The sequence below is a fragment of the Pinus tabuliformis genome, chromosome 7 (assembly GCF_031772625.1).
Source record: "Pinus tabuliformis cultivar Carrire ecotype Pingquan chromosome 7, CPIR1, whole genome shotgun sequence".
NCBI classification, from domain to species: domain Eukaryota; kingdom Viridiplantae; phylum Streptophyta; class Pinopsida; order Pinales; family Pinaceae; genus Pinus; species Pinus tabuliformis.
In genome coordinates this window covers 1,681,984,686-1,682,056,774 of record NC_142293.1, presented here as the reverse complement: position 1 = coordinate 1,682,056,774, position 72,089 = coordinate 1,681,984,686, and the positions used below count along the sequence as shown (strand labels likewise).

Here is a 72,089-nt window from a genome sequence, read left to right as displayed (position 1 = left end):
ATATAAGCAATACCTGCAATGTGGCGATCAAACATATGAACCAAGCATTCTTATTGCATTTGCCAAACAACAAGTACACATACATATTATAATTTTTTAAGTGTTGCAAAATATTTAATTAATGAGGAGAAGAATTGAGCACACTTGTATATCCATTCCAGCTTTCTCAGAGTATAAGAGATTCAGAGTTAAATAAATTTGATTTTTTGTTTTTTCATATCATAATTTGAAAAAGCAAGCAAAGTAGTAGCTAACAAATCCACTTTGTATATGTAAATTGCAGGTGGATTACATTTTGGGAAAGAATCCTACTGGTATGTCTTTCATGGTGGGTTTTGGTGACAAATATCCACAGCAAGCTCACCACAGAGGGTCCTCCATAGTTTCGATATACGAGGATTCCAGAAAGATATCATGTACCGAAGGTTTCACTTTGTGGTTCAACAGAGAAGCACCAAACCCAAATGAATTAACAGGTGCAGTTGTGGGAGGGCCTGATCGCTATGACGGGTTTGAGGATAGCAGGGCTGATTCCACCAAGCTTGAGCCCACGACGTATATCAATGCTCCTCTCGTGGGAGTCCTGGCTAAGCTCCACAACAACATCATGGAATAATCGACATAACAGGGCCGATTCGTGCAAGCTTGAGCCCACAACTTATATCAATGATCCTCTTGTGGGAGTCCTGGCTAAGATCCACAGCATCAGCATGGAATCACGGACTTAAGTTCAAAAAGTTATGCTAGTAATATCTTTTACTAAGTCTGTATTCTATATGCAAATCTGAGTCGATGGAAATATATATGAATTTTGGTACTTCTGGGCTCCAGAATTGTTTTGTTTCATTTCATCCTGTTGAATCCTATAATCATATTGAAGACTTGTTTTTACATCTTAGATCCCATATGCAGATTGAAAATTCTTCTATTTTTAAATAGCAGTGATATTAGCATAGAAGAACATGGTGTATGAGAGTCTCGGAAGATCCTGTGCCATCGTGTTATATATGTGAGCATACAGGGAATGTGTGATCATAGGATTTTTGTTCCATGATGTTATATATGAGCATTTAGGAATGTGTAATCATAGGATTTATTTGTTTATTAATGTATAGATTGCTCTTGACTTGCACGAGCCGGAAATTTGCACTTGGTTATAATGTATATTTGTTTTAAATAATATGAATATATTATAATTTTTTTTAATGGTGTTTAACTTTAAAATACAAGTAGGGAGGATGGATAATTTGAATATAGGTTGGAAATTTATAGATATCCTACAACAAATATTGGAGTATATGAGCATTACGGAATATAGATTTTGATTTGTGTTTAGTTTACAAAATATGCAAGTGATATAAATGTTGTATAAAAGTATATGTATTGTGCCAAAGAAATAGATATTGTGATAAAGAAATATTCTTTGTTAAGATGGGAAAATAGAGATTTAGTTGGGAATTCATAGATATCATATAACAAACATTAGACTATATCAGCATTATGAAATATAGACTTTGGTTTGTGTTTAGATTATGTTTTTTAAAGAATGTATATTGATATCACCACTGTGTATAAAATTATATGTATGTGATAAATAAATAGACATTCTTAAGATGGGGGAGCATATACTAATTACTTACACACAATTCAAAACCAACGCTTTTACTTTGTAACTCCATCATGTAGACATTGCTAAAATGACATCTAGATAGAGAAACAACCATCCACTAGATTTCATGGGTACCCAACCATTGTACTTTGGTTCATTACGATGTCCCTTCATGTACATGGTTCATTCAACTTCTTGCACTTCCTGTATTATACAACCACTATGGTCCATTCAAGTGTTTCCAACCAACACATGTCTCGCTCCTAGTGTTAACGAACTTCCTAATAGAGACGATAGAACTAAACGACACAACTCCTCTATATGGCCACACCCTCCTATAGATTTCCCTTTGTTTTCTCTACAATATAATTTATTATTGATTTGATATAGTTTGTAAATGTTTTTATCTTTTATTTTGTTTTATTTGATTGTATATGCATAGTTTCCAATTAATTTGATGACAATTATTTCCATTCGAAATTTATTTATTTTTCATATCATTTGATCTAATTTGTTTCCTATTATTTCATAAAAGTGCCAAAAAAATTATTGAAAAATTCTTGGTAACGAGATCCAAATCAAAGAGTTCCAAGCGTTGATCATATGGGTGTTTTTAAAGATTTTGATTAAATTCAGATGCAAGAAATTTGAATCTGGATCATGTATACACATTGCTAATATAATTTTATGAGCTCTCAATTCCTTAAATCTAGATATAGAGGAATTGTTGATATATTATTTGTATTTGGATCTAGATAAGATAAATTATGTCTTAAAAAAAACTTTCATAACTTAGATCATATATATTAGGATTTGGATCAAACTTAATATATCATTATTTGAAATTTCCAAATCCTTGATACTAGATATCCAAATCCAAATCTTTCTTTCACCTAATATTTCATAGATTTGAAATAACATGGTGGACAATGAAATGAATCTTACCAAATTTTTAGTGCATTTATGATGACATGTAATATGACATGCCATGTTGACATGTCATATTACATGTCATCCCATATGGCCAATGACTGATTTAATTTATTAAGCATACTAATGACTTGGTATGATGACATATACATTGACATGGTAGTTTTGACATAGGTGTTAAAAGTATTCACATTTCATGAATTCATTGTATCTGGATAAGTAATGATTTAATGGAATTTATTGTGGTGTTATGCATTCTAAATTTTATTTTCTATCTAACTATATGGAACTATGAATTTGTTTTGAATTTTTTCATATGTATTATTTGTATAAGGATCCCGATCATTTATTTTCTCACTTCATTCTTCCTAATTCCATAATATTCATTTCCACTTCAAGTACCTGGATCAAGAATTTTATATAAGTATTTGGATATTGACAATACATATATGGATTAAATTTTATAGGCCTTATAAAAGTCTTATGGATACCGAGGTATCCACTTTGTTTCTCACATTCAGATTGTTTTGTTTAGTCCATGTTACTTGTGAAGTTCTTCTCCATGTTAGATTAAACTACTCAGCTATTCGTGGGCTAACCAATGGATTATTAGAGATAATCATGTATGGAATCTACTAGACACTGGCATGCTTTTGCTGACGTGTCATCTACCATAGTATTGCTATCCATTACATATTTTCATATCCCAAATTTTTGTATACTAGTCTAGTATATGATTGAGATTAAAAGAATACACTGTAGCCCATATTGCATAATATTGTGCAAATGAATTATGTTAGGTGAAGGATAGCTTATAAACTCTTTGTAACCATTTCACCCAATGAATATGGGATTAATATTGGAATCTATTATTTGTTTATGATTACTTGCGTAAATATATAATTATTTAACTATTAACATACTAGCTATTACTTTTGTACATTTGGCAAATCTTTTCAAGACCGAAATAATCTGAATGATAAAGAAAATAGAAAGAATAAGAGAATAAAATAAATAATAGAAAAATAAGGAGAAAAAAACCTACTTGCATACAAATAAACACTATGACATATTCAAAATCTTGAATCAAATACAAATATCCTTATAACAAATTACAATGTGTTACTAACCATAAGAATTTTAAAAATGGAAAATTATATCGACATCATTGTTTGAAAGGAACAATCGTATGCTTTTATCAAACATTTTTCATAAGAAATATTAAAATTAGACTTCGAAAGTGGAATTTGTTGTAACAAAAAGAAGATAAAATTGAATGTACTTTATTAATTATGTCATTTAAGAGGAAGTTCTTTTCAGAAACAAAGAGAACGAAAATTTAGATTCCAAAGTTTGTATAATTTTATCAATTCTTAATAAATGTACTTTATTAAGTATCCCATTTAAGAGGATGTTCTTTTGAGAAACAAGGAGATCGAAAATTTAGATTCGAGAGGCTTGTATAATTTTATCAGCTCTTACTGATAAATTTCTTAATGATAAATTGAAACGTCATATATCTTTGGAGAAGACTTCTATGGCAATGTGTTGTTATATATTTTGTATTTCTATCAAGGTTTAAGATTTCCATATTCTTATATTTCACAATAAATTTATTTTTCAATTAATATTTCATATTGGATACAAGAATATGTATGTGATTTTTTAAATAAAAATATGTTTTTTAAATATTAATATATTTTTTGTGCTCAATATTTTATTGATTTTATTAATTATTTAATTTAATTTTGTAATTAATTTTTTTTCTTGTGTTTTATCTCAATGCACATGTTTCCAGTTAGGATAGGTAATTAGACATAATATTTCTAACATATACAGATAGTTAAATTTTATAAATTATAATGTTATTTTTCTAATTTAATTGATATTAAATTTATTCCAACATTTTAGGTGGAAACTATACCAAATGAGAGCAAGTCCAATGGGGACTTGCCATTAAATGATTCTAGCTTGTTGTTGGGGGAATTTTTTTCCTAACAATTAACATGCTAATTTGAACCATAAGGATATTGTTTAAGATGATGTTATCATAAAATAATCAACTATAAATCTAAAGTTAAGATGAATTCACATATACATTTCAAAGTTATTGAATAAAGTTAAGATGAATTTGCGTATACATTTCAAAGTTATTGCATGTTATTCAAGCTACATTTTTAAGATATATATATATATATATATAAAAAATACAAATATTATAGAAATATTCAAACAAATTAAGTGATTGTGTATGATTGTATGTTATTAATACTAATGTAGATCTATGTTACATCTATTAATCACTAAGTGGAATAAAGGTCAATTGCGACACCAATTTATTTGTGATTAAAAGATTGAGATTTATATGGATTTATGTGAGTTTATTTCCTTATGACTATTATGGATGATGAAAAAATCAAATTTTATGAACTTTATTTTTCAATTGAATTTATAAGGATTACAATACATTATACATCTCTCCTATACCACGTTTAAAGTGCACCTGTTTACTCTTGCTGGGAAAATGAAATATGGAGTGCATAATCCTTTACTAATAGTGTTTTTGAATAATAATAATATATTATCATGGTTGTGATGGAATGAATAGCCATATTATCAATGCCTTGGACATGAACATTAGTTTTTTTCCCTTGGAAAAATATGGAGTGCATAACCCTTTACTAATTGTGTTTTTGAATAATAGTAATATATTATCATGGTTGTGATGGAATGAATAGCCATATTATCAATGCCTTGGACATGAACATTAGTTTTTTTCCCTCGGAAAAATTTGGGCAGATCAACCCCGAAGGGAGTCTTTTAAAGCCCGTCGACGAGACTAGCAGGGTCTAACCCCAAGGGTGTCGAGGAGAATTGCTCATGTGACCTCCCGATCGGGGAGGTACTTAAAAACAGGGACTCAAATATTTGAGCTAACTCTTGGGGCTTGGACATGAACATTAGTTGTTTTCAATTCTAGTAAATATAATTGATCTGTGGGAACAAATTTTGATCTCTTCTATGAATCATAGGAAACTACACTCAATCATTCCCAACAAAGAACAAATGCTATATCGAATTTATTACTTCACACAACCTTTACATCTAAACTTTATCTATAAAAACAAAATGTTTTAGAGGTAGAAATTTAGAAGGAAGCATTAGAAACTCCTATTGAGTCCATGTAGTTGTACCACCATCTTAGATCACAAATTCCACTTGCATTTATTCAAAGTAGAGTATCATCCCTTAAGACATCAAAATCCATTATATGTACTTAGAAATAAGTTTAGAATATGAATATAAAAAACCTCATGATGGTCATTTTTATAAGTCCTGTTGAATGTAGAAGACTCTTTCTGGCTTTGCCATGCCAATTAATTCATTTTAGATTCAACTGGATTTTTTGTGTAGCAAATATATCTTTATAGAAAAACATTTTGAGGGAAATTACACATGCATTTATTCTTTTCAAATTAGTTTTTGTATCATGAGTATGCTATTAATTTCAATTATGTGTGCCAATGTTTCTATATAAATAGTTTCATCTCGTAGACTTTAGTTAATTTATAGCTTCTATCTTCTCATGCCAACTTCTTTAATTCAATTTTAATTCAACTCGGCATACAATATTAGAGCTAAACAATTCCATTCAATTCATTATGCCTTCATCATCAAAGATTCAAAATAGATAGTGTTGATCCATAACATGCACTTGGGATAGATTCCCTTTGGACCCTTTGTGGGTGACTAATTAACCCCAAGATTGCATATTCATATTTAAAACTATGTATTTATAATATATTAAATTATATAATTCAATATTATTTTTATCAGTTTCAATCACAATTGGATATAAACATGTTTTACCCATTTATTTGTGTTTCTTACATATCCAAGCTCGCAAATAGTTTAGTTGTTGTACTATATTAATGCAAAAATCTAATTAATATTGTATTTCTGTGTTATTCATTACTAAATTTAGTTAGCTCATTTTTATGATGTGTTTCTTATGATATGCTTTATTTTAATGAAACATAGAAACAAAAATTGATATTGTATATTAAAATGAGATATGTTTGAGTGCCAATGGAAAACAAAGTGGGCCTAATAATACCCACCTAGCATATAATTTAAACTAAAGAAAGCAGTAAGATATGATATGAGATTGGGTAAACCTAAAATAATGTTGGTATAACAAATACCCATAGTCCAAGTTTTTGTTCTCCATTTCTTAGGTTAAGAAAGAGATGCTTCATGTAATATCATCTGTACATCATTTATACTCTATCAAAGGGAAGAAAATTAACTTGGGTGTTTAGTGACTTCCATTAAATTCACTCACCAAAAATAATCGTGTATAGTATGGAATTTGAACTTTGGTACTCACATATGATTATACCCTTGAAGGTTCCTGGAACTATTCACCCATGCTTGACCCACCTTATGATTATATGGTAGCTCTCAGATTATACATCACCTTCCAAGAGCTATTTTCGCCCTGGTATAGACATGGGACACCATTGGGATGTTTAACATTATGGTGAGTTCTTTGATTCCTTGTTACCCCATTGGTATCATACCCTTGGTTGCTAGTTTGCCTCATTTTTTTCCATTCGGTCATTTTTTTGGTGCATTTCCTAAGTTCACTAAACCATTTGAGGGCACAAACCCTTAATATGGGTCCATCGTTACTTAGGATGCCTTAAATAAGGTTCGTAGCTATTTAAATCTATTTGGAAGTTGTTATTTAGTGGTAAATTTTAGTCAAATATCCAATATTTATTGATTTCTTCCTATTGATCATACCATAAATTTCCTCTAAATGGTATCATGAATGTGAATTAGCAAGTCAGATAATAGAGGGGCATTTCGGGCCTAAATGATCTGCAATATCATTGTAACCAAATCGACAACGTGTAACCAAAATACATAACACACTACTTTTATAGGATTTTGACACTTATTGGAACATGAAAATGTTTCAGGTGAACTTCACAAGTTCACCTTGTTATTAAGTTAAAGGTTCTAATTAGAAATTTATGTTAGGATATTTGGACACTTAGGAGTTAGTTGTGCTCAACTTGGTCTAATGTGTCTATTAGGTAGAATCACGTTTCTTTAGTATGAATTAATTGCATCATAATTTGATGGTCATGATGTATTCTAGACATAAAGTAATCTAATGGTTTACATTCTCCTCGATATTAATGACTATTGATCCATGACTTAACACCCAATCGGTCCATAATGTCGATTTAAAGAGCATGGGGAGTCACTGTTAATAATGATTTCATGAGAAATATCTTATGTAAAGTTCTTTCCTTTATCATCACTTAAATTTCCTCTAGTGGCCACATTGACTGGGGATGTGGAGTATTTCCCTCTTTGAGGGTTTCAACCACATAAAAATACAAGAGCTATGATATTTGATCTAGTTGTGTGAGTAGTTATTGAAGGTGTTTGTCTTATATGGAATGAATTATCATCCTGAACATGTATCATAGCATGTTCAAATAGCTACTCTTTTTGTTGATCGATATCTTGAGCTTGTGTTGCCATTTCTAATATTAATTATTTCCATACATTTTTTTCCTAAACAATTTATTCCATTATGTCTAGAGAATTGGTTTTATTTAATAACACCTTTCCTTTCATAAAGAAAGGTGTCTAGTTTCCCAAGATACAATTTTTTTCATTATGTCATGAGATATACAATTTAATTACACTTTAAAATAATAATTATAGAGTTCGTTTTCCATTTTTCTGTTTATATTCTTAGTTTGATACTCTTTATAATTTACATATTTTTAGTTTGATACTCTTTATAATTTACATTTTCTCGTTTCCCCCCACTCTATAAAATCTTGGCAAATTAGAAGCAGTGTTGAAAATATTTTTCTTAACTACATATTCTCTTTGTAGTGCTCTATGTGATCTCAAAAAATAAAAATAAAAAAGGGAAAACTTGTATTTTTTAGGCGAGTTAATTGATATTTAACCCCATTGTTGTTGAGAATTAGATTTTTTTATTTGTTTTTAACAAAAAATTGTTTGATTTTGGATAAGTATTTTTTTTTGTAAGCATGCACTCTGAGGCAAAGATCCAAGAACACCAACACCAACAATCCTATCCTCCACTACCATTAGTATGTGGTTTGCACTATCTCACTTGGTTAAAAATTACTTTATATAGTAAGAAGTCTTGAGTTCAAATCTCTTTTTAAGTTACATGCAACTCTAGTTTATAAAGTAACTTCATTATAAAAGTGTTTATCACTTGTTTTATAAAACTAGGTGACTTCATAAAGTAATGTATTTGTATAAGTGAGCTTATAGGTAAAGTTAGTGAGGGTTTTTTTATTATTAAATTTTCACATCATCTACAACCATACACGTGAACTTCTACTTACCGTTTGGTTATTTGTTATCATTATTGCCTTTTTTTTAATGACATAACCTTCATATTTGAAGCCCATTTTTAGAGCTTTTTTAAATATTCAATTTTTTGAGGGTTTTTTTATTATTAAATTTTCACATCATCTACAACCATACACGTGAACTTCTAGTTACCATTTGGTTATTTGTTATCATTATTTCCTTTTTTTAATGACATAACCTTCATATTTGAAGCCCATTTTTAGAGTTTTTTTAAATATTCAATTTTTTCTAGAGATGTCCATTTGGCTAGTCAATTTCAACTTTTGAAACCATATTATAGATATTTTCATATGGCCACTCCAAGTGAAATTTTTCTTACTAGTGTTGTAACATGATTAGTTTTGATTAAACTGCGTGATCAAACAATTTCTACTGTGTATTCTCTGGAATGATTGGATCTCTTGAGATTCACTAGCCAAAAAACATGTAGCCATATGGCTTCATTGTTTTCACCTCATTTGATTGATAGTTGTCTTCAGCATGAATTTGTATTTTGTGTAATTACTGTATGAATAATGTAATCCATGGACAATACATTTTTCCATAAATGGTTTACTTTTCAAAACTGATAAGTAGGGTTTATCATTAGGAGTTAACTGAAATAACAAAAAAGAAATCATAAAAATAGTCCAACAATGCTATTAAAACTGTAATTTTGTTGTGTGTGACATAGAATGCAAGGTAGGGGTGGTGTTCTAATGGCTTCTTATTCTAGTTGTTATTCCTAAGCCTGGATCAGGTTCATGATCCCCTGATCCAACTCATGATCTAACTCAGAAGAGAAAGCCTAAGCCAAAGCCCTCTCCTACACCCAAAAAGAGCTCTCTAGTAGCAACTTCCCCACAGGGTAAGATTTCCCAAGATTAAATTTTGGCTACCACAATGTTGTTAAAACTTCAATTTTTCAGTGTGACATAGAATGAACAAACTCAAGTTTGGCCAAACAACAAAAGACAATATTGATTATGATTTATTTCTCACATTTTGTAGAGAATAATATTTTGGCCATTTGGAAGAGGCAGACAAGTTCTTGGAATAATAGAAAGAAAAACATTATAGATATGCTATGTACATCACTAATAAATATCCCCACAAGACAATTACATCTCTCCAACTCTCTTTCTAGAATTTGTATGGTCTTGTATGGGGTCTCTCCAAACCAAATGCCAACAACTTGTATTTATTTCCTAAATGGATGAAGTCTCTCTCTCCTGGCCGAAGTTTGGATTTTGTGTACATCCGTGTTGGTCCTCTAGTAATCATTTCCGTAGTTTACTATCAGATGAATTGATCAACTATATTGATTGTTAGGGAGATGGAAAGGTCCAAGGAAAAAGAATGATCAGTGGTGGGTCAAGTGATGGGTCAATTGTGGCTCATCTATATGAATAAGTGGCACCAATTCCTAATGCACATGTTGATGGAAGATGAGTTTATGGTTGGGTAAAGCTTGGATCTCTGAGCTGTCTCACATTTCAATATGTTAGATAAACTTGACCCTATGGTGGAGTTGAGGTTATGTCAACATTTATGGTTAACAGTTGTGGTTTTGGGCACCTAGTATTGGTGACTCATGGTATTACATGTAGTTGAATCCCTTAAAAGGCTTGTGTATTCTCCATTGTAGGCAGCCATGGTTGAGTGGTGAAAGCTCAGGTTGTTGGCCGACTTGGCTATGTTTTAGCAAGGACAATAATAGATCTATTGTTGGTTGGTTTTTCCCCCAATTGGGGTTTTCCAGATAATCATGGTGTACATGGTTTGAATGTGTATTTCTTGATTGTTATATTTATTTCTCTTGAACCCTAACAAATGGTATGTTGGCAAGGGCCTTGGATAGCTGTTCGAAATGTTCCCATCGACAAAGTGGTGGTGCTGGTTGAAGCAATAGCTCATTGCACAAAACAACAATGTCCGTTGAGTGATGGTTTGATGAGGAGCATGAAGAAAATGAAGTCTCGAGCCTTTGCCAAGCCCTGGGAATATTTTTTGGAAATTTAAATTAAATTTTGAAATTGTAAATCAGATTAAGTTGAGTTAGTCTCAGTGCATGAAGACCAAAGCCGCGTGCTATCTGCTGCGTGTATTCTCTGCAGTCCCGTGAAGACCAGAGCCGCGTGCCACCTGCGTGTATACTCTGAGGTCCGGTTTGGTTTGTAAATCGTGAAGAGTGGAGGCTGGAGAAAAACCTTCTGCACGGCGTGAAGAGGAGGCACCGACCTATGTAAAGAGAAAGGAGGACTCAGGAACCTACATACTCTGCATCCAGAATTGGAGTGGAGCGAGGAGGCACCGGCGTGGAGAGAGGAATCTTTGCATGCATCGAGGAGCCTTGACATCTGCGTCAAGGAGGGCACCACTACTGCGTACCCACCAAAGGCGCATTGGAGAATGTTGCCCTGCGTGTGAAGTGTTGCCCCTGAGGGTGAAACCCCTCCATCGTTGACCACGATGCTACTATCGAAGAGAAAGGAGGACGTAGAGGATTACCAGAAAGCCTGTCTGAGTCGAAAACCTGCCTGATCTACTGAAGCCGAGAGATCAAAACAAAAGAACATAGCATTGTTTTCATAAAATCAAGAAAGTCAGGTAATTCTTTTTTTTTCCAGAGAAATTTGTTGAAAGGCTTTTATGGTTAAAGAAAACATTCTATTCTAAAATAGTAACAGAAATTTTAAATAAAAATTCAGTTACAAGAGAAGGGTTAAATAGTGGGATACGAGTCTTACAGGGTGAAATGCATGGTTAAACTTGCAGCAATTCAAGTTGTGTGTGGGTCAAGATAGCAACAAAATAAAAATAAAATGGAAATTTGCATGGTTAAACTTGCAGCAATTCAAGTTGTGTGTGGGTCAAGATAGCAACAAAATAAAAATAAAATGGAAATTTTCATGTAAATGGGTATACGACTGTAAGACCTGGTAAGGAATGCATAACCGAGTAAATCACTGGTAAAGTCTGAATGTCCACTTGGGTGATATGGAGATGCATGTGGTGGTATGATGAAGCATGTTGAACTAGGAAAGCTTGTGAGATTATCAAATACCCTAACATTGACTGGGTAGGGCCTGGAGGTGAGTGGTGGCTGGCTCACTTGGTAGATTTGGCTAGATTTGGCCAAGGAAAACCCAAAGTCAAGTTTAAAGGGGGATTGTTAGATAAACTTGACCCTATGGTGGAGTTGAGGTTATGTCAACCATTAGGGTTAACAGTATTGGTTTTGGGCACCTAGTATTGGTGACTCATGGTATTGAGCTCATGGTGTTACATGTAGTTCAAGCCCTTAAAAGACTTGTGTATTCTCCATTGTAGGCAGCCATGGTTGAGCGATGAAAGCTCAGGTTGTTGGCCGGCTTGGCTGTGTTTTAGCTAAGGAAAATAATAGATCTATTGTTGGTTGGTTTTTCCCCCAATTGGGGTTTTCCACATAATCATGGTGTACATGGTTTGAATGTGTATTTCTTAATTGTTATATTTATTTCTCTTGAACCCTAACACAATATAGTTTGTTTTGGTATATGCCTCATAAACTCATGGAGCAATTGAGCTCTCGACACCATTCTTTAATAAAGAATTCTATGTGGTGAGAAAACTGGTACCGTGGAAGAATGGATTTATGTATTCACAATTGACCCATTGGCATGTTCTTAATTTTGTTCATGGTAAATGGCAATCATAAAAATTTTACTTATTTTTTCTCTACTACTCTTTCCTTTACTGAGTTTCGTTTGCAACATGTGGTGCAATTACTTGTTTATAATCCTTGTATCATATCAGATTATGGCATGTCTAAAAAAATACATCTCTGTAAACCTATAATAACTTGTTATATTCTCTTCTTTTAATTATTAAACAATTACAACTCAAATTCAAATGTTAAGCTTTACTAACTTCTTTTTGAGTGAAATTATTTCTATAATATGTTATTAAACTTTATGTTATTCATCTTGTTTTTACAATTATATGAATATGCCAAGAGTTTTAAGAGTTTTGGTGTTTGGAATCCATTTGCAGCAGTCCCACCCGTGTTTGTTAAATATCTTCCAACTTATTACTTTACTTAAAATACAAACCTAAAAATGATTTAATTATAAAATTTACTAAATAAAAATTTGTAAAAAAAACATTATACAAAATATGGAATGAGATATTACATGGTATCTGCATTTTCTGTCACATTTGCAAAAACTAGTAGAATGTAAATAAAAGCTTCCGGTTTTGAAATTAAACTTTAGACCTCTTCTCTATAACTTTATAAGACTGATAGAATGTATATTAGAACTCTAAATTTTAAAAATAAATCCATTAAAATTTTAAAATTAAATTTGTTATCTTTTTAATTTACGAAATTATAACTTTAATTACATACATTTAAATTTGTTCTTTAATTTTACGGGTTTTGAAATAGTTAATATTTCGTATATTAATAGAAACGCTCACAGTGCCGATCTAATAGGCAACGGTAGTTAGTTTATATTCCGTTTGTGTGGAAAAATTAAATATTCAATAAATATTCTAGTCTGTGTAGAAAAACTAACTTCGTTATCTTCCTTGTGTTTCTTGAAACTTTAACATTTACTCGTTAATAGTACTGTGAGGAAATGGTGATGAGGCAACCTTATACACTGACTTACCATTCAGTTAATATTTTCCTGGAATTTCCGTCGTTTCATGTCCAACTGACACCCACAAGACTTCTCTACCCTTCAAAATAAGCACCGCATCAAACCTGCATGCAAGACTTCTTTGTCCTGCAAAACCTCTACAATACCCACATCAAACATGCATGCAAACAAAGAGACCGAGTCCCCTTTATGTTTCTATTCTTCATTACACGTTGGTTGCGTGAGACTACAAATATATATACGCATCAACTTTTGCAGATATTTATTTTTGTACCCATTTACTGATCAATTGCAGCAGAAATGGGTTACAGGGTTACCGTGGAAAGGTTTGTGTGTATAATTCTTGCTACTGTGCTGTCTGCTCATCATCAGTTTGTGTTGGGTGAGTTTGACTACAAAGATGCTCTGCATAAATCTATTCTGTTTCTGGAGGCTCAACGTTCAGGAAAACTGTCCAGCAGTAGCAACAGGATAAGCTGGAGAGGAGATTCTGGTCTAACAGACGGACAAATCCAAAATGTAATAACAATATTTTCTCATTTTGGTATTGCCATCTGTTCCGGATTGTTTTAGAAACGTTGTTTCCTGAATGTTTTAGAAGTGTTGTTAATCATACCCAAAACGGCAAAATAACGACGCTGATCTTATCAATGCGAAAATAACGAGGGTATCTATTTTGGCGAAAACGATTGATACTCCACCCACAACTTATTTAGATCAAACAATTGATCTCTCGGAATTGATTTCTCAGCACTATCAGATTTCAGGATATTATGAGAATATACAATTAAGTTATTAACATAAAGATCCCCCGCAACCCACCTACAATGTGAATTCTTACTCCAGTATTATGAGTTATGAGTTTGCAACAGCTTGATTTCTATCAACATTCTCTGTCCATATAAATTAGGAATTGATTATTTGGTCCAGATCTTCAAGAAGTCTGGAAAGATACAATGATGTTCAACATGGCTTTTACTGTGTATTTATGTAGGTGGATTTGGTGGGCGGTTACTACGACGCTGGGGATAATGTGAAGTATGGGTTTCCGATGGCTTTCACCGTTACCATGCTGGCATGGGGAGCCCTTCAGTACAGAGATGAACTTGCAGCAGCGGGAGAGTTGGAGAACGTTAGGGATGCCATTAAGTGGGGAACTGATTATTTCATCAAAGCAAGCGCCACCGAAAACCAGCTGTGGGTTCAGGTGAATTAATTGCCATCCCAACTAAATTTACTCATGGATCACAACAAAATTTACGAAGGATCACAACAAATGGCAATTATGAATTTAGTTATGGTTTTGTTTTTAGGTGGGAGATCCAACTGCAGACCATAACTGTTGGGAGAACCCAGAGAGGATGGACACCCCAAGGACTTTGTACAGAATAGATACATCCACTCACGGGACAGAAATTGCAGCAGAGACTGCTGCAGCATTGGCCGCTTCCTCCGTCGTCTTTGCAGCCATTGACAAACCTTATTCCATTCTCCTACTCCAAAGAGCTACTTTGGTATAAGATTATGCGTATTCTAAAATCACTTATACTGTATTATTGGTTTAGAACAGCGATTGCAGATTTGAGAGATATTGAGATATTTTAGAATCCTACTGTACTGTTAGGAAAAAGGTCAATGGTTTAATTTCTTTTCACTATTATATACTATTTTTAGAATTTACAGTCCAGATAACTTTAGTAATTAAAACAAACATATGATAGGAAACAATTTCTTTTCACAGTTTTATTCTATTCTATTCTATTCTTAGAATTTACAATTTACATAACTTTAGCAACTTATGATAGGTCATATTTGTTTGTGGATGAATGTTTTTTTATAACTTTTATTTTAAATTTAATTTAATGTCTCCATTTTTGGAATATTTTGGGATCAGACAAATACGGACGGGTGAGATTACTTATTTGAGGTTGCCTACGTTTTTTATATGATTCCAAAATATTCCAAAAATCTTTCAAAAATGCCCATTTTTAACATGTCTATGAAATTCATGTCTTAGATTCAATTGTTTAAATTTTGGTACGTCTGGGCTCCAGAATTGTTTTGTTTCATTTCATCCTGTTGAGTCCTATAATCATATTGAAGACTTGTTTTTACATCTTAGATCCCATATGCAGATTGAAAATTCTTCTATTTTTAAATAGCAGTGATATTAGCATAGAAGAACATGGTGTATGAGAGTCTCGGAAGATCCTGTGCCATTGTGTTATATATGTGAGCATACAGGGAATGTGTGATCATAGGATTTTTGTTCCATGATGTTATATATGAGCATTTAGGAATGTGTAATCATAGGATTTATTTGTTTATTAATGTATAGATTGCTCTTGACTTGCACGAGCCGGAAATTTGCACTTGGTTATAATGTATATTTTTTTTAAATAATATGAATATATTATAATTTTTTTTAATGGTGTTTAACCTTAAAATACAAGTAGGGAGGATGGATAATTTGAATATAGGTTGGAAATTTATAGATATCCTACAACAAATATTGGAGTATATGAGCATTACGGAATATAGATTTTGATTTGCGTTTAGTTTACAAAATATGCAAGTGATATAAATGTTGTATAAAAGTATATGTATTGTGCCAAAGAAATAGATATTGTGATAAAGAAATATTCTTTGTTAAGATGGGAAAATAGAGATTTAGTTGGGAATTCATAGATATCATATAACAAACATTAGACTATATCAGCATTATGAAATATAGACTTTGGTTTGTGTTTAGATTATGTTTTTTAAAGAATGTATATTGATATCACCACTGTGTATAAAATTATATGTATGTGATAAATAAATAGACATTCTTAAGATGGGGGAGCATATACTAATTACTTACACACAATTCAAAACCAGCGCTTTTACTTTGTAACCCCATCATGTAGACATTGCAAAAATGACATCTAGATAGAGAAACAACCATCCACTAGATTTCATGGGTACCCAACCATTGTACTTTGGTTCATTACGATGTCCCTTCATGTACATGGTTCATTCAACTTCTTGCACTTCCTGTATTATACAACCACTATGGTCCATTCAAGTGTTTCCAACCAACACATGTCTCGCTCCTAGTGTTAACGAACTTCCTAATAGAGACGATAGAACTAAACGACACAACTCCTCTATATGGCCACACCCTCCTATAGATTTCCCTTTGTTTTCTCTACAATATAATTTATTATTGATTTGATATAGTTTGTAAATGTTTTTATCTTTTATTTTGTTTTATTTGATTGTATATGCATAGTTTCCAATTAATTTGATGACAATTATTTCCATTCGAAATTTATTTATTTTTCATATCATTTGATCTAATTTGTTTCCTATTATTTCATAAAAGTTCCAAAAAAATTATTGAAAAATTCTTGGTAACGAGATCCAAATCAAAGAGTTCCAAGCGTTGATCATATGGGTGTTTTTAAAGATTTTGATTAAATTCAGATGCAAGAAATTTGAATCTGGATCATGTATACACATTGCTAATATAATTTTATGAGCTCTCAATTCCTTAAATCTAGATATAGAGGAATTGTTGATATATTATTTGTATTTGGATCTAGATAAGATAAATTATGTCTTAAAAAAAACTTTCATAACTTAGATCATATATATTAGGATTTGGATCAAACTTAATATATCATTATTTGAAATTTCCAAATCCTTGATACTAGATATCCAAATCCAAATCTTTCTTTCACCTAATATTTCATAGATTTGAAATAACATGGTGGACAATGAAATGAATCTTACCAAATTTTTAGTGCATTTATGATGACATGTAATATGACATGCCATGTTGACATGTCATATTACATGTCATCCCATATGGCCAATGACTGATTTAATTTATTAAGCATACTAATGACTTGGTATGATGACATATACATTGACATGGTAGTTTTGACATAGGTGTTAAAAGTATTCACATTTCATGAATTCATTGTATCTGGATAAGTAATGATTTAATGGAATTTATTGTGGTGTTATGCATTCTAAATTTTATTTTCTATCTAACTATATGGAACTATGAATTTGTTTTGAATTTTTTCATATGTATTATTTGTATAAGGATCCCGATCATTTATTTTCTCACTTCATTCTTCCTAATTCCATAATATTCATTTCCACTTCAAGTACCTGGATCAAGAATTTTATATAAGTATTTGGATATTGACAATACATATATGGATTAAATTTTATAGGCCTTATAAAAGTCTTATGGATACCGAGGTATCCACTTTGTTTCTCACATTCAGATTGTTTTGTTTAGTCCATGTTACTTGTGAAGTTCTTCTCCATGTTAGATTAAACTACTCAGCTATTCGTGGGCTAACCAATGGATTATTAGAGATAATCATGTATGGAATCTACTAGACACTGGCATGCTTTTGCTGACGTGTCATCTACCATAGTATTGCTATCCATTACATATTTTCATATCCCAAATTTTTGTATACTAGTCTAGTATATGATTGAGATTAAAAGAATACACTGTAGCCCATATTGCATAATATTGTGCAAATGAATTATGTTAGGTGAAGGATAGCTTATAAACTCTTTGTAACCATTTCACCCAATGAATATGGGATTAATATTGGAATCTATTATTTGTTTATGATTACTTGCGTAAATATATAATTATTTAACTATTAACATACTAGCTATTACTTTTGTACATTTGGCAAATCTTTTCAAGACCGAAATAATCTGAATGATAAAGAAAATAGAAAGAATAAGAGAATAAAATAAATAATAGAAAAATAAGGAGAAAAAAACCTACTTGCATACAAATAAACACTATGACATATTCAAAATCTTGAATCAAATACAAATATCCTTATAACAAATTACAATGTGTTACTAACCATAAGAATTTTAAAAATGGAAAATTTGTTGTAACAAAAAGAAGATAAAATTGAATGTACTTTATTAATTATGTCATTTAAGAGGAAGTTCTTTTCAGAAACAAAGAGAACGAAAATTTAGATTCCAAAGTTTGTATAATTTTATCAATTCTTAATAAATGTACTTTATTAAGTATCCCATTTAAGAGGATGTTCTTTTGAGAAACAAGGAGATCGAAAATTTAGATTCGAGAGGCTTGTATAATTCTATCAGCTCTTACTGATAAATTTCTTAATGATAAATTGAAACGTCATATATCTTTGGAGAAGACTTCTATGGCAATGTGTTGTTATATATTTTGTATTTCTATCAAGGTTTAAGATTTCCATATTCTTATATTTCACAATAAATTTATTTTTCAATTAATATTTCATATTGGATACAAGAATATGTATGTGATTTTTTAAATAAAAATATGTTTTTTAAATATTAATATATTTTTTGTGCTCAATATTTTATTGATTTTATTAATTATTTAATTTAATTTTGTAATTAATTTTTTTTCTTGTGTTTTATCTCAATGCACATGTTTCCAGTTAGGATAGGTAATTAGACATAATATTTCTAACATATACAGATAGTTAAATTTTATAAATTATAATGTTATTTTTCTAATTTAATTGATATTAAATTTATTCCAACATTTTAGGTGGAAACTATACCAAATGAGAGCAAGTCCAATGGGGACTTGCCATTAAATGATTCTAGCTTGTTGTTGGGGGAATTTTTTTCCTAACAATTAACATGCTAATTTGAACCATAAGGATATTGTTTAAGATGATGTTATCATAAAATAATCAACTATAAATCTAAAGTTAAGATGAATTCACATATACATTTCAAAGTTATTGAATAAAGTTAAGATGAATTTGCGTATACATTTCAAAGTTATTGCATGTTATTCAAGCTACTTTTTATAGAGAGTAGAATTTTTAAGATATATATATATATATATATATATAACAAAAAATACAAATATTATAGAAATATTCAAACAAATTAAGTGATTGTGTATGATTGTATGTTATTAATACTAATGTAGATCTATGTTACATCTATTAATCACTAAGTGGAATAAAGGTCAATTGCGACACCAATTTATTTGTGATTAAAAGATTGAGATTTATATGGATTTATGTGAGTTTATTTCCTTATGACTATTATGGATGATGAAAAAATCAAATTTTATGAACTTTATTTTTCAATTGAATTTATAAGGATTACAATACATTATACATCTCTCCTATACCACGTTTAAAGTGCACCTGTTTACTCTTGCTGGGAAAATGAAATATGGAGTGCATAATCCTTTACTAATAGTGTTTTTGAATAATAATAATATATTATCATGGTTGTGATGGAATGAATAGCCATATTATCAATGCCTTGGACATGAACATTACTTTTTTTCCCTTGGAAAAATATGGAGTGCATAACCCTTTACTAATTGTGCTTTTGAATAATAGTAATATATTATCATGGTTGTGATGGAATGAATAGCCATATTATCAATGCCTTGGACATGAACATTAGTTTTTTTCCCTCGGAAAAATTTGGGCAGATCAACCCCGAAGGGAGTCTTTTAAAGCCCGTCGACGAGACTAGCAGGGTCTAACCCCAAGGGTGTCGATGAGAATTGCTCATGTGACCTCCCGATCGGGGAGGTACTTAAAAACAGGGACTCAAATATTTGAGCTAACTCTTGGGGCTTGGACATGAACATTAGTTGTTTTCAATTCTAGTAAATATAATTGATCTGTGGGAACAAATTTTGATCTCTTCTATGAATCATAGGAAACTACACTCAATCATTCCCAACAAAGAACAAATGCTATATCGAATTTATTACTTCACACAACCTTTACATCTAAACTTTATCTATAAAAACAAAATGTTTTAGAGGTAGAAATTTAGAAGGAAGCATTAGAAACTCCTATTGAGTCCATGTAGTTGTACCACCATCTTAGATCACAAATTCCACTTGCATTTATTCAAAGTAGAGTATCATCCCTTAAGACATCAAAATCCATTATATGTACTTAGAAATAATTTTAGAATATGAATATAAAAAACCTCATGATGGTCATTTTTATAAGTCCTGTTGAATGTAGAAGACTCTTTCTGGCTTTGCCATGCCAATTAATTCATTTTAGATTCAACTGGATTTTTTGTGTAGCAAATATATCTTTATAGAAAAACATTTTGAGGGAAATTACACATGCATTTATTCTTTTCAAATTAGTTTTTGTATCATGAGTATGCTATTAATTTCAATTATGTGTGCCAATGTTTCTATATAAATAGTTTCATCTCGTAGACTTTAGTTAATTTATAGCTTCTATCTTCTCATGCCAACTTCTTTAATTCAATTTTAATTCAACTCGGCATACAATATTAGAGCTAAACAATTCCATTCAATTCATTATGCCTTCATCATCAAAGATTCAAAATAGATAGTGTTGATCCATAACATGCACTTGGGATAGATTCCCTTTGGACCCTTTGTGGGTGACTAATTAACCCCAAGATTGCATATTCATATTTAAAACTATGTATTTATAATATATTGAATTATATAATTCAATATTATTTTTATCAGTTTCAATCACAATTGGATATAAACATGTTTTACCCATTTTTTTGTGTTTCTTACATATCCAAGCTCGCAAATAGTTTAGTTGTTGTACTATATTAATGCAAAAATCTAATTAATATTGTATTTCTGTGTTATTCATTACTAAATTTAGTTAGCTCATTTTTATGATGTGTTTCTTATGATATGCTTTATTTTAATGAAACATAGAAACAAAAATTGATATTGTATATTAAAATGAGATATGTTTGAGTGCCAATGGAAAACAAAGTGGGCCTAATAATACCCACCTAGCATATAATTTAAACTAAAGAAAGCAGTAAGATATGATATGAGATTGGGTAAACCTAAAATTATGTTGGTATAACAAATACCCATAATCCAAGTTTTTGTTCTCCATTTCTTAGGTTAAGAAAGAGATGCTTCATGTAATATCATGTGTACATCATTTATACTCTATCAAAGGGAAGAAAATTAACTTGGGTGTTTAGTGACTTCCATTAAATTCACTCACCAAAAATAATCGTGTATAGTATGGAATTTGAACTTTGGTACTCACATATGATTATACCCTTGAAGGTTCCTGGAACTATTCACCCATGCTTGACCCACCTTATGATTATATGGTAGCTCTCAGATTATACATCACCTTCCAAGAGCTATTTTCGCCCTGGTATAGACATGGGACACCATTGGGATGTTTAACATTATGGTGAGTTCTTTGATTCCTTGTTACCCCATTGGTATCATACCCTTGGTTGCTAGTTTGCCTCATTTTTTTCCATTCGGTCATTTTTTTGGTGCATTTCCTAAGTTCACTAAACCATTTGAGGGCACAAACCCTTAATATGGGTCCATCGTTACTTAGGATGCCTTAAATAAGGTTCGTAGCTATTTAAATCTATTTGGAAGTTGTTATTTAGTGGTAAATTTTAGTCAAATATCCAATATTTATTGATTTCTTCCTATTGATCATACCATAAATTTCCTCTAAATGGTATCATGAATGTGAATTAGCAAGTCAGATAATAGAGGGGCATTTCGGGCCTAAATGATCTGCAATATCATTGTAACCAAATCGACAACGTGTAACCAAAATACATAACACACTACTTTTATAGGATTTTGACACTTATTGGAACATGAAAATGTTTCAGGTGAACTTCACAAGTTCACCTTGTTATTAAGTTAAAGGTTCTAATTAGAAATTTATGTTAGGATATTTGGACACTTAGGAGTTAGTTGTGCTCAACTTGGTCTAATGTGTCTATTAGGTAGAATCACGTTTCTTTAGTATGAATTAATTGCATCATAATTTGATGGTCATGATGTATTCTAGACATAAAGTAATCTAATGGTTTACATTCTCCTCGATATTAATGACTATTGATCCATGACTTAACACCCAATCGGTCCATAATGTCGATTTAAAGAGCATGGGGAGTCACTGTTAATAATGATTTCATGAGAAATATCTTATGTAAAGTTCTTTCCTTTATCATCACTTAAATTTCCTCTAGTGGCCACATTGACTGGGGATGTGGAGTATTTCCCTCTTTGAGGGTTTCAACCACATAAAAATACAAGAGCTATGATATTTGATCTAGTTGTGTGAGTAGTTATTGAAGGTGTTTGTCTTATATGGAATGAATTATCATCCTGAACATGTATCATAGCATGTTCAAATAGCTACTCTTTTTGTTGATCGATATCTTGAGCTTGTGTTGCCATTTCTAATATTAATTATTTCCATACATTTTTTTCCGAAACAATTTATTCCATTATGTCTAGAGAATTGGTTTTATTTAATAACACCTTTCCTTTCATAAAGAAAGGTGTCTAGTTTCCCAAGATACAATTTTTTTCATTATGTCATGAGATATACAATTTAATTACACTTTAAAATAATAATTATAGAGTTCGTTTTCCATTTTTCTGTTTATATTCTTAGTTTGATACTCTTTATAATTTACATATTTTTAGTTTGATACTCTTTATAATTTACATTTTCTCCTTTCCCCCCACTCTATAAAATCTTGGCAAATTAGAAGCAGTGTTGAAAATATTTTTCTTAACTACATATTCTCTTTGTAGTGCTCTATGTGATCTCAAAAAATAAAAATAAAAAAGGGAAAACTTGTATTTTTTAGGCGAGTTAATTGATATTTAACCCCATTGTTGTTGAGAGTTAGATTTTTTTATTTGTTTTTAACAAAAAATTGTTTGATTTTGGATAAGTATTTTTTTTTGTAAGCATGCACTCTGAGGCAAAGATCCAAGAACACCAACACCAACAATCCTATCCTCCACTACCATTAGTATGTGGTTTGCACTATCTCACTTGGTTAAAAATTACTTTATATAGTAAGAAGTCTTGAGTTCAAATCTCTTTTTAAGTTACATGCAACTCTAGTTTATAAAGTAACTTCATTATAAAAGTGTTTATCACTTGTTTTATAAAACTAGGTGACTTCATAAAGTAATGTATTTGTATAAGTGAGCTTATAGGTAAAGTTAGTGAGGGTTTTTTTATTATTAAATTTTCACATCATCTACAACCATACACGTGAACTTCTACTTACCGTTTGGTTATTTGTTATCATTATTGCCTTTTTTTTAATGACATAACCTTCATATTTGAAGCCCATTTTTAGAGCTTTTTTAAATATTCAATTTTTTGAGGGTTTTTTTATTATTAAATTTTCACATCATCTACAACCATACACGTGAACTTCTAGTTACCATTTGGTTATTTGTTATCATTATTTCCTTTTTTTAATGACATAACCTTCATATTTGAAGCCCATTTTTAGAGTTTTTTTAAATATTCAATTTTTTCTAGAGATGTCCATTTGGCTAGTCAATTTCAACTTTTGAAACCATATTATAGATATTTTCATATGGCCACTCCAAGTGAAATTTTTCTTACTAGTGTTGTAACATGATTAGTTTTGATTAAACTGCGTGATCAAACAATTTCTACTGTGTATTCTCTGGAATGATTGGATCTCTTGAGATTCACTAGCCAAAAAACATGTAGCCATATGGCTTCATTGTTTTCACCTCATTTGATTGATAGTTGTCTTCAGCATGAATTTGTATTTTGTGTAATTACTGTATGAATAATGTAATCCATGGACAATACATTTTTCCATAAATGGTTTACTTTTCAAAACTGATAAGTAGGGTTTATCATTAGGAGTTAACTGAAATAACAAAAAAGAAATCATAAAAATAGTCCAACAATGCTATTAAAACTGTAATTTTGTTGTGTGTGACATAGAATGCAAGGTAGGGGTGGTGTTCTAATGGCTTCTTATTCTAGTTGTTATTCCTAAGCCTGGATCAGGTTCATGATCCCCTGATCCAACTCATGATCTAACTCAGAAGAGAAAGCCTAAGCCAAAGCCCTCTCCTACACCCAAAAAGAGCTCTCTAGTAGCAACTTCCCCACAGGGTAAGATTTCCCAAGATTAAATTTTGGCTACCACAATGTTGTTAAAACTTCAATTTTTCAGTGTGACATAGAATGAACAAACTCAAGTTTGGCCAAACAACAAAAGACAATATTGATTATGATTTATTTCTCACATTTTGTAGAGAATAATATTTTGGCCATTTGGAAGAGGCAGACAAGTTCTTGGAATAATAGAAAGAAAAACATTATAGATATGCTATGTACATCACTAATAAATATCCCCACAAGACAATTACATCTCTCCAACTCTCTTTCTAGAATTTGTATGGTCTTGTATGGGGTCTCTCCAAACCAAATGCCAACAACTTGTATTTATTTCCTAAATGGATGAAGTCTCTCTCTCCTGGCCGAAGTTTGGATTTTGTGTACATCCGTGTTGGTCCTCTAGTAATCATTTCCGTAGTTTACTATCAGATGAATTGATCAACTATATTGATTGTTAGGGAGATGGAAAGGTCCAAGGAAAAAGAATGATCAGTGGTGGGTCAAGTGATGGGTCAATTGTGGCTCATCTATATGAATAAGTGGCACCAATTCCTAATGCACATGTTGATGGAAGATGAGTTTATGGTTGGGTAAAGCTTGGATCTCTGAGCTGTCTCACATTTCAATATGTTAGATAAACTTGACCCTATGGTGGAGTTGAGGTTATGTCAACATTTATGGTTAACAGTTGTGGTTTTGGGCACCTAGTATTGGTGACTCATGGTATTACATGTAGTTGAATCCCTTAAAAGGCTTGTGTATTCTCCATTGTAGGCAGCCATGGTTGAGTGGTGAAAGCTCAGGTTGTTGGCCGACTTGGCTATGTTTTAGCAAGGACAATAATAGATCTATTGTTGGTTGGTTTTTCCCCCAATTGGGGTTTTCCAGATAATCATGGTGTACATGGTTTGAATGTGTATTTCTTGATTGTTATATTTATTTCTCTTGAACCCTAACAAATGGTATGTTGGCAAGGGCCTTGGATAGCTGTTCGAAATGTTCCCATCGACAAAGTGGTGGTGCTGGTTGAAGCAATAGCTCATTGCACAAAACAACAATGTCCGTTGAGTGATGGTTTGATGAGGAGCATGAAGAAAATGAAGTCTCGAGCCTTTGCCAAGCCCTGGGAATATTTTTTGGAAATTTAAATTAAATTTTGAAATTGTAAATCAGATTAAGTTGAGTTAGTCTCAGTGCATGAAGACCAAAGCCGCGTGCTATCTGCTGCGTGTATTCTCTGCAGTCCCGTGAAGACCAGAGCCGCGTGCCACCTGCGTGTATACTCTGAGGTCCGGTTTGGTTTGTAAATCGTGAAGAGTGGAGGCTGGAGAAAAACCTTCTGCACGGCGTGAAGAGGAGGCACCGACCTATGTAAAGAGAAAGGAGGACTCAGGAACCTACATACTCTGCATCCAGAATTGGAGTGGAGCGAGGAGGCACCGGCGTGGAGAGAGGAATCTTTGCATGCATCGAGGAGCCTTGACATCTGCGTCAAGGAGGGCACCACTACTGCGTACCCACCAAAGGCGCATTGGAGAATGTTGCCCTGCGTGTGAAGTGTTGCCCCTGAGGGTGAAACCCCTCCATCGTTGACCACGATGCTACTATCGAAGAGAAAGGAGGACGTAGAGGATTACCAGAAAGCCTGTCTGAGTCGAAAACCTGCCTGATCTACTGAAGCCGAGAGATCAAAACAAAAGAACATAGCATTGTTTTCATAAAATCAAGAAAGTCAGGTAATTCTTTTTTTTTCCAGAGAAATTTGTTGAAAGGCTTTTATGGTTAAAGAAAACATTCTATTCTAAAATAGTAACAGAAATTTTAAATAAAAATTCAGTTACAAGAGAAGGGTTAAATAGTGGGATACGAGTCTTACAGGGTGAAATGCATGGTTAAACTTGCAGCAATTCAAGTTGTGTGTGGGTCAAGATAGCAACAAAATAAAAATAAAATGGAAATTTGGTATTTAAACTTGCAGCAATTCAAGTTGTGTGTGGGTCAAGATAGCAACAAAATCAAAATAAAATTGGAAATTTTCATGTAAATGGGTAGGACTAGTAAGACATGGTAAGGAATGCATAACGAGTAAATCCATGGTAAAGTCTGGCTTGGCTGTGTTTTAGCTAAGGAAAATAATAGATCTATTGTTGGTTGGTTTTTCCCCCAATTGGGGTTTTCCACATAATCATGGTGTACATGGTTTGAATGTGTATTTCTTAATTGTTATATTTATTTCTCTTGAACCCTAACACAATATAGTTTGTTTTGGTATATGCCTCATAAACTCATGGAGCAATTGAGCTCTCGACACCATTCTTTAATAAAGAATTCTATGTGGTGAGAAAACTGGTACCGTGGAAGAATGGATTTATGTATTCACAATTGACCCATTGGCATGTTCTTAATTTTGTTCATGGTAAATGGCAATCATAAAAATTTTACTTATTTTTTCTCTACTACTCTTTCCTTTACTGAGTTTCGTTTGCAACATGTGGTGCAATTACTTGTTTATAATCCTTGTATCATATCAGATTATGGCATGTCTAAAAAAATACATCTCTGTAAACCTATAATAACTTGTTATATTCTCTTCTTTTAATTATTAAACAATTACAACTCAAATTCAAATGTTAAGCTTTACTAACTTCTTTTTGAGTGAAATTATTTCTATAATATGTTATTAAACTTTATGTTATTCATCTTGTTTTTACAATTATATGAATATGCCAAGAGTTTTAAGAGTTTTGGTGTTTGGAATCCATTTGCAGCAGTCCCACCCGTGTTTGTTAAATATCTTCCAACTTATTACTTTACTTAAAATACAAACCTAAAAATGATTTAATTATAAAATTTACTAAATAAAAATTTGTAAAAAAAACATTATACAAAATATGGAATGAGATATTACATGGTATCTGCATTTTCTGTCACATTTGCAAAAACTAGTAGAATGTAAATAAAAGCTTCCGGTTTTGAAATTAAACTTTAGACCTCTTCTCTATAACTTTATAAGACTGATAGAATGTATATTAGAACTCTAAATTTTAAAAATAAATCCATTAAAATTTTAAAATTAAATTTGTTATCTTTTTAATTTACGAAATTATAACTTTAATTACATACATTTAAATTTGTTCTTTAATTTTACGGGTTTTGAAATAGTTAATATTTCGTATATTAATAGAAACGCTCACAGTGCCGATCTAATAGGCAACGGTAGTTAGTTTATATTCCGTTTGTGTGGAAAAATTAAATATTCAATAAATATTCTAGTCTGTGTAGAAAAACTAACTTCGTTATCTTCCTTGTGTTTCTTGAAACTTTAACATTTACTCGTTAATAGTACTGTGAGGAAATGGTGATGAGGCAACCTTATACACTGACTTACCATTCAGTTAATATTTTCCTGGAATTTCCGTCGTTTCATGTCCAACTGACACCCACAAGACTTCTCTACCCTTCAAAATAAGCACCGCATCAAACCTGCATGCAAGACTTCTTTGTCCTGCAAAACCTCTACAATACCCACATCAAACATGCATGCAAACAAAGAGACCGAGTCCCCTTTATGTTTCTATTCTTCATTACACGTTGGTTGCGTGAGACTACAAATATATATACGCATCAACTTTTGCAGATATTTATTTTTGTACCCATTTACTGATCAATTGCAGCAGAAATGGGTTACAGGGTTACCGTGGAAAGGTTTGTGTGTATAATTCTTGCTACTGTGCTGTCTGCTCATCATCAGTTTGTGTTGGGTGAGTTTGACTACAAAGATGCTCTGCATAAATCTATTCTGTTTCTGGAGGCTCAACGTTCAGGAAAACTGTCCAGCAGTAGCAACAGGATAAGCTGGAGAGGAGATTCTGGTCTAACAGACGGACAAATCCAAAATGTAATAACAATATTTTCTCATTTTGGTATTGCCATCTGTTCCGGATTGTTTTAGAAACGTTGTTTCCTGAATGTTTTAGAAGTGTTGTTAATCATACCCAAAACGGCAAAATAACGACGCTGATCTTATCAATGCGAAAATAACGAGGGTATCTATTTTGGCGAAAACGATTGATACTCCACCCACAACTTATTTAGATCAAACAATTGATCTCTCGGAATTGATTTCTCAGCACTATCAGATTTCAGGATATTATGAGAATATACAATTAAGTTATTAACATAAAGATCCCCCGCAACCCACCTACAATGTGAATTCTTACTCCAGTATTATGAGTTATGAGTTTGCAACAGCTTGATTTCTATCAACATTCTCTGTCCATATAAATTAGGAATTGATTATTTGGTCCAGATCTTCAAGAAGTCTGGAAAGATACAATGATGTTCAACATGGCTTTTACTGTGTATTTATGTAGGTGGATTTGGTGGGCGGTTACTACGACGCTGGGGATAATGTGAAGTATGGGTTTCCGATGGCTTTCACCGTTACCATGCTGGCATGGGGAGCCCTTCAGTACAGAGATGAACTTGCAGCAGCGGGAGAGTTGGAGAACGTTAGGGATGCCATTAAGTGGGGAACTGATTATTTCATCAAAGCAAGCGCCACCGAAAACCAGCTGTGGGTTCAGGTGAATTAATTGCCATCCCAACTAAATTTACTCATGGATCACAACAAAATTTACGAAGGATCACAACAAATGGCAATTATGAATTTAGTTATGGTTTTGTTTTTAGGTGGGAGATCCAACTGCAGACCATAACTGTTGGGAGAACCCAGAGAGGATGGACACCCCAAGGACTTTGTACAGAATAGATACATCCACTCACGGGACAGAAATTGCAGCAGAGACTGCTGCAGCATTGGCCGCTTCCTCCGTCGTCTTTGCAGCCATTGACAAACCTTATTCCATTCTCCTACTCCAAAGAGCTACTTTGGTATAAGATTATGCGTATTCTAAAATCACTTATACTGTATTATTGGTTTAGAACAGCGATTGCAGATTTGAGAGATATTGAGATATTTTAGAATCCTACTGTACTGTTAGGAAAAAGGTCAATGGTTTAATTTCTTTTCACTATTATATACTATTTTTAGAATTTACAGTCCAGATAACTTTAGTAATTACAGTCCAGATAACTTTAGTAATTAAAACAAACATATGATAGGAAACAATTTCTTTTCACTGTTTTATTCTATTCTATTCTATTCTTAGAATTTACAATTTACATAACTTTAGCAACTTATGATAGGTCATATTTGTTTGTGGATGAATGTTTTTTTATAACTTTTATTTTAAATTTAATTTAATGTCTCCATTTTTGGAATATTTTGGGATCAGACAAATACGGACGGGTGAGATTACTTATTTGAGGTTGCCTACGTTTTTTATATGATTCCAAAATATTCCAAAAATCTTTCAAAAATGCCCATTTTTAACATGTCTATGAAATTCATGTCTTAGATTCAAAATTGAAAATTAATTTAATGAATTGTCTTCTCCAACATTTTAAAATACTCATATAATTGAATATTAATTTAGTGCAGCTCTTTCGTTCATGTGTTAGATTCAAAATTGAGAATTAATTTAATGAATTTTATTCTCCAACTTTTTATGATACTCATGTAATTGAATATGTCATTTAGTACAGCTCTTTCGTTTCGCTGACCAGTACCGGGGAACATATCATGGAGAATGCCCTTTCTATTGCTCTGTCTCGGGCTATGATGTATCTTTCCTTAACATTATTAATTTTACTTCCTTTTTTACTTCACACTATTATTTATTTAAACTACAGAGTGAGTAACTTCTTGAAGTCTTCTTATTATTCCTCTACTAACTAACTTACAGGACGAGCTTGCATGGGCAGCGGTGTGGCTATATAGAGCAACTGGATTGCCATATTACACCAAATACATACTCCACCAAAATTTTTGTACTTCCAATGAGTATGAGTTCAATTGGGATCTCAAATGTGCAGGAGTTCAAATCCACCTGTCTAGTGTAAGTCCATATTCACATAAACATATGAATCACCAAATGTTCAATTTAGAAAAAGTTTAAGACTGACCACTTGACCCTCAACTGACCACATCTTCATAAAAATTAATAAACCTGGCAGCTATATCTCTCCGGAGAAACCAACCTGGAAGTTTTCAGAGGCCAAGCAGAAGTGTTCCTCTGCTCAGTTCTTCCACAAAGTCCTCAATTCAAAAATTCCATCACACCAGGTAAATGGAAGTTTCTCCCTGTCATGCTCCGAGTTTCAAAATTAAGCTCATCAACAGTGTTTGTATCTGTTGAGTTTCAAAATTAAGCTCATTAACAGTGTTTGTATCTGTTTCACTTGTACAGGAGGTTTGTTGTTTGTCAGAGATGGTGCAAATACACAATATGCTACTGGCACATCATTCCTTGCATCAGTTTACAGTGACTTACTGTCACGATATAAGCAATACCTGCAATGTGGCGATCAAACATATGAACCAAGCATTCTTATTGCATTTGCCAAACAACAAGTACACATACATATTATAATTTTTTAAGTGTTGCAAAATATTTAATTAATGAGGAGAAGAATTGAGCACACTTGTATATCCATTCCAGCTTTCTCAGAGTATAAGAGATTCAGAGTTAAATAAATTTGATTTTTTGTTTTTTCATATCATAATTTGAAAAAGCAAGCAAAGTAGTAGCTAACAAATCCACTTTGTATATGTAAATTGCAGGTGGATTACATTTTGGGAAAGAATCCTACTGGTATGTCTTTCATGGTGGGTTTTGGTGACAAATATCCACAGCAAGCTCACCACAGAGGGTCCTCCATAGTTTCGATATACGAGGATTCCAGAAAGATATCATGTACCGAAGGTTTCACTTTGTGGTTCAACAGAGAAGCACCAAACCCAAATGAATTAACAGGTGCAGTTGTGGGAGGGCCTGATCGCTATGACGGGTTTGAGGATAGCAGGGCTGATTCCACCAAGCTTGAGCCCACGACATATATCAATGCTCCTCTCGTGGGAGTCCTGGCTAAGCTCCACAACAACATCATGGAATAATCGACATAACAGGGCCGATTCGTGCAAGCTTGAGCCCACAACTTATATCAATGATCCTCTTGTGGGAGTCCTGGCTAAGATCCACAGCATGAGCATGGAATCACGGACTTAAGTTCAAAAAGTTATGCTAGTAATATCTTTTACTAAGTCTGTATTCTATATGAAAATCTGAGTCGATGGAAATATATATGAATTTTGGTACGTCTGGGCTCCAGAATTGTTTTGTTTCATTTCATCCTGTTGAGTCCTATAATCATATTGAAGACTTGTTTTTACATCTTAGATCCCATATGCAGATTGAAAATTCTTCTATTTTTAAATAGCAGTGATATTAGCATAGAAGAACATGGTGTATGAGAGTCTCGGAAGATCCTGTGCCATCGTGTTATATATGTGAGCATACAGGGAATGTGTGATCATAGGATTTTTGTTCCATGATGTTATATATGAGCATTTAGGAATGTGTAATCATAGGATTTATTTGTTTATTAATGTATAGATTGCTCTTGACTTGCACGAGCCGGAAATTTGCACTTGGTTATAATGTATATTTTTTTTAAATAATATGAATATATTATAATTTTTTTTAATGGTGTTTAACCTTAAAATACAAGTAGGGAGGATGGATAATTTGAATATAGGTTGGAAATTTATAGATATCCTACAACAAATATTGGAGTATATGAGCATTACGGAATATAGATTTTGATTTGTGTTTAGTTTACAAAATATGCAAGTGATATAAATGTTGTATAAAAGTATATGTATTGTGCCAAAGAAATAGATATTGTGATAAAGAAATATTCTTTGTTAAGATGGGAAAATAGAGATTTAGTTGGGAATTCATAGATATCATATAACAAACATTAGACTATATCAGCATTATGAAATATAGACTTTGGTTTGTGTTTAGATTATGTTTTTTAAAGAATGTATATTGATATCACCACTGTGTATAAAATTATATGTATGTGATAAATAAATAGACATTCTTAAGATGGGGGAGCATATACTAATTACTTACACACAATTCAAAACCAGCGCTTTTACTTTGTAACCCCATCATGTAGACATTGCAAAAATGACATCTAGATAGAGAAACAACCATCCACTAGATTTCATGGGTACCCAACCATTGTACTTTGGTTCATTACGATGTCCCTTCATGTACATGGTTCATTCAACTTCTTGCACTTCCTGTATTATACAACCACTATGGTCCATTCAAGTGTTTCCAACCAACACATGTCTCGCTCCTAGTGTTAACGAACTTCCTAATAGAGACGATAGAACTAAACGACACAACTCCTCTATATGGCCACACCCTCCTATAGATTTCCCTTTGTTTTCTCTACAATATAATTTATTATTGATTTGATATAGTTTGTAAATGTTTTTATCTTTTATTTTGTTTTATTTGATTGTATATGCATAGTTTCCAATTAATTTGATGACAATTATTTCCATTCGAAATTTATTTATTTTTCATATCATTTGATCTAATTTGTTTCCTATTATTTCATAAAAGTGCCAAAAAAATTATTGAAAAATTCTTGGTAACGAGATCCAAATCAAAGAGTTCAAAGCGTTGATCATATGGGTGTTTTTAAAGATTTTGATTAAATTCAGATGCAAGAAATTTGAATCTGGATCATGTATACACATTGCTAATATAATTTTATGAGCTCTCAATTCCTTAAATCTAGATATAGAGGAATTGTTGATATATTATTTGTATTTGGATCTAGATAAGATAAATTATGTCTTAAAAAAAACTTTCATAACTTAGATCATATATATTAGGATTTGGATCAAACTTAATATATCATTATTTGAAATTTCCAAATCCTTGATACTAGATATCCAAATCCAAATCTTTCTTTCACCTAATATTTCATAGATTTGAAATAACATGGTGGACAATGAAATGAATCTTACCAAATTTTTAGTGCATTTATGATGACATGTAATATGACATGCCATGTTGACATGTCATATTACATGTCATCCCATATGGCCAATGACTGATTTAATTTATTAAGCATACTAATGACTTGGTATGATGACATATACATTGACATGGTAGTTTTGACATAGGTGTTAAAAGTATTCACATTTCATGAATTCATTGTATCTGGATAAGTAATGATTTAATGGAATTTATTGTGGTGTTATGCATTCTAAATTTTATTTTCTATCTAACTATATGGAACTATGAATTTGTTTTGAATTTTTTCATATGTATTATTTGTATAAGGATCCCGATCATTTATTTTCTCACTTCATTCTTCCTAATTCCATAATATTCATTTCCACTTCAAGTACCTGGATCAAGAATTTTATATAAGTATTTGGATATTGACAATACATATATGGATTAAATTTTATAGGCCTTATAAAAGTCTTATGGATACCGAGGTATCCACTTTGTTTCTCACATTCAGATTGTTTTGTTTAGTCCATGTTACTTGTGAAGTTCTTCTCCATGTTAGATTAAACTACTCAGCTATTCGTGGGCTAACCAATGGATTATTAGAGATAATCATGTATGGAATCTACTAGACACTGGCATGCTTTTGCTGACGTGTCATCTACCATAGTATTGCTATCCATTACATATTTTCATATCCCAAATTTTTGTATACTAGTCTAGTATATGATTGAGATTAAAAGAATACACTGTAGCCCATATTGCATAATATTGTGCAAATGAATTATGTTAGGTGAAGGATAGCTTATAAACTCTTTGTAACCATTTCACCCAATGAATATGGGATTAATATTGGAATCTATTATTTGTTTATGATTACTTGCGTAAATATATAATTATTTAACTATTAACATACTAGCTATTACTTTTGTACATTTGGCAAATCTTTTCAAGACCGAAATAATCTGAATGATAAAGAAAATAGAAAGAATAAGAGAATAAAATAAATAATAGAAAAATAAGGAGAAAAAAACCTACTTGCATACAAATAAACACTATGACATATTCAAAATCTTGAATCAAATACAAATATCCTTATAACAAATTACAATGTGTTACTAACCATAAGAATTTTAAAAATGGAAAATTATATCGACATCATTGTTTGAAAGGAACAATCGTATGCTTTTATCAAACATTTTTCATAAGAAATATTAAAATTAGACTTCGAAAGTGGAATTTGTTGTAACAAAAAGAAGATAAAATTGAATGTACTTTATTAATTATGTCATTTAAGAGGAAGTTCTTTTCAGAAACAAAGAGAACGAAAATTTAGATTCCAAAGTTTGTATAATTTTATCAATTCTTAATAAATGTACTTTATTAAGTATCCCATTTAAGAGGATGTTCTTTTGAGAAACAAGGAGATCGAAAATTTAGATTCGAGAGGCTTGTATAATTCTATCAGCTCTTACTGATAAATTTCTTAATGATAAATTGAAACGTCATATATCTTTGGAGAAGACTTCTATGGCAATGTGTTGTTATATATTTTGTATTTCTATCAAGGTTTAAGATTTCCATATTCTTATATTTCACAATAAATTTATTTTTCAATTAATATTTCATATTGGATACAAGAATATGTATGTGATTTTTTAAATAAAAATATGTTTTTTAAATATTAATATATTTTTTGTGCTCAATATTTTATTGATTTTATTAATTATTTAATTTAATTTTGTAATTAATTTTTTTTCTTGTGTTTTATCTCAATGCACATGTTTCCAGTTAGGATAGGTAATTAGACATAATATTTCTAACATATACAGATAGTTAAATTTTATAAATTATAATGTTATTTTTCTAATTTAATTGATATTAAATTTATTCCAACATTTTAGGTGGAAACTATACCAAATGAGAGCAAGTCCAATGGGGACTTGCCATTAAATGATTCTAGCTTGTTGTTGGGGGAATTTTTTTCCTAACAATTAACATGCTAATTTGAACCATAAGGATATTGTTTAAGATGATGTTATCATAAAATAATCAACTATAAATCTAAAGTTAAGATGAATTCACATATACATTTCAAAGTTATTGAATAAAGTTAAGATGAATTTGCGTATACATTTCAAAGTTATTGCATGTTATTCAAGCTACTTTTTATAGAGAGTAGAATTTTTAAGATATATATATATATATATATATATATATATATATATATATATATATATATATATAAAAAATACAAATATTATAGAAATATTCAAACAAATTAAGTGATTGTGTATGATTGTATGTTATTAATACTAATGTAGATCTATGTTACATCTATTAATCACTAAGTGGAATAAAGGTCAATTGCGACACCAATTTATTTGTGATTAAAAGATTGAGATTTATATGGATTTATGTGAGTTTATTTCCTTATGACTATTATGGATGATGAAAAAATCAAATTTTATGAACTTTATTTTTCAATTGAATTTATAAGGATTACAATACATTATACATCTCTCCTATACCACGTTTAAAGTGCACCTGTTTACTCTTGCTGGGAAAATGAAATATGGAGTGCATAATCCTTTACTAATAGTGTTTTTGAATAATAATAATATATTATCATGGTTGTGATGGAATGAATCGCCATATTATCAATGCCTTGGACATGAACATTACTTTTTTTCCCTTGGAAAAATATGGAGTGCATAACCCTTTACTAATTGTGCTTTTGAATAATAGTAATATATTATCATGGTTGTGATGGAATGAATAGCCATATTATCAATGCCTTGGACATGAACATTAGTTTTTTTCCCTCGGAAAAATTTGGGCAGATCAACCCCGAAGGGAGTCTTTTAAAGCCCATCGACGAGACTAGCAGGGTCTAACCCCAAGGGTGTCGATGAGAATTGCTCATGTGACCTCCCGATCGGGGAGGTACTTAAAAACAGGGACTCAAATATTTGAGCTAACTCTTGGGGCTTGGACATGAACATTAGTTGTTTTCAATTCTAGTAAATATAATTGATCTGTGGGAACAAATTTTGATCTCTTCTATGAATCATAGGAAACTACACTCAATCATTCCCAACAAAGAACAAATGCTATATCGAATTTATTACTTCACACAACCTTTACATCTAAACTTTATCTATAAAAACAAAATGTTTTAGAGGTAGAAATTTAGAAGGAAGCATTAGAAACTCCTATTGAGTCCATGTAGTTGTACCACCATCTTAGATCACAAATTCCACTTGCATTTATTCAAAGTAGAGTATCATCCCTTAAGACATCAAAATCCATTATATGTACTTAGAAATAATTTTAGAATATGAATATAAAAAACCTCATGATGGTCATTTTTATAAGTCCTGTTGAATGTAGAAGACTCTTTCTGGCTTTGCCATGCCAATTAATTCATTTTAGATTCAACTGGATTTTTTGTGTAGCAAATATATCTTTATAGAAAAACATTTTGAGGGAAATTACACATGCATTTATTCTTTTCAAATTAGTTTTTGTATCATGAGTATGCTATTAATTTCAATTATGTGTGCCAATGTTTCTATATAAATAGTTTCATCTCGTAGACTTTAGTTAATTTATAGCTTCTATCTTCTCATGCCAACTTCTTTAATTCAATTTTAATTCAACTCGGCATACAATATTAGAGCTAAACAATTCCATTCAATTCATTATGCCTTCATCATCAAAGATTCAAAATAGATAGTGTTGATCCATAACATGCACTTGGGATAGATTCCCTTTGGACCCTTTGTGGGTGACTAATTAACCCCAAGATTGCATATTCATATTTAAAACTATGTATTTATAATATATTGAATTATATAATTCAATATTATTTTTATCAGTTTCAATCACAATTGGATATAAACATGTTTTACCCATTTTTTTGTGTTTCTTACATATCCAAGCTCGCAAATAGTTTAGTTGTTGTACTATATTAATGCAAAAATCTAATTAATATTGTATTTCTGTGTTATTCATTACTAAATTTAGTTAGCTCATTTTTATGATGTGTTTCTTATGATATGCTTTATTTTAATGAAACATAGAAACAAAAATTGATATTGTATATTAAAATGAGATATGTTTGAGTGCCAATGGAAAACAAAGTGGGCCTAATAATACCCACCTAGCATATAATTTAAACTAAAGAAAGCAGTAAGATATGATATGAGATTGGGTAAACCTAAAATTATGTTGGTATAACAAATACCCATAATCCAAGTTTTTGTTCTCCATTTCTTAGGTTAAGAAAGAGATGCTTCATGTAATATCATGTGTACATCATTTATACTCTATCAAAGGGAAGAAAATTAACTTGGGTGTTTAGTGACTTCCATTAAATTCACTCACCAAAAATAATCGTGTATAGTATGGAATTTGAACTTTGGTACTCACATATGATTATACCCTTGAAGGTTCCTGGAACTATTCACCCATGCTTGACCCACCTTATGATTATATGGTAGCTCTCAGATTATACATCACCTTCCAAGAGCTATTTTCGCCCTGGTATAGACATGGGACACCATTGGGATGTTTAACATTATGGTGAGTTCTTTGATTCCTTGTTACCCCATTGGTATCATACCCTTGGTTGCTAGTTTGCCTCATTTTTTTCCATTCGGTCATTTTTTTGGTGCATTTCCTAAGTTCACTAAACCATTTGAGGGCACAAACCCTTAATATGGGTCCATCGTTACTTAGGATGCCTTAAATAAGGTTCATAGCTATTTAAATCTATTTGGAAGTTGTTATTTAGTGGTAAATTTTAGTCAAATATCCAATATTTATTGATTTCTTCCTATTGATCATACCATAAATTTCCTCTAAATGGTATCATGAATGTGAATTAGCAAGTCAGATAATAGAGGGGCATTTCGGGCCTAAATGATCTGCAATATCATTGTAACCAAATCGACAACGTGTAACCAAAATACATAACACACTACTTTTATAGGATTTTGACACTTATTGGAACATGAAAATGTTTCAGGTGAACTTCACAAGTTCACCTTGTTATTAAGTTAAAGGTTCTAATTAGAAATTTATGTTAGGATATTTGGACACTTAGGAGTTAGTTGTGCTCAACTTGGTCTAATGTGTCTATTAGGTAGAATCACGTTTCTTTAGTATGAATTAATTGCATCATAATTTGATGGTCATGATGTATTCTAGACATAAAGTAATCTAATGGTTTACATTCTCCTCGATATTAATGACTATTGATCCATGACTTAACACCCAATCGGTCCATAATGTCGATTTAAAGAGCATGGGGGGTCACTGTTAATAATGATTTCATGAGAAATATCTTATGTAAAGTTCTTTCCTTTATCATCACTTAAATTTCCTCTAGTGGCCACATTGACTGGGGATGTGGAGTATTTCCCTCTTTGAGGGTTTCAACCACATAAAAATACAAGAGCTATGATATTTGATCTAGTTGTGTGAGTAGTTATTGAAGGTGTTTGTCTTATATGGAATGAATTATCATCCTGAACATGTATCATAGCATGTTCAAATAGCTACTCTTTTTGTTGATCGATATCTTGAGCTTGTGTTGCCATTTCTAATATTAATTATTTCCATACATTTCTTTTCCTAAACAATTTATTCCATTATGTCTAGAGAATTGGTTTTATTTAATAACACCTTTCCTTTCATAAAGAAAGGTGTCTAGTTTCCCAAGATACAATTTTTTTCATTATGTCATGAGATATACAATTTAATTACACTTTAAAATAATAATTATAGAGTTCGTTTTCCATTTTTCTGTTTATATTCTTAGTTTGATACTCTTTATAATTTACATATTTTTAGTTTGATACTCTTTATAATTTACATTTTCCCGTTTCCCCCCACTCTATAAAATCTTGGCAAATTAGAAGCAGTGTTGAAAATATTTTTCTTAACTACATATTCTCTTTGTAGTGCTCTATGTGATCTCAAAAAATAAAAATAAAAAAGGGAAAACTTGTATTTTTTAGGCGAGTTAATTGATATTTAACCCCATTGTTGTTGAGAATTAGATTTTTTTATTTGTTTTTAACAAAAAATTGTTTGATTTTGGATAAGTATTTTTTTTGTAAGCATGCACTCTGAGGCAAAGATCCAAGAACACCAACACCAACAATCCTATCCTCCACTACCATTAGTATGTGGTTTGCACTATCTCACTTGGTTAAAAATTACTTTATATAGTAAGAAGTCTTTTTAGAGTTCAAATCTCTTTTTTTAAGTTACATGTATTTGTATCTGAGCTTATAGGTAAAGTGAGGGTTTTTTTATTATTAAATTTTCACATCATCTACAACCATACACGTGAACTTCTACTTACCGTTTGGTTATTTGTTATCATTATTGCCTTTTTTTTAATGACATAACCTTCATATTTGAAGCCCATTTTTAGAGCTTTTTTAAATATTCAATTTTTTGAGGGTTTTTTTATTATTAAATTTTCACATCATCTACAACCATACACGTGAACTTCTAGTTACCATTTGGTTATTTGTTATCATTATTTCCTTTTTTTAATGACATAACCTTCATATTTGAAGCCCATTTTTAGAGTTTTTTTAAATATTCAATTTTTTCTAGAGATGTCCATTTGGCTAGTCAATTTCAACTTTTGAAACCATATTATAGATATTTTCATATGGCCACTCCAAGTGAAATTTTTCTTACTAGTGTTGTAACATGATTAGTTTTGATTAAACTGCGTGATCAAACAATTTCTACTGTGTATTCTCTGGAATGATTGGATCTCTTGAGATTCACTAGCCAAAAAACATGTAGCCATATGGCTTCATTGTTTTCACCTCATTTGATTGATAGTTGTCTTCAGCATGAATTTGTATTTTGTGTAATTACTGTATGAATAATGTAATCCATGGACAATACATTTTTCCATAAATGGTTTACTTTTCAAAACTGATAAGTAGGGTTTATCATTAGGAGTTAACTGAAATAACAAAAAAGAAATCATAAAAATAGTCCAACAATGCTATTAAAACTGTAATTTTGTTGTGTGTGACATAGAATGCAAGGTAGGGGTGGTGTTCTAATGGCTTCTTATTCTAGTTGTTATTCCTAAGCCTGGATCAGGTTCATGATCCCCTGATCCAACTCATGATCTAACTCAGAAGAGAAAGCCTAAGCCAAAGCCCTCTCCTACACCCAAAAAGAGCTCTCTAGTAGCAACTTCCCCACAGGGTAAGATTTCCCAAGATTAAATTTTGGCTACCACAATGTTGTTAAAACTTCAATTTTTCAGTGTGACATAGAATGAACAAACTCAAGTTTGGCCAAACAACAAAAGACAATATTGATTATGATTTATTTCTCACATTTTGTAGAGAATAATATTTTGGCCATTTGGAAGAGGCAGACAAGTTCTTGGAATAATAGAAAGAAAAACATTATAGATATGCTATGTACATCACTAATAAATATCCCACAAGACAATTACATCTCTCCAACTCTCTTTCTAGAATTTGTATGGTCTTGTATGGGGTCTCTCCAAACCAAATGCCAACAACTTGTATTTATTTCCTAAATGGATGAAGTCTCTCTCTCCTGGCCGAAGTTTGGATTTTGTGTACATCCGTGTTGGTCCTCTAGTAATCATTTCCGTAGTTTACTATCAGATGAATTGATCAACTATATTGATTGTTAGGGAGATGGAAAGGTCCAAGGAAAAAGAATGATCAGTGGTGGGTCAAGTGATGGGTCAATTGTGGCTCATCTATATGAATAAGTGGCACCAATTCCTAATGCACATGTTGATGGAGATGAGTTTATGGTTGGGTAAAGCTTGGATTTGGCCAAGGAAAACCCAAAGTCAAGTTTAAAGGGGGATTGTTAGATAAACTTGACCCTATGGTGGAGTTGAGGTTATGTCAACCATTAGGGTTAACAGTATTGGTTTTGGGCACCTAGTATTGGTGACTCATGGTATTGAGCTCATGGTGTTACATGTAGTTCAAGCCCTTAAAAGACTTGTGTATTCTCCATTGTAGGCAGCCATGGTTGAGCGATGAAAGCTCAGGTTGTTGGCCGGCTTGGCTGTGTTTTAGCTAAGGAAAATAATAGATCTATTGTTGGTTGGTTTTTCCCCCAATTGGGGTTTTCCACATAATCATGGTGTACATGGTTTGAATGTGTATTTCTTAATTGTTATATTTATTTCTCTTGAACCCTAACACAATATAGTTTGTTTTGGTATATGCCTCATAAACTCATGGAGCAATTGAGCTCTCGACACCATTCTTTAATAAAGAATTCTATGTGGTGAAAAATGAAAACTGGTACCGTGGAAGAATGGATTTATGTATTCACAATTGACCCATTGGCATGTTCTTAATTTTGTTCATGGTAAATGGCAATCATAAAAATTTTACTTATTTTTTCTCTACTACTCTTTCCTTTACTGAGTTTCGTTTGCAACATGTGGTGCAATTACTTGTTTATAATCCTTGTATCATATCAGATTATGGCATGTCTAAAAAAATACATCTCTGTAAACCTATAATAACTTGTTATATTCTCTTCTTTTAATTATTAAACAATTACAACTCAAATTCAAATGTTAAGCTTTACTAACTTCTTTTTGAGTGAAATTATTTCTATAATATGTTATTAAACTTTATGTTATTCATCTTGTTTTTACAATTATATGAATATGCCAAGAGTTTTAAGAGTTTTGGTGTTTGGAATCCATTTGCAGCAATCCCACCCGTGTTTTTTAAATATCTTCCAACTTATTACTTTACTTAAAATACAAACCTAAAAATGATTTAATTATAAAATTTACTAAATAAAAATTTGTAAAAAAAACATTATACAAAATATGGAATGAGATATTACATGGTATCTGCATTTTCTGTCACATTTGCAAAAACTAGTAGAATGTAAATAAAAGCTTCCGGTTTTGAAATTAAACTTTAGACCTCTTCTCTATAACTTTATAAGACTGATAGAATGTATATTAGAACTCTAAATTTTAAAAATAAATCCATTAAAATTTTAAAATTAAATTTGTTATCTTTTTAATTTACGAAATTATAACTTTAATTACATACATTTAAATTTGTTCTTTAATTTTACGGGTTTTGAAATAGTTAATATTTCGTATATTAATAGAAACGCTCACAGTGCCGATCTAATAGGCAACGGTAGTTAGTTTATATTCCGTTTGTGTGGAAAAATTAAATATTCAATAAATATTCTAGTCTGTGTAGAAAAACTAACTTCGTTATCTTCCTTGTGTTTCTTGAAACTTTAACATTTACTCGTTAATAGTACTGTGAGGAAATGGTGATGAGGCAACCTTATACACTGACTTACCATTCAGTTAATATTTTCCTGGAATTTCCGTCGTTTCATGTCCAACTGACACCCACAAGACTTCTCTACCCTTCAAAATAAGCACCGCATCAAACCTGCATGCAAGACTTCTTTGTCCTGCAAAACCTCTACAATACCCACATCAAACATGCATGCAAACAAAGAGACCGAGTCCCCTTTATGTTTCTATTCTTCATTACACGTTGGTTGCGTGAGACTACAAATATATATACGCATCAACTTTTGCAGATATTTATTTTTGTACCCATTTACTGATCAATTGCAGCAGAAATGGGTTACAGGGTTACCGTGGAAAGGTTTGTGTGTATAATTCTTGCTACTGTGCTGTCTGCTCATCATCAGTTTGTGTTGGGTGAGTTTGACTACAAAGATGCTCTGCATAAATCTATTCTGTTTCTGGAGGCTCAACGTTCAGGAAAACTGTCCAGCAGTAGCAACAGGATAAGCTGGAGAGGAGATTCTGGTCTAACAGACGGACAAATCCAAAATGTAATAACAATATTTTCTCATTTTGGTATTGCCATCTGTTCCGGATTGTTTTAGAAACGTTGTTTCCTGAATGTTTTAGAAGTGTTGTTAATCATACCCAAAACGGCAAAATAACGACGCTGATCTTATCAATGCGAAAATAACGAGGGTATCTATTTTGGCGAAAACGATTGATACTCCACCCACAACTTATTTAGATCAAACAATTGATCTCTCGGAATTGATTTCTCAGCACTATCAGATTTCAGGATATTATGAGAATATACAATTAAGTTATTAACATAAAGATCCCCCGCAACCCACCTACAATGTGAATTCTTACTCCAGTATTATGAGTTATGAGTTTGCAACAGCTTGATTTCTATCAACATTCTCTGTCCATATAAATTAGGAATTGATTATTTGGTCCAGATCTTCAAGAAGTCTGGAAAGATACAATGATGTTCAACATGGCTTTTACTGTGTATTTATGTAGGTGGATTTGGTGGGCGGTTACTACGACGCTGGGGATAATGTGAAGTATGGGTTTCCGATGGCTTTCACCGTTACCATGCTGGCATGGGAGCCCTTCAGTACAGAGATGAACTTGCAGCAGCGGGAGAGTTGGAGAACGTTAGGGATGCCATTAAGTGGGGAACTGATTATTTCATCAAAGCAAGCGCCACCGAAAACCAGCTGTGGGTTCAGGTGAATTAATTGCCATCCCAACTAAATTTACTCATGGATCACAACAAAATTTACGAGATCACAACAAATGGCAATTATGAATTTAGTTATGGTTTTGTTTTTAGGTGGGAGATCCAACTGCAGACCATAACTGTTGGGAGAACCCAGAGAGGATGGACACCCCAAGGACTTTGTACAGAATAGATACATCCACTCACGGGACAGAAATTGCAGCAGAGACTGCTGCAGCATTGGCCGCTTCCTCCGTCGTCTTTGCAGCCATTGACAAACCTTATTCCATTCTCCTACTCCAAAGAGCTACTTTGGTATAAGATTATGCGTATTCTAAAATCACTTATACTGTATTATTGGTTTAGAACAGCGATTGCAGATTTGAGAGATATTGAGATATTTTAGAATCCTACTGTACTGTTAGGAAAAAGGTCAATGGTTTAATTTCTTTTCACTATTATATACTATTTTTAGAATTTACAGTCCAGATAACTTTAGTAATTAAAACAAACATATGATAGGAAACAATTTCTTTTCACTGTTTATATTCTATTCTATTCTATTCTTAGATTTTTACAATTTACATAACTTTAGCAACTTATGATAGGTCATATTTGTTTGTGGATGAACGTTTTTTTATAACTTTTATTTTAAATTTAATTTAATGTCTCCATTTTTGGAATATTTTGGGATGAGGCAAATACAGGTGAGATTACTTATTTGAGGTTGCCTACGTTTTTTATGATTCCAAAATATTCCAAAAATCTTTCAAAAATGCCCATTTTTAACATGTCTATGAAATTCATGTCTTAGATTCAAAATTGAAAATTAATTTAATGAATTGTCTTCTCCAACATTTTAAAATACTCATATAATTGAATATTAATTTAGTGCAGCTCTTTCGTTCATGTGTTAGATTCAAAATTGAGAATTAATTTAATGAATTTTATTCTCCAACTTTTTATGATACTCATGTAATTGAATATGTCATTTAGTACAGCTCTTTCGTTTCGCTGACCAGTACCGGGGAACATATCATGGAGAATGCCCTTTCTATTGCTCTGTCTCGGGCTATGATGTATCTTTCCTTAACATTATTAATTTTACTTCCTTTTTTACTTCACACTATTATTTATTTAAACTACAGAGTGAGTAACTTCTTGAAGTCTTCTTATTATTCCTCTACTAACTAACTTACAGGACGAGCTTGCATGGGCAGCGGTGTGGCTATATAGAGCAACTGGATTGCCATATTACACCAAATACATACTCCACCAAAATTTTTGTACTTCCAATGAGTATGAGTTCAATTGGGATCTCAAATGTGCAGGAGTTCAAATCCACCTGTCTAGTGTAAGTCCATATTCACATAAACATATGAATCACCAAATGTTCAATTTAGAAAAAGTTTAAGACTGACCACTTGACCCTCAACTGACCACATCTTCATAAAAATTAATAAACCTGGCAGCTATATCTCTCCGGAGAAACCAACCTGGAAGTTTTCAGAGGCCAAGCAGAAGTGTTCCTCTGCTCAGTTCTTCCACAAAGTCCTCAATTCAAAAATTCCATCACACCAGGTAAATGGAAGTTTCTCCCTGTCATGCTCCGAGTTTCAAAATTAAGCTCATCAACAGTGTTTGTATCTATTGAGTTTCAAAATTAAGCTCATTAACAGTGTTTGTATCTGTTTCACTTGTACAGGAGGTTTGTTGTTTGTCAGAGATGGTGCAAATACACAATATGCTACTGGCACATCATTCCTTGCATCAGTTTACAGTGACTTACTGTCACGATATAAGCAATACCTGCAATGTGGCGATCAAACATATGAACCAAGCATTCTTATTGCATTTGCCAAACAACAAGTACACATACATATTATAATTTTTTAAGTGTTGCAAAATATTTAATTAATGAGGAGAAGAATTGAGCACACTTGTATATCCATTCCAGCTTTCTCAGAGTATAAGAGATTCAGAGTTAAATAAATTTGATTTTTTGTTTTTTCATATCATAATTTGAAAAAGCAAGCAAAGTAGTAGCTAACAAATCCACTTTGTATATGTAAATTGCAGGTGGATTACATTTTGGGAAAGAATCCTACTGGTATGTCTTTCATGGTGGGTTTTGGTGACAAATATCCACAGCAAGCTCACCACAGAGGGTCCTCCATAGTTTCGATATACGAGGATTCCAGAAAGATATCATGTACCGAAGGTTTCACTTTGTGGTTCAACAGAGAAGCACCAAACCCAAATGAATTAACAGGTGCAGTTGTGGGAGGGCCTGATCGCTATGACGGGTTTGAGGATAGCAGGGCTGATTCCACCAAGCTTGAGCCCACGACATATATCAATGCTCCTCTCGTGGGAGTCCTGGCTAAGCTCCACAACAACATCATGGAATAATCGACATAACAGGGCCGATTCGTGCAAGCTTGAGCCCACAACTTATATCAATGATCCTCTTGTGGGAGTCCTGGCTAAGATCCACAGCATGAGCATGGAATCACGGACTTAAGTTCAAAAAGTTATGCTAGTAATATCTTTTACTAAGTCTGTATTCTATATGAAAATCTGAGTCGATGGAAATATATATGAATTTTGGTACGTCTGGGCTCCAGAATTGTTTTGTTTCATTTCATCCTGTTGAGTCCTATAATCATATTGAAGACTTGTTTTTACATCTTAGATCCCATATGCAGATTGAAAATTCTTCTATTTTTAAATAGCAGTGATATTAGCATAGAAGAACATGGTGTATGAGAGTCTCGGAAGATCCTGTGCCATCGTGTTATATATGTGAGCATACAGGGAATGTGTGATCATAGGATTTTTGTTCCATGATGTTATATATGAGCATTTAGGAATGTGTAATCATAGGATTTATTTGTTTATTAATGTATAGATTGCTCTTGACTTGCACGAGCCGGAAATTTGCACTTGGTTATAATGTATATTTTTTTTAAATAATATGAATATATTATAAATTTTTTTAATGGTGTTTAACCTTAAAATACAAGTAGGGAGGATGGATAATTTGAATATAGGTTGGAAATTTATAGATATCCTACAACAAATATTGGAGTATATGAGCATTACGGAATATAGATTTTGATTTGCGTTTAGTTTACAAAATATGCAAGTGATATAAATGTTGTATAAAAGTATATGTATTGTGCCAAAGAAATAGATATTGTGATAAAGAAATATTCTTTGTTAAGATGGGAAAATAGAGATTTAGTTGGGAATTCATAGATATCATATAACAAACATTAGACTATATCAGCATTATGAAATATAGACTTTGGTTTGTGTTTAGATTATGTTTTTTAAAGAATGTATATTGATATCACCACTGTGTATAAAATTATATGTATGTGATAAATAAATAGACATTCTTAAGATGGGGGAGCATATACTAATTACTTACACACAATTCAAAACCAGCGCTTTTACTTTGTAACCCCATCATGTAGACATTGCAAAAATGACATCTAGATAGAGAAACAACCATCCACTAGATTTCATGGGTACCCAACCATTGTACTTTGGTTCATTACGATGTCCCTTCATGTACATGGTTCATTCAACTTCTTGCACTTCCTGTATTATACAACCACTATGGTCCATTCAAGTGTTTCCAACCAACACATGTCTCGCTCCTAGTGTTAACGAACTTCCTAATAGAGACGATAGAACTAAACGACACAACTCCTCTATATGGCCACACCCTCCTATAGATTTCCCTTTGTTTTCTCTACAATATAATTTATTATTGATTTGATATAGTTTGTAAATGTTTTTATCTTTTATTTTGTTTTATTTGATTGTATATGCATAGTTTCCAATTAATTTGATGACAATTATTTCCATTCGAAATTTATTTATTTTTCATATCATTTGATCTAATTTGTTTCCTATTATTTCATAAAAGTTCCAAAAAAATTATTGAAAAATTCTTGGTAACGAGATCCAAATCAAAGAGTTCCAAGCGTTGATCATATGGGTGTTTTTAAAGATTTTGATTAAATTCAGATGCAAGAAATTTGAATCTGGATCATGTATACACATTGCTAATATAATTTTATGAGCTCTCAATTCCTTAAATCTAGATATAGAGGAATTGTTGATATATTATTTGTATTTGGATCTAGATAAGATAAATTATGTCTTAAAAAAAACTTTCATAACTTAGATCATATATATTAGGATTTGGATCAAACTTAATATATCATTATTTGAAATTTCCAAATCCTTGATACTAGATATCCAAATCCAAATCTTTCTTTCACCTAATATTTCATAGATTTGAAATAACATGGTGGACAATGAAATGAATCTTACCAAATTTTTAGTGCATTTATGATGACATGTAATATGACATGCCATGTTGACATGTCATATTACATGTCATCCCATATGGCCAATGACTGATTTAATTTATTAAGCATACTAATGACTTGGTATGATGACATATACATTGACATGGTAGTTTTGACATAGGTGTTAAAAGTATTCACATTTCATGAATTCATTGTATCTGGATAAGTAATGATTTAATGGAATTTATTGTGGTGTTATGCATTCTAAATTTTATTTTCTATCTAACTATATGGAACTATGAATTTGTTTTGAATTTTTTCATATGTATTATTTGTATAAGGATCCCGATCATTTATTTTCTCACTTCATTCTTCCTAATTCCATAATATTCATTTCCACTTCAAGTACCTGGATCAAGAATTTTATATAAGTATTTGGATATTGACAATACATATATGGATTAAATTTTATAGGCCTTATAAAAGTCTTATGGATACCGAGGTATCCACTTTGTTTCTCACATTCAGATTGTTTTGTTTAGTCCATGTTACTTGTGAAGTTCTTCTCCATGTTAGATTAAACTACTCAGCTATTCGTGGGTTAACCAATGGATTATTAGAGATAATCATGTATGGAATCTACTAGACACTGGCATGCTTTTGCTGACGTGTCATCTACCATAGTATTGCTATCCATTACATATTTTCATATCCCAAATTTTTGTATACTAGTCTAGTATATGATTGAGATTAAAAGAATACACTGTAGCCCATATTGCATAATATTGTGCAAATGAATTATGTTAGGTGAAGGATAGCTTATAAACTCTTTGTAACCATTTCACCCAATGAATATGGGATTAATATTGGAATCTATTATTTGTTTATGATTACTTGCGTAAATATATAATTATTTAACTATTAACATACTAGCTATTACTTTTGTACATTTGGCAAATCTTTTCAAGACCGAAATAATGAATGATAAAGAAAATAGAAAGAATAAGAGAATAAAATAAATAATAGAAAAATAAGGAGAAAAAAACCTACTTGCATACAAATAAGCACTATGACATATTCAAAATCTTGAATCAAATACAAACATCCTTATAACAAATTACAATGTGTTACTAACCATAAGAATTTTAAAAATGGAAAATTATATCGACATCATTGTTTGAAAGGAACAATCGTATGCTTTTATCAAACATTTTTCATAAGAAATATTAAAATTAGACTTCGAAAGTGGAATTTGTTGTAACAAAAAGAAGATAAAATTGAATGTACTTTATTAATTATGTCATTTAAGAGGAAGTTCTTTTCAGAAACAAAGAGAAGGAAAATTTAGATTCCAAAGTTTGTATAATTTTATCAATTCTTAATAAATGTACTTTATTAAGTATCCCATTTAAGAGGATGTTCTTTTGAGAAACAAGGAGATCGAAAATTTAGATTCGAGAGGCTTGTATAATTTTATCAGCTCTTACTGATAAATTTCTTAATGATAAATTGAAACGTCATATATCTTTGGAGAAGACTTCTATGGCAATGTGTTGTTATATATTTTGTATTTCTATCAAGGTTTAAGATTTCCATATTCTTATATTTCACAATAAATTTATTTTTCAATTAATATTTCATATTGGATACAAGAATATGTATGTGATTTTTTAAATAAAAATATGTTTTTTAAATATTAATATATTTTTTGTGCTCAATATTTTATTGATTTTATTAATTATTTAATTTAATTTTGTAATTAATTTTTTTTCTTGTGTTTTATCTCAATGCACATGTTTCCAGTTAGGATAGGTAATTAGACATAATATTTCTAACATATACAGATAGTTAAATTTTATAAATTATAATGTTATTTTTCTAATTTAATTGATATTAAATTTATTCCAACATTTTAGGTGGAAACTATACCAAATGAGAGCAAGTCCAATGGGGACTTGCCATTAAATGATTCTAGCTTGTTGTTGGGGGAATTTTTTTTCTAACAATTAACATGCTAATTTGAACCATAAGGATATTGTTTAAGATGATGTTATCATAAAATAATCAACTATAAATCTAAAGTTAAGATGAATTCACATATACCTTTCAAAGTTATTGAATAAAGTTAAGATGAGTTTGCGTATACATTTCAAAGTTATTGCATGTTATTCAAGCTACTTTTTATAGAGAGTAGAATTTTTAAGATATATATATATATATATATATATAAAAAATACAAATATTATAGAAATATTCAAACAAATTAAGTGATTGTGTATGATTGTATGTTATTAATACTAATGTAGATCTATGTTACATCTATTAATCACTAAGTGGAATAAAGGTCAATTGCGACACCAATTTATTTGTGATTAAAAGATTGAGATTTAGATGGATTTAGGTGAGTTTATTTCCTTATGACTATTATGGATGATGAAAAAATCAAATTTTATGAACTTTATTTTTCAATTGAATTTATAAGGATTACAATACATTATACATCTCTCCTATACCACGTTTAAAGTGCACATGTTTACTCTTGCTGGGAAAATGAAATATGGAGTGCATAATCCTTTACTAATAGTGTTTTTGAATAATAATAATATATTATCATGGTTGTGATGGAATGAATAGCCATATTATCAATGCCTTGGACATGAACATTAGTTTTTTTCCCTTGGTAAAATATGGAGTGCATAACCCTTTACTAATTGTGTTTTTGAATAATAGTAATATATTATCATGGTTGTGATGGAATGAATAGCCATATTATCAATGCCTTGGACATGAACATTAGTTTTTTTTCCCTCGGAAAAATTTGGGCAGATCAACCCCGAAGGGAATCTTTTAAAGCCCGTCGAAGAGACTAGCAGGGTCTAACCCCAAGGGTGTCGAGGAGAATTGCTCATGTGACCTCCCGATCGGGGAGGTACTTAAAACAGGGACTCAAATATTTGAGCTAACTCTTGGGGCTTGGACATGAACATTAGTTGTTTTCAATTCTAGTAAATATAATTGATCTGTGGGAACAAATTTTGATCTCTTCTATGAATCATAGGAAACTACACTCAATCATTCCCAACAAAGAACAAATGCTATATCGAATTTATTACTTCACACAACCTTTACATCTAAACTTTATCTATAAAAACAAAATTTTTTAGAGGTAGAAATTTAGAAGTAAGCATTAGAAACTCCTATTGAGTCCATGTAGTTGTACCACCATCTTAGATCACAAATTCCACTTGCATTTATTCAAAGTAGAGTATCATCCTTAAGACATCAAAATCCATTATATGTACTTAGAAATAAGTTTAGAATATGAATATAAAAAACCTCATGATGGTCATTTTTATAAGTCATGTTGAATGTAGAAGACTCTTTATGGCTTTGCCATGCCAATTAATTCATTTTAGATTCAACTGGATTTTTTGTGTAGCAAATATATCTTTATAGAAAAACATTTTGAGGGAAATTACACATGCATTTATTCTTTTCAAATTAGTTTTTGTATCATGAGTATGCTATTAATTTCAATTATGTGTGCCAATGTTTCTATATAAATAGTTTCATCTCGTAGACTTTAGTTAATTTATAGCTTCTATCTTCTCATGCCAACTTCTTTAATTCAATTTTAATTCAACTCGGCATACAATATTAGAGCTAAACAATTCCATTCAATTCATTATGCCTTCATCATCAAAGATTCAAAATAGATAGTGTTGATCCATAACATGCACTTGGGATATATTCCCTTTGGACCCTTTGTAGGTGACTAGTTAACCCCAAGATTGCATATTCATATTTAAAACTATGTATTTATAATATATTAAATTATATAATTCAATATTATTTTTATCAGCTTCAATCACAATTGGATATAAACATGTTTTACCCATTTATTTGTGTTTCTTACATATCCAAGCTCGCAAATAGTTTAGTTGTTGTACTATATTAATGCAAAAATCTAATTAATATTGTATTTCTGTGTTATTCATTACTAAATTTAGTTAGCTCATTTTTATGATGTGTTTCTTATGATATGCTTTATTTTAATGAAACATAGAAACAAAATTTGATATTGTATATTAAAATGAGATATGTTTGAGTGCCAATGGAAAACAAAGTGGGCCTAATAATACCAACCTAGCATATAATTTAAACTAAAGAAAGCAGTAAGATATGATATGAGATTGGGTAAACCTAAAATAATGTTGGTATAACAAATACCCATAGTCCAAGTTTTTGTTCTCCATTTCTTAGGTTAAGAAAGAGATGCTTCATGTAATATCATTTGTACATCATTTATACTCTATCAAAGGGAAGAAAATTAACTTGGGTGTTTAGTGACTTCCATTAAATTCACTCACCAAAAATAATCGTGTATAGTATGGAATTTGAACTTTGGTACTCACATATGATTATACCCTTGAAGGTTCCTGGAACTATTCACCCATGCTTGACCCACCTTATGATTATATGGTAGCTCTCAGATTATATATCACCTTCCAAGAGCTATTTTCGCCCTCGTATAGACATGGGACACCATTGGGATGTTTAACATTATGGTGAGTTCTTTGATTCATTGTTACCCCATTGGTATCATACCCTTGGTTGCTAGTTTGCCTCATTTTTTTCCATTCGGTCATTTTTTTGGTGCATTTCCTAAGTTCACTAAACCATTTGAGGGCACAAACCCTTAATATGGGTCCATCGTTACTTAGGATGCCTTAAATAAGGTTCGTAGCTATTTAAATCTATTTGGAAGTTGTTATTTAGTGGTAAATTTTAGTCAAATATCCAATATTTATTGATTTCTTCCTATTGATCATACCATAAATTTCCTCTAAATGGTATCATGAATGTGAATTAGCAAGTCAGATAATAGAGGGGCATTTCGGGCCTAAATGATCTGCAATATCATTGTAACCAAATCGGAAACGTGTAACCAAAATACATAACACACTACTTTTATAGGATTTTGACACTTATTGGAACATGAAAATGTTTCAGGTGAACTTCACAAGTTCACCTTGTTATTAAGTTAAAGGTTCTAATTAGAAATTTATGTTAGGATATTTAGACACTTAGGAGTTAGTTGTTCTCAACTTGGTCTAATGTGTCTATTAGGTAGAATCATCGTTCTTTAGTATGAATTAATTGCATCATAATTTGATGGTCATGATGTATTCTAGACATAAAGTAATCTAATGGTTTACATTCTCCTCGATATTAATGACTATTGATCCATGACTTAACACCCAATCGGTCCATAATGTCAATTTAAAGAGCATGGGGGGTCACTGTTAATAATGATTTCATGAGAAATATCTTATGTAAATTCTTTCCTTTATCATCACTTAAATTTCCTCTAGTGGCCACATTGACTGGGGATGTGGAGTATTTCCCTCTTTGAGGGTTTCAACCACATAAAAATACAAGAGCTATGATATTTGATCTAGTTGTGTGAGTAGTTATTGAAGGTGTTTGTCTTATATGGAATGAATTATCGTCCTTAACATGTATCATAGCATGTTCAAATAGCTACTCTTTTTGTTGATCGATATCTTGAGCTTGTGTTGCCATTTCTAATATTAATTATTTCCATACATTTTTTTCCTAAACAATTTATTCCATTATGTCTAGAGAATTGGTTTTATTTAATAACACCTTTGCTTTCATAAAGAAAGGTGTCTAGTTTCCCAAGATACAATTTTTTTCATTATGTCATGAGATATACAATTTAATTACACTTTAAAATAATAATTATAGAGTTCGTTTTCCATTTTTCTGTTTATATTCTTAGTTTGATACTCTTTATAATTTACATATTTTTAGTTTGATACTCTTTATAATTTACATTTTCCCGTTTCCCCCCACTCTATAAAATCTTGGCAAATTAGAAGCAGTGTTGAAAATATTTTTCTTAACTACATATTCTCTTTGTAGTGCTCTAGGTGATCTCAAAAAATAAAAATAAAAAAGGGAAAACTTGTATTTTTTAGGCAAGTTAATTGATATTTAACCCCATTGTTGTTGAGAATTAGATTTTTTTATTTGTTTTTAATAAAAAAATTGTTTGATTTTGGATAAGTATTTTTTTTTGTAAGCATGCACTCTGAGGCAAAGATCCAATAACACCAAAACCAACAATCCTATCCTCCACTACCATTAGTATGTGGTTTGCACTATCTCACTTGGTTAAAAATTACTTTATATAGTAAGAAGTCTTGAGTTCAAATCTCTTTTTAAGTTACATGCAACTCTAGTTTATAAAGTAACTTCATTATAAAAGTGTTTATCACTTGTTTTATAAAACTAGGTGACTTCATAAAGTAATGTATTTGTGAAAACATTACTTTATCAATGCGAAAATAACGACGCTGAATCTTATCAATGCGAAAATAACGACGCTGATCTTATCAATGCGAAAATAACGAGGGTATCTATTTTGGCGAAAACGATTGATACTCCACCCACAACTTATTTAGATCAAACAATTGATCTCTCGGAATACATACTCCACCAAAATTTTTGTACTTCCAATGAGTATGAGTTCAATTGGGATCTCAAATGTGCAGGAGTTCAAATCCACCTGTCTAGTGTAAGTCCATATTCACATAAACATATGAATCACCAAATGTTCATTTCAGAAAAAGTTTAAGACTGACCACTTGACCCTCAACTGACCACATCTTCATAAAAATTAATAAACGTGGCAGCTATATCTCTCTAGAGAAACCAATCTGGAAGTTTTCAGAGGCCAAGCAGAAGTGTTCCTCTGCTCAGTTCTTCCACAAAGTCCTCAATTCAAAAATTCCATCACACCACGTAAATGGACGTTTCTCCATGTCATGCTCGGAGTTTCAAAATTAAGCTCATCAATAGTGTTTGTATCTGTTGAGTTTCAAAATTAAGCTCATTAACACTGTTTGTATCTGTTGCACTTGTACAGGAGGTTTGTTGTTTGTCAGAGATGGTGCAAATACACAATATGCTACAGGCACATCATTCCTTGTATCAGTTTACAGTGACTTACTGTCACGATATAAGCAATACCTGCAATGTGGCGATCAAACATATGAACCAAGCATTCTTATTGCATTTTCCAAACAACAAGTACATATACATATTATAATTTTTTAAGTGTTGCAAAATATTTAATTAATGAGGAGAAGAATTGAGCACACTTGTATATCCATTCCAGCTTTCTCAGAGTATAAGAGATTCAAAGTTAAATAAATTTGATTTGTTTTTTCATATCATAATTTGAAAAAACCAGCAAAGTAGTAGCTAACAAATCCACTTTGTATATGTAAATTGCAGGTGGATTACATTTTGGGCAAGAATCCTGCTGGTATGTCTTTCATGGTGGGTTTTGGTGACAAATATCCACAACAAGCTCACCACAGAGGGTCCTCCATAGTTTCGATATACGAGGATTCCAGAAAGATATCATGTACCGAAGGTTTCACTTTGTGGTTCAACAGAGAAGCACCAAACCCAAATGAATTAACAGGTGCAGTTGTGGGAGGGCCTGATCGCTATGACGGGTTTGAGGATAGCAGGGCTGATTCCACCAAGCTTGAGCCCACGACATATATCAATGCTCCTCTCGTGGGAGTCCTGGCTAAGCTCCACAACAACATCATGGAATAATCGACATAACAGGGCCGATTCGTGCAAGCTTGAGCCCACAACTTATATCAATGATCCTCTTGTGGGAGTCCTGGCTAAGATCCACAGCATGAGCATGGAATCACGGACTTAAGTTCAAAAAGTTATGCTAGTAATATCTTTTACTAAGTCTGTATTCTATATGAAAATCTGAGTCGATGGAAATATATATGAATTTTGGTACGTCTGGGCTCCAGAATTGTTTTGTTTCATTTCATCCTATTGAGTCCTATAATCATATTGAAGACTTGTTTTTACATCTTAGATCCCATATGCAGATTGAAAATTCTTCTATTTTTAAATAGCAGTGATATTAGCATAGAAGAACATGGTGTATGAGAGTCTCGGAAGATCCTGTGCCATCGTGTTATATATGTGAGCATACAGGGAATGTGTGATCATAGGATTTTTGTTCCATGATGTTATATATGAGCATTTAGGAATGTGTAATCATAGGATTTATTTGTTTATTAATGTATAGATTGCTCTTGACTTGCACGAGCCGGAAATTTGCACTTGGTTATAATGTATATTTTTTTTAAATAATATGAATATATTATAAATTTTTTTAATGGTGTTTAACCTTAAAATACAAGTAGGGAGGATGGATAATTTGAATATAGGTTGGAAATTTATAGATATCCTACAACAAATATTGGAGTATATGAGCATTACGGAATATAGATTTTGATTTGCGTTTAGTTTACAAAATATGCAAGTGATATAAATGTTGTATAAAAGCATATGTATTGTGCCAAAGAAATAGATATTGTGATAAAGAAATATTCTTTGTTAAGATGGAAAAATAGAGATTTAGTTGGGAATTCATAGATATCATATAACAAACATTAGACTATATCAGCATTATGAAATATAGACTTTGGTTTGTGTTTAGATTATGTTTTTTAAAGAATGTATATTGATATCACCACTGTGTATAAAATTATATGTATGTGATAAATAAATAGACATTCTTAAGATGGGGGAGCATATACTAATTACTTACACACAATTCAAAACCAGCGCTTTTACTTTGTAACCCCATCATGTAGACATTGCAAAAATGACATCTAGATAGAGAAACAACCATCCACTAGATTTCATGGGTACCCAACCATTGTACTTTGGTTCATTACGATGTCCCTTCATGTACATGGTTCATTCAACTTCTTGCACTTCCTGTATTATACAACCACTATGGTCCATTCAAGTGTTTCCAACCAACACATGTCTCGCTCCTAGTGTTAACGAACTTCCTAATAGAGACGATAGAACTAAACGACACAACTCCTCTATATGGCCACACCCTCCTATAGATTTCCCTTTGTTTTCTCTACAATATAATTTATTATTGATTTGATATAGTTTGTAAATGTTTTTATCTTTTATTTTGTTTTATTTGATTGTATATGCATAGTTTCCAATTAATTTGATGACAATTATTTCCATTCGAAATTTATTTATTTTTCATATCATTTGATCTAATTTGTTTCCTATTATTTCATAAAAGTTCCAAAAAAATTATTGAAAAATTCTTGGTAACGAGATCCAAATCAAAGAGTTCCAAGCGTTGATCATATGGGTGTTTTTAAAGATTTTGATTAAATTCAGATGCAAGAAATTTGAATCTGGATCATGTATACACATTGCTAATATAATTTTATGAGCTCTCAATTCCTTAAATCTAGATATAGAGGAATTGTTGATATATTATTTGTATTTGGATCTAGATAAGATAAATTATGTCTTAAAAAAAACTTTCATAACTTAGATCATATATATTAGGATTTGGATCAAACTTAATATATCATTATTTGAAATTTCCAAATCCTTGATACTAGATATCCAAATCCAAATCTTTCTTTCACCTAATATTTCATAGATTTGAAATAACATGGTGGACAATGAAATGAATCTTACCAAATTTTTAGTGCATTTATGATGACATGTAATATGACATGCCATGTTGACATGTCATATTACATGTCATCCCATATGGCCAATGACTGATTTAATTTATTAAGCATACTAATGACTTGGTATGATGACATATACATTGACATGGTAGTTTTGACATAGGTGTTAAAAGTATTCACATTTCATGAATTCATTGTATCTGGATAAGTAATGATTTAATGGAATTTATTGTGGTGTTATGCATTCTAAATTTTATTTTCTATCTAACTATATGGAACTATGAATTTGTTTTGAATTTTTTCATATGTATTATTTGTATAAGGATCCCGATCATTTATTTTCTCACTTCATTCTTCCTAATTCCATAATATTCATTTCCACTTCAAGTACCTGGATCAAGAATTTTATATAAGTATTTGGATATTGACAATACATATATGGATTAAATTTTATAGGCCTTATAAAAGTCTTATGGATACCGAGGTATCCACTTTGTTTCTCACATTCAGATTGTTTTGTTTAGTCCATGTTACTTGTGAAGTTCTTCTCCATGTTAGATTAAACTACTCAGCTATTCGTGGGTTAACCAATGGATTATTAGAGATAATCATGTATGGAATCTACTAGACACTGGCATGCTTTTGCTGACGTGTCATCTACCATAGTATTGCTATCCATTACATATTTTCATATCCCAAATTTTTGTATACTAGTCTAGTATATGATTTAGATTAAAAGAATACACTGTAGCCCATATTGCATAATATTGTGCAAATGAATTATGTTAGGTGAAGGATAGCTTATAAACTCTTTGTAACCATTTCACCCAATGAATATGGGATTAATATTGGAATCTATTATTTGTTTATGATTACTTGCGTAAATATATAATTATTTAACTATTAACATACTAGCTATTACTTTTGTACATTTGGCAAATCTTTTCAAGACCGAAATAATGAATGATAAAGAAAATAGAAAGAATAAGAGAATAAAATAAATAATAGAAAAATAAGGAGAAAAAAACCTACTTGCATACAAATAAGCACTATGACATATTCAAAATCTTGAATCAAATACAAACATCCTTATAACAAATTACAATGTGTTACTAACCATAAGAATTTTAAAAATGGAAAATTATATCGACATCATTGTTTGAAAGGAACAATCGTATGCTTTTATCAAACATTTTTCATAAGAAATATTAAAATTAGACTTCGAAAGTGGAATTTGTTGTAACAAAAAGAAGATAAAATTGAATGTACTTTATTAATTATGTCATTTAAGAGGAAGTTCTTTTCAGAAACAAAGAGAAGGAAAATTTAGATTCCAAAGTTTGTATAATTTTATCAATTCTTAATAAATGTACTTTATTAAGTATCCCATTTAAGAGGATGTTCTTTTGAGAAACAAGGAGATCGAAAATTTAGATTCGAGAGGCTTGTATAATTTTATCAGCTCTTACTGATAAATTTCTTAATGATAAATTGAAACGTCATATATCTTTGGAGAAGACTTCTATGGCAATGTGTTGTTATATATTTTGTATTTCTATCAAGGTTTAAGATTTCCATATTCTTATATTTCACAATAAATTTATTTTTCAATTAATATTTCATATTGGATACAAGAATATGTATGTGATTTTTTAAATAAAAATATGTTTTTTAAATATTAATATATTTTTTGTGCTCAATATTTTATTGATTTTATTAATTATTTAATTTAATTTTGTAATTAATTTTTTTTCTTGTGTTTTATCTCAATGCACATGTTTCCAGTTAGGATAGGTAATTAGACATAATATTTCTAACATATACAGATAGTTAAATTTTATAAATTATAATGTTATTTTTCTAATTTAATTGATATTAAATTTATTCCAACATTTTAGGTGGAAACTATACCAAATGAGAGCAAGTCCAATGGGGACTTGCCATTAAATGATTCTAGCTTGTTGTTGGGGGAATTTTTTTTCTAACAATTAACATGCTAATTTGAACCATAAGGATATTGTTTAAGATGATGTTATCATAAAATAATCAACTATAAATCTAAAGTTAAGATGAATTCACATATACCTTTCAAAATTATTGAATAAAGTTAAGATGAATTTGCGTATACATTTCAAAGTTATTGCATGTTATTCAAGCTACTTTTTATAGAGAGTAGAATTTTTAAGATATATATATATAACAAAAAATACAAATATTATAGAAATATTCAAACAAATTAAGTGATTGTGTATGATTGTATGTTATTAATACTAATGTAGATCTATGTTACATCTATTAATCACTAAGTGGAATAAAGGTCAATTGCGACACCAATTTATTTGTGATTAAAAGATTGAGATTTAGATGGATTTAGGTGAGTTTATTTCCTTATGACTATTATGGATGATGAAAAAATCAAATTTTATGAACTTTATTTTTCAATTGAATTTATAAGGATTACAATACATTATACATCTCTCCTATACCACGTTTAAAGTGCACATGTTTACTCTTGCTGGGAAAATGAAATATGGAGTGCATAATCCTTTACTAATAGTGTTTTTGAATAATAATAATATATTATCATGGTTGTGATGGAATGAATAGCCATATTATCAATGCCTTGGACATGAACATTAGTTTTTTTCCCTTGGTAAAATATGGAGTGCATAACCCTTTACTAATTGTGTTTTTGAATAATAGTAATATATTATCATGGTTGTGATGGAATGAATAGCCATATTATCAATGCCTTGGACATGAACATTAGTTTTTTTTCCCTCGGAAAAATTTGGGCAGATCAACCCCGAAGGGAATCTTTTAAAGCCCGTCGAAGAGACTAGCAGGGTCTAACCCCAAGGGTGTCGAGGAGAATTGCTCATGTGACCTCCCGATCGGGGAGGTACTTAAAACAGGGACTCAAATATTTGAGCTAACTCTTGGGGCTTGGACATGAACATTAGTTGTTTTCAATTCTAGTAAATATAATTGATCTGTGGGAACAAATTTTGATCTCTTCTATGAATCATAGGAAACTACACTCAATCATTCCCAACAAAGAACAAATGCTATATCGAATTTATTACTTCACACAACCTTTACATCTAAACTTTATCTATAAAAACAAAATTTTTTAGAGGTAGAAATTTAGAAGTAAGCATTAGAAACTCCTATTGAGTCCATGTAGTTGTACCACCATCTTAGATCACAAATTCCACTTGCATTTATTCAAAGTAGAGTATCATCCTTAAGACATCAAAATCCATTATATGTACTTAGAAATAAGTTTAGAATATGAATATAAAAAACCTCATGATGGTCATTTTTATAAGTCCTGTTGAATGTAGAAGACTCTTTATGGCTTTGCCATGCCAATTAATTCATTTTAGATTCAACTGGATTTTTTGTGTAGCAAATATATCTTTATAGAAAAACATTTTGAGGGAAATTACACATGCATTTATTCTTTTCAAATTAGTTTTTGTATCATGAGTATGCTATTAATTTCAATTATGTGTGCCAATGTTTCTATATAAATAGTTTCATCTCGTAGACTTTAGTTAATTTATAGCTTCTATCTTCTCATGCCAACTTCTTTAATTCAATTTTAATTCAACTCGGCATACAATATTAGAGCTAAACAATTCCATTCAATTCATTATGCCTTCATCATCAAAGATTCAAAATAGATAGTGTTGATCCATAACATGCACTTGGGATATATTCCCTTTGGACCCTTTGTAGGTGACTAGTTAACCCCAAGATTGCATATTCATATTTAAAACTATGTATTTATAATATATTAAATTATATAATTCAATATTATTTTTATCAGCTTCAATCACAATTGGATATAAACATGTTTTACCCATTTATTTGTGTTTCTTACATATCCAAGCTCGCAAATAGTTTAGTTGTTGTACTATATTAATGCAAAAATCTAATTAATATTGTATTTCTGTGTTATTCATTACTAAATTTAGTTAGCTCATTTTTATGATGTGTTTCTTATGATATGCTTTATTTTAATGAAACATAGAAACAAAATTTGATATTGTATATTAAAATGAGATATGTTTGAGTGCCAATGGAAAACAAAGTGGGCCTAATAATACCAACCTAGCATATAATTTAAACTAAAGAAAGCAGTAAGATATGATATGAGATTGGGTAAACCTAAAATAATGTTGGTATAACAAATACCCATAGTCCAAGTTTTTGTTCTCCATTTCTTAGGTTAAGAAAGAGATGCTTCATGTAATATCATTTGTACATCATTTATACTCTATCAAAGGGAAGAAAATTAACTTGGGTGTTTAGTGACTTCCATTAAATTCACTCACCAAAAATAATCGTGTATAGTATGGAATTTGAACTTTGGTACTCACATATGATTATACCCTTGAAGGTTCCTGGAACTATTCACCCATGCTTGACCCACCTTATGATTATATGGTAGCTCTCAGATTATATATCACCTTCCAAGAGCTATTTTCGCCCTCGTATAGACATGGGACACCATTGGGATGTTTAACATTATGGTGAGTTCTTTGATTCATTGTTACCCCATTGGTATCATACCCTTGGTTGCTAGTTTGCCTCATTTTTTTCCATTCGGTCATTTTTTTGGTGCATTTCCTAAGTTCACTAAACCATTTGAGGGCACAAACCCTTAATATGGGTCCATCGTTACTTAGGATGCCTTAAATAAGGTTCGTAGCTATTTAAATCTATTTGGAAGTTGTTATTTAGTGGTAAATTTTAGTCAAATATCCAATATTTATTGATTTCTTCCTATTGATCATACCATAAATTTCCTCTAAATGGTATCATGAATGTGAATTAGCAAGTCAGATAATAGAGGGGCATTTCGGGCCTAAATGATCTGCAATATCATTGTAACCAAATCGGAAACGTGTAACCAAAATACATAACACACTACTTTTATAGGATTTTGACACTTATTGGAACATGAAAATGTTTCAGGTGAACTTCACAAGTTCACCTTGTTATTAAGTTAAAGGTTCTAATTAGAAATTTATGTTAGGATATTTAGACACTTAGGAGTTAGTTGTTCTCAACTTGGTCTAATGTGTCTATTAGGTAGAATCATCGTTCTTTAGTATGAATTAATTGCATCATAATTTGATGGTCATGATGTATTCTAGACATAAAGTAATCTAATGGTTTACATTCTCCTCGATATTAATGACTATTGATCCATGACTTAACACCCAATCGGTCCATAATGTCAATTTAAAGAGCATGGGGGGTCACTGTTAATAATGATTTCATGAGAAATATCTTATGTAAAGTTCTTTCCTTTATCATCACTTAAATTTCCTCTAGTGGCCACATTGACTGGGGATGTGGAGTATTTCCCTCTTTGAGGGTTTCAACCACATAAAAATACAAGAGCTATGATATTTGATCTAGTTGTGTGAGTAGTTATTGAAGGTGTTTGTCTTATATGGAATGAATTATCGTCCTTAACATGTATCATAGCATGTTCAAATAGCTACTCTTTTTGTTGATCGATATCTTGAGCTTGTGTTGCCATTTCTAATATTAATTATTTCCATACATTTTTTTCCTAAACAATTTATTCCATTATGTCTAGAGAATTGGTTTTATTTAATAACACCTTTGCTTTCATAAAGAAAGGTGTCTAGTTTCCCAAGATACAATTTTTTTCATTATGTCATGAGATATACAATTTAATTACACTTTAAAATAATAATTATAGAGTTCGTTTTCCATTTTTCTGTTTATATTCTTAGTTTGATACTCTTTATAATTTACATATTTTAGTTTGATACTCTTTATAATTTTTTTCCGTTTCCCCCCACTCTATAAAATCTTGGCAAATTAGAAGCAGTGTTGAAAATATTTTTCTTAACTACATATTCTCTTTGTAGTGCTCTAGGTGATCTCAAAAAATAAAAATAAAAAAGGGAAAACTTGTATTTTTTAGGCAAGTTAATTGATATTTAACCCCATTGTTGTTGAGAATTAGATTTTTTTATTTGTTTTTAATAAAAAAATTGTTTGATTTTGGATAAGTATTTTTTTTTGTAAGCATGCACTCTGAGGCAAAGATCCAATAACACCAAAACCAACAATCCTATCCTCCACTACCATTAGTATGTGGTTTGCACTATCTCACTTGGTTAAAAATTACTTTATATAGTAAGAAGTCTTGAGTTCAAATCTCTTTTTAAGTTACATGCAACTCTAGTTTATAAAGTAACTTCATTATAAAAGTGTTTATCACTTGTTTTATAAAACTAGGTGACTTCATAAAGTAATGTATTTGTGAAAACATTACTTTATCAATGCGAAAATAACGACGCTGAATCTTATCAATGCGAAAATAACGACGCTGATCTTATCAATGCGAAAATAACGAGGGTATCTATTTTGGCGAAAACGATTGATACTCCACCCACAACTTATTTAGATCAAACAATTGATCTCTCGGAATACATACTCCACCAAAATTTTTGTACTTCCAATGAGTATGAGTTCAATTGGGATCTCAAATGTGCAGGAGTTCAAATCCACCTGTCTAGTGTAAGTCCATATTCACATAAACATATGAATCACCAAATGTTCATTTCAGAAAAAGTTTAAGACTGACCACTTGACCCTCAACTGACCACATCTTCATAAAAATTAATAAACGTGGCAGCTATATCTCTCTAGAGAAACCAATCTGGAAGTTTTCAGAGGCCAAGCAGAAGTGTTCCTCTGCTCAGTTCTTCCACAAAGTCCTCAATTCAAAAATTCCATCACACCACGTAAATGGACGTTTCTCCATGTCATGCTCGGAGTTTCAAAATTAAGCTCATCAATAGTGTTTGTATCTGTTGAGTTTCAAAATTAAGCTCATTAACACTGTTTGTATCTGTTTCACTTGTACAGGAGGTTTGTTGTTTGTCAGAGATGGTGCAAATACACAATATGCTACTGGCACATCATTCCTTGTATCAGTTTACAGTGACTTACTGTCACGATATAAGCAATACCTGCAATGTGGCGATCAAACATATGAACCAAGCATTCTTATTGCATTTTCCAAACAACAAGTACACATACATATTATAATTTTTTAAGTGTTGCAAAATATTTAATTAATGAGGAGAAGAATTGAGCACACTTGTATATCCATTCCAGCTTTCTCAGAGTATAAGAGATTCAAAGTTAATTAAATTTGATTTTTTTTTTCATATCATAATTTGAAAAAACCAGCAAAGTAGTAGCTAACAAATCCACTTTGTATATGTAAATTGCAGGTGGATTACATTTTGGGAAAGAATCCTGCTGGTATGTCTTTCATGGTGGGTTTTGGTGACAAATATCCACAACAAGCTCACCACAGAGGGTCCTCCATAGTTTCGATATACGAGGATTCCAGAAAGATATCATGTACCGAAGGTTTCACTTTTTGGTTCAACAGAGAAGCACCAAACCTAAATGAATTAACAGGTGCAGTTGTGGGAGGGCCTGATCGCTATGACGGGTTTGAGGATAGCAGGGCTGATTCCACCAAGCTTGAGCCCACGACGTATATCCATGCTCCTCTCGTGGGAGTCCTGGCTAAGCTCCACAACATCATGGAATAATCGACATAACAGGGCCGATTCGTGCAAGCTTGAGCCCACAACTTATATCAATGATCCTCTTGTGGGAGTCCTGGCTAAGATCCACAGCATCAGCATGGAATCACGGACTTAAGTTAAAAAAGTTATGCTATTAATATCTTTTACTAAGTCTGTATTCTATATGCAAATCTGAGTAGATGGAAATATATATGAATTTTGGTACTTCTGGGCTCCAGAATTGTTTTGTTTCATTTCATCCTGTTGAATCCTATAATCAGATTGAAGACTTGCTTTTACATCTTAGATCCCATATGCAGATTGAAAATTCTTCTATTTTTAAATAGCAGTGATATTGGCATAGAAGAACATGGTGTATGAGAGTCTCGGAAGATCATGTGCCATCGTGTTATATATGTGAGCATACAGGGAATGTGTGATCATAGGATTTTTGTTCCATGATGTTATATATGAGCATTTAGGAATGTGTAATCATAGGATTTATTTGTTTATTAATGTATAGATTGCTCTTGACTTGCACGAGCCGGAAATTTGCACTTGGTTATAATGTATATTTTTTTTAAATAATATGAATATATTATAAATTTTTTTAATGGTGTTTAACTTTAAAATACAAGTAGGGAGGATAGATAATTTGAATATAGGTTGGAAATTTATAGATATCCTACAACAAATATTGGAGTATATGAGCATTACGGAATATAGATTTTGATTTGTGTTTAGTTTACAAAATATGCAAGTGATATAAATGTTGTATAAAAGTATATGTATTGTGCCAAAGAAATAGATATTGTGATAAAGAAATATTCTTTGTTAAGATGGGAAAATAGAGATTTAGTTGGGAATTCATAGATATCATATAACAAACATTAGACTATATCAGCATTATGAAATATAGGCTTTGGTTTGTGTTTAGATTATGTTTTTTAAAGAATGTATATTGATATCACCACTGTGTATAAAATTATATGTATGTGATAATAAATAGACATTCTTAAGATGGGGGAGCATATACTAATTACTTACACACAATTCAAAACCAGCGCTTTTACTTTGTAACCCCATCATGTAGACATTGCAAAATGACATCTAGATAGAGAAACAACCATCCACTAGATTTCATGGGTACCCAACCATTGTACTTTGGTTCATTACGATGTCCCTTCATGTACATGGTTCATTCAACTTCTTGCACTTCCTGTATTATACAACCACTATGGTCCATTCAAGTGTTTCCAACCAACACATGTCTCGCTCCTAGTGTTAACGAACTTCCTAATAGAGACGATAGAACTAAACGAGACAACTCCTCTATATGGCCACACCCTCCTATAGATTTCCCTTTGTTTTCTCTACAATATAATTTATTATTGATTTGATATAGTTTGTAAATGTTTTTATCTTTTATTTTGTTTTATTTGATTGTATATGCATAGTTTCCAATTAATTTGATGACAATTATTTCCATTCGAAATTTATTTATTTTTCATATCATTTGATCTAATTTGTTTCCTATTATTTCTTAAAAGTGCCAAAAAAATTATTGAAAAATTCTTGGTAACGAGATCCAAATCAAAGAGTTCCAAGCGTTGATCATATGGGTGTTTTTAAAGATTTTGATTAAATTCATATGCAAGAAATTTGAATCTGGATCATGTATACACATTGCTAATATAATTTTATGAGCTCTCAATTCCTTAAATCTAGATATAGAGGAATTGTTGATATATTATTTGTATTTGGATCTAGATAAGATAAATTATGTCTTAAAAAAAACTTTCATAACTTAGATCATATATATTAGGATTTGGATCAAACTTAATATATCATTATTTGAAATTTCCAAATCCTTGATACTAGATATCCAAATCCAAATCTTTCTTTCACCTAATATTTCATAGATTTGAAATAACATGGTGGACAATGAAATGAATCTTACCAAATTTTTAGTGCATTTATGATGACATGTAATATGACATGCCATGTTGACATGTCATATTACATGTCATCCCATATGGCCAATGACTGATTTAATTTATTAAGCATACTAATGACTTGGTATGATGACATATACATTGACATGGTAGTTTTGACATAGGTGTTAAAAGTATTCACATTTCATGAATTCATTGTATCTGGATAAGTAATGATTTAATGGAATTTATTGTGGTGTTATGCATTCTAAATTTTATTTTCTATCTAACTATATGGAACTATGAATTTGTTTTGAATTTTTTCATATGTATTATTTGTATAAGGATCTCGATCATTTATTTTCTCACTTCATTCTTCCTAATTCCATAATATTCATTTCCACTTCAAGTACCTGGATCAAGAATTTTATATAAGTATTTGGATATTGACAATACATATATGGATTAAATTTTATAGGCCTTATAAAAGTCTTATGGATACCGAGGTATCCACTTTGTTTCTCACATTCAGATTGTTTTGTTTAGTCCATGTTACTTGTGAAGTTCTTCTCCATGTTAGATTAAACTACTCAGCTATTCGTGGGCTAACCAATGGATTATTAGAGATAATCATGTATGGAATCTACTAGACACTGGCATGATTTTGCTGAAGTGTCATCTACCATAGTATTGCTATCCATTACATATTTTCATATCCCAAATTTTTGTATACTAGTCTAGTATATGATTGAGATTAAAAGAATACATTGTAGCCCATATTGCATAATATTGTGCAAATGAATTATGTTAGGTGAAGGATAGCTTATAAACTCTTTGTAACCATTTCACCCAATGAATATGGGATTAATATTGGAATCTATTATTTGTTTATGATTACTTGCGTAAATATATAATTATTTAACTATTAACATACTAGCTATTACTTTTGTACATTTGGCAAATCTTTTCAAGACCGAAATAATCTGAATGATAAAGAAAATAGAAAGAATAAGAGAATAAAATAAATAATAGAAAAATAAGGAGAAAAAAAACTACTTGCATACAAATAAACACTATGACATATTCAAAATCTTGAATCAAATACAAATATCCTTATAACAAATTACAATGTGTTACTAACCATAAGAATTTTAAAAATGGAAAATTATATCGACATCATTGTTTGAAAGGAACAATCGTATGCTTTTATCAAACATTTTTCATAAGAAATATTAAAATTAGACTTCGAAAGTGGAATTTGTTGTAACAAAAAGAAGATGAAATTGAATGTACTTTATTAATTATGTCATTTAAGAGGAAGTTCTTTTCAGAAACAAAGAGAACGAAAATTTAGATTCCAAAGTTTGTATAATTTTATCAATTCTTAATAAATGTACTTTATTAAGTATCCCATTTAAGAGGATGTTCTTTTGAGAAACAAGGAGATCGAAAATTTAGATTCGAGAGGCTTGTATAATTTTATCAGCTCTTACTGATAAATTTCTTAATGATAAATTGAAACGTCATATATCTTTGGAGAAGACTTCTATGGCAATGTGTTGTTATATATTTTGTATTTCTATCAAGGTTTAAGATTTCCATATTCTTATATTTCACAATAAATTTATTTTTCAATTAATATTTCATATTGGATACAAGAATATGTATGTGATTTTTTAAATAAAAATATGTTTTTTAAATATTAATATAATTTTTGTGCTCAATATTTTATTGATTTTATTAATTATTTAATTTAATTTTGTAATTAATTTTTTTTCTTGTGTTTTATCTCAATGCACATGTTTCCAGTTAGGATAGGTAATTAGACATAATATTTCTAACATATACAGATAGTTAAATTTTATAAATTATAATGTTATTTTTCTAATTTAATTGATATTAAATTTATTCCAACATTTTAGGTGGAAACTATACCAAATGAGAGCAAGTCCAATGGGGACTTGCCATTAAATGATTCTAGCTTGTTGTTGGGGGAATTTTTTTCCTAACAATTAACATGCTAATTTGAACCATAAAGATATTGTTTAAGATGATGTTCTCATAAAATAATCAACTATAAATCTAAAGTTAAGATGAATTCACATATACATTTCAAAGTTATTGAATAATGTTAAGATGAATTTGCGTATACATTTCAAAGTTATTGCATGTTATTCAAGCTACTTTTTATAGAGAGTAGAATTTTTAAGATATATATATATACATATATACATATATATATATATATATATATATATATATATATATATATATATATATATATATATATATATATATATATATATATATATATATATATAGATATATAAACAAAAAATACAAATATTATAGAAATATTCAAATAAATTAAGTGATTGTGTATGATTGTATGTTATTAATACTAATGTAGATCTATGTTACATCTATTAATCACTAAGTGGAATAAAGGTCAATTGCGACACCAATTTATTTGTGATTAAAAGATTGAGATTTATATGGATTTATGTGAGTTTATTTCCTTATGACGATTATGGATGATGAAAAAATCAAATTTTATGAACTTTATTTTTCAATTGAATTTATAAGGATTACAATACATTATACATCTCTCCTATACCACGTTTAAAGTGCACCTGTTTACTCTTGCTGGGAAAATGAAATATGGAGTGCATAATCCTTTACTAATAGTGTTTTTGAATAATAATAATATATTATCATGGTTGTGATGGAATGAATAGCCATATTATCAATGCCTTGGACATGAACATTACTTTTTTTCCCTTGGAAAAATATGGAGTGCATAACCCTTTACTAATTGTGCTTTTGAATAATAGTAATATATTATCATGGTTGTGATGGAATGAATAGCCATATTATCAATGCCTTGGACATGAACATTAGTTTTTTTCCCTCGGAAAAATTTGGGCAGATCAACCCCGAAGGGAGTCTTTTAAAGCCCGTCGACGAGACTAGCAGGGTCTAACCCCAAGGGTGTCGATGAGAATTGCTCATGTGACCTCCCGATCGGGGAGGTACTTAAAAACAGGGACTCAAATATTTGAGCTAACTCTTGGGGCTTGGACATGAACATTAGTTGTTTTCAATTCTAGTAAATATAATTGATCTGTGGGAACAAATTTTGATCTCTTCTATGAATCATAGGAAACTACACTCAATCATTCCCAACAAAGAACAAATGCTATATCGAATTTATTACTTCACACAACCTTTACATCTAAACTTTATCTATAAAAACAAAATGTTTTAGAGGTAGAAATTTAGAAGGAAGCATTAGAAACTCCTATTGAGTCCATGTAGTTGTACCACCATCTTAGATCACAAATTCCACTTGCATTTATTCAAAGTAGAGTATCATCCCTTAAGACATCAAAATCCATTATATGTACTTAGAAATAATTTTAGAATATGAATATAAAAAACCTCATGATGGTCATTTTTATAAGTCCTGTTGAATGTAGAAGACTCTTTCTGGCTTTGCCATGCCAATTAATTCATTTTAGATTCAACTGGATTTTTTGTGTAGCAAATATATCTTTATAGAAAAACATTTTGAGGGAAATTACACATGCATTTATTCTTTTCAAATTAGTTTTTGTATCATGAGTATGCTATTAATTTCAATTATGTGTGCCAATGTTTCTATATAAATAGTTTCATCTCGTAGACTTTAGTTAATTTATAGCTTCTATCTTCTCATGCCAACTTCTTTAATTCAATTTTAATTCAACTCGGCATACAATATTAGAGCTAAACAATTCCATTCAATTCATTATGCCTTCATCATCAAAGATTCAAAATAGATAGTGTTGATCCATAACATGCACTTGGGATAGATTCCCTTTGGACCCTTTGTGGGTGACTAATTAACCCCAAGATTGCATATTCATATTTAAAACTATGTATTTATAATATATTGAATTATATAATTCAATATTATTTTTATCAGTTTCAATCACAATTGGATATAAACATGTTTTACCCATTTTTTTGTGTTTCTTACATATCCAAGCTCGCAAATAGTTTAGTTGTTGTACTATATTAATGCAAAAATATAATTAATATTGTATTTCTGTGTTATTCATTACTAAATTTAGTTAGCTCATTTTTATGATGTGTTTCTTATGATATGCTTTATTTTAATGAAACATAGAAACAAAAATTGATATTGTATATTAAAATGAGATATGTTTGAGTGCCAATGGAAAACAAAGTGGGCCTAATAATACCCACCTAGCATATAATTTAAACTAAAGAAAGCAGTAAGATATGATATGAGATTGGGTAAACCTAAAATTATGTTGGTATAACAAATACCCATAATCCAAGTTTTTGTTCTCCATTTCTTAGGTTAAGAAAGAGATGCTTCATGTAATATCATGTGTACATCATTTATACTCTATCAAAGGGAAGAAAATTAACTTGGGTGTTTAGTGACTTCCATTAAATTCACTCACCAAAAATAATCGTGTATAGTATGGAATTTGAACTTTGGTACTCACA

General features: G+C 31.0%; 3 protein-coding genes and 3 pseudogenes across 3 annotated transcripts in view; all 6 read left to right on the top strand.

Moving 5' to 3' along the window:
* LOC149254935 (endoglucanase 8-like) overlaps positions 1 to 616 on the top strand; it is a 3,317-nt gene extending 2,701 nt beyond the window's left edge. Inside the window, exons 7-8 of the mRNA XM_089454876.1 lie at positions 1 to 73; positions 284 to 616. The exon at positions 1 to 73 is cut by the window's left edge and continues 91 nt beyond it. Of these exons, the coding sequence (XP_089311002.1) occupies positions 1 to 73; positions 284 to 616 (406 nt within the window). The remainder of the gene's footprint in view (positions 74 to 283) is intronic.
* Positions 617 to 13,905: 13,289 nt separating this feature from the next.
* On the top strand, positions 13,906 to 15,125 carry LOC149254934 (endoglucanase 8-like). Its single transcript, XM_089454875.1, has 3 exons — positions 13,906 to 14,124; positions 14,600 to 14,812; positions 14,919 to 15,125. The coding sequence occupies exons 1-3, from the start codon at positions 13,906 to 13,908 to the stop codon at positions 15,123 to 15,125; spliced, it is 639 nt and encodes a 212-aa protein (XP_089311001.1).
* Positions 15,126 to 28,272: 13,147 nt separating this feature from the next.
* LOC149254933 (endoglucanase 8-like) lies at positions 28,273 to 31,611 on the top strand. The gene is made up of 8 exons (XM_089454873.1): positions 28,273 to 28,491; positions 28,967 to 29,179; positions 29,286 to 29,486; positions 30,201 to 30,278; positions 30,401 to 30,553; positions 30,672 to 30,780; positions 30,905 to 31,068; positions 31,279 to 31,611. Exons 1-8 carry the CDS (start codon positions 28,273 to 28,275, stop codon positions 31,609 to 31,611), a joined length of 1,470 nt encoding a protein of 489 aa, XP_089310999.1.
* Positions 31,612 to 43,216: 11,605 nt separating this feature from the next.
* LOC149254932 (endoglucanase 8-like) lies at positions 43,217 to 46,524 on the top strand (annotated as a pseudogene).
* Positions 46,525 to 55,275: 8,751 nt separating this feature from the next.
* LOC149254931 (endoglucanase 16 pseudogene) lies at positions 55,276 to 56,099 on the top strand (annotated as a pseudogene).
* Positions 56,100 to 64,837: 8,738 nt separating this feature from the next.
* Positions 64,838 to 65,658, top strand: LOC149254930 (endoglucanase 16 pseudogene; annotated as a pseudogene).
* The last annotated feature ends 6,431 nt before the right edge of the window (positions 65,659 to 72,089 follow it).

Bases quoted from the DNA above. Each gene is read 5' to 3' on its own strand.
- LOC149254934 (XM_089454875.1), top strand. From the start codon at position 13,906: ATGGGTTACAGGGTTACCGTGGAAAGGTTTGTGTGTATAATTCTTGCT. The intron at 14,125-14,599 runs GTAATAACAATA...GTATTTATGTAG, and splicing joins CAGACGGACAAATCCAAAAT to GTGGATTTGGTGGGCGGTTA. The intron at 14,813-14,918 runs GTGAATTAATTG...TTTTGTTTTTAG, and splicing joins AAAACCAGCTGTGGGTTCAG to GTGGGAGATCCAACTGCAGA.
- LOC149254933 (XM_089454873.1), top strand. From the start codon at position 28,273: ATGGGTTACAGGGTTACCGTGGAAAGGTTTGTGTGTATAATTCTTGCT. The intron at 30,279-30,400 runs GTATCTTTCCTT...ACTAACTTACAG, and splicing joins GCTCTGTCTCGGGCTATGAT to GACGAGCTTGCATGGGCAGC. The intron at 31,069-31,278 runs GTACACATACAT...TGTAAATTGCAG, and splicing joins TTGCATTTGCCAAACAACAA to GTGGATTACATTTTGGGAAA.